Below are 72,089 nucleotides of genomic sequence, written 5' to 3' on the forward strand. Positions count from 1 at the left end.
TACCTCCGGACCATTCCGGAGCTCCTCGTGACGTCCGGGATCTCATCCGGGACTCCGAACAACTTTCGGTAATCTCGTAACAATTCCCTATAACCCTAGCGTCATCGAACCTTAAGTGTGTAGACCCTACGGGTTCGGGAGACAGGCAGACATGACCGAGACACCTCTCTGGCCAATAACCATCAGCGGGGTCTGGATACCCATGGTGGCTCCCACTAGCTCCACGATGATCTCATCGGATGAACCACGATGTCAAGGATTCAATCAATCCCGTATACGATTCCCTTTGTCTGTCGGTATAGAACTTGCCCGAGATTCGATCGTCGGTATACCTATACCTTGTTCAATCTCGTTACCGGTAAGTCTCTTTACTCGTTCCGTAGCACGTCATCGTGTGACTAACTCCTTAGTCACATTGAGCTCATGATGATGTTCTACCGAGTGGGCCCAGAGATACCTCTCCGTCACACGGAGTGACAAATCCCGATCTCGATTCGTGCCAACCCAACAGACACTTTCGGAGGTACCCGTAGTGCACCTTTATAGTCACCCAGTTACGTTGTGACGTTTGATACACCCAAAGCACTCCTACGGTATCCGGGAGTTGCACAATCTCACGGTCGAAGGAAAAGATACTTGACATTAGAAAAGCATTAGCATACGAACAATACGATCTAGTGCTAGGCTTAGGATTGGGTCTTGTCCACCACATCATTCTCCCAATGATGTGATCCTGTTATCAATGACATCCAATGTCCATGGTCAGGAAACCATGATCATCTATTGACTAACGAGCTAGCCAACTAGAGGCTTGCTAGGGACACATTGTGATCTATTCATTCACACATGTATTATTGTTTCCTGTTAATACAATTATAGCATGAACGATAGACGATTATCATGAACAAGGAAATATGATAATAACCATTTTATTATTGCCTCTAGGGCATATTTCCAACAGTCTCCCACTTGCACTAGAGACAATAATCTAGTTACATTGTGATGTATCGAACACCCATAGCATTATGGTGCTGATCATGTTTTGCTCGTGGAAGAGGTTTAGTCAACGGGTCTGCAATATTCAGATCCGTGTGTACTTTACAAATATCTATCACTCCAGTTTGGACATGGTCCTGGATGGAGTTGTAGCGGCGCTTGATGTGCTTCGTCTTCCGGTGAAACCTGGGCTCTTTGGCTATGGCAATGGCTCCAGTGTTATCACAGAAGAGTGTCATAGGACCCGACGCGCTTGGAACCACTCCAAGGTCGGTGATGAGCTCCTTCATCCAAATTCCTTCATGAGCCGCTTCTGAAGCAGCTATGTACTCCGCTTCACATGTAGATGCTGCCACGACTTCTTGCTTGCTGCTGCACTAGCTCACTGCCCCACCATTCAACACATATACGTATCCGGTTTGTGACTTAGAGTCATCCGGATCTGTGTCGAAGCTGGCATCGACGTAACCCTTTATGACGAGCTCTTCGTCACCTCCATAAACGAGAAACATTTCCTTAGTCCTTTTCAGGTACTTAAGGATATTCTTGACCGCTGTCCAGTGTTCCGCACCGGGATTACTTTGGTACCTCCCTACCAAGCTTATCGCAAGGTTTATATCCGGTCTGGTACACAGCATGGCATACATTAGAGAGCCCACGGCTGAAGCGTAGGGAACCGAACTCATCTTCTCTCTATCTGCTGTCGTGGTCGGCGACTGAGTCTTACTCAATCTCATACCTTGTAAAACTGGCAAGAACCCTTTCTTTGAGTTTTCCATATTGAACTTCTTCAATATCTTGTCAAGGTATGTACTTTGCGAAAGACCTATGAGGCGTCTCGATCTATCTCTATAGATCTTGATGCCTAATATGTATGCAGCTTCTCCAAGGTCCTTCATTGAAAAACTCTTGTTCAAATAGGCCTTTATGCTCTCCAGCATCTCTATATCATTCCCCATCAATAATATGTCATCCACATATAGTACGAGGAAAGCTACAGAGCTCCCACTCACTTTCTTGTACAGACAGGCTTCTCCGTAAACCTGTATGAACCCAAACGCCTTAATCACCTCATTAAAGCGAATGTTCCAACTCCGAGATGCTTGCACCAGCCCATAGATGGACCGCTGGAGCTTGCATACTTTGTTAGCACCTTTAGGATCGACAAAACCTTCTGGTTGCATCATATACAACTCTTCCTTAAGATTCCTGTTAAGGAACGCTGTTTTGACGTCCATTTGCCAAATTTCATAATCATAAAAGGCGGCAATTGCTAACATGATTCGGACTGATTTCAGCTTCGCTACGGGAGAGAAAGTCTCTTCGTAGTCAACTCCTTGAATTTGTCGAAAACCCTTTGCGACAAGTCGAGCTTTGTAAACGGTTACATTACCGTTTGCATCAGTCTTCTTCTTGAAGATCCATTTATTTTCTATGGCTCGCCGTTCATCGGGCAAGTCCACCAAAGTCCATACTTTGTTCTCATACATGGATCCTATCTCGGATTTCATGGCCTCAAGCCATTTGTTGGAATCCGGGCCCGCCATCGCTTCTTCATAGTTCGAAGGTTCACCGTTGTCTAACAACATGATTTCCATCACTGGGTTGCCGTACCACTCTGGTGCGGAGCGTACCCTTGTGGACCTTCGTGGTTCAGTAGTAACTTGATCCGAAGCTTCATGATCATCATCATTAACTTCCTCTTCAGTCGGTGTAGGCACCACAGGAACAACTTCTTGTGCTGCGCTACTTTCCTGTTCGAGAGGGGGTGTAATCACCTCATCAAGTTCTACCTTCCTCCCACTTACTTCTTTCGAGAGAAACTCTTTCTCTAGAAAGGATCCGTTCTTGGCAACAAAGGTTTTACCTTCGGATCTAAGATAGAAGGTATACCCAATAGTTTCCTTAGGGTATCCTATGAATACGCATTTCTCCGCTTTGGGTTCGAGCTTTTCTGGTTGAAGTTTCTTCACATAAGCATCGCAGCCCCAAACTTTAAGAAACGACAACTTAGGTTTCTTGCCAAACCATAGTTCATATGGTGTCGTCTCAACGGATTTAGACGGTGCCCTATTTAAAGTGAATGCTGCAGTTTCTAATGCGTATCCCCAAAATGATAGTGGCAAGTCGGTGAGAGACATCATAGATCGTACCATATCTAATAAGGTGCGATTACGACGTTCAGACACTCCGTTGCGCTGCGGTGTGCCAGGCGGCGTTAGTTGTGAAACGATTCCACACTTTCTTAGGTGTGTGCCAAACTCGTGACTCAAATATTCTCCTCCACGATCAGATCGTAGACATTTAATCTTTCTGTCACGTTGATTCTCAACCTCATTCTGAAATTCCTTGAACTTTTCAAACGTCTCAGATTTGTGCTTCATCAAGTAGATATACCCATACCTACTCAAATCATCGGTGAGAGTGAGAACATAACGATAACCACCACGAGCTTCAACGTTCATTGGACCACACACATCAGTATGTATTATTTCCATAAGTTGGTGGCTCTCTCCATTATTCCTGAGAATGGAGTCTTAGTCATCTTGCCCATGAGGCACGGTTCGCATGTGTCAAATGATTCAAAGTCAAGAGACTCTAGCAGTCCATCAGTATGGAGCTTTTTCATGCGCTTAACACCGATATGACCAAGGCGGCAGTGCCACAAGTATGTGGGACTATCATTATCAACTTTGCATCTTTTGGTACTCACACTATGAATATGTGTAACATCACGATCGAGATTCATCAAGAATAAACCATTCACCAGCGGAGCATGACAATAAAACATATCACTCATATAAATAGAACAACCATTATTCTCTGACTTAAATGAGTAGCCGTCTCGCATCAAGCAAGACCCTGATACAATGTTCATGCTTAAAGCTGGTACTAAATAACAATTATTAAGGTTTAAAACTAATCCCGACGGTAGATGTAGAGGTAGCGTGCCGACGGCGATTACATCGACCTTTGAACCATTCCCGACGCGCATCGTCACCTCGTCCTTGGCCAGTCTCCGCTTATTCCGCAGTTCCTACTTTGAGTTGCAAATGTGAGCAACAGCACCGGTATCAAATACCCAGGAGCTACTACGAGCGCTGGTAAGGTACACATCAATAACATGTATATCACATATACCTTTAACGTTGCCGGCCTTCTTGTCCGCTAAGTATTTGGGGCAGTTCCGCTTCCAGTGACCTTTTCCCTTGTAGTAGAAGCACTCAGTCTCAGGCTTGGGTCCGTTCTTTTTCTTCTTCCCGGCATCTGGCTTGCCGGGCGCGGCAACAGCTTTGCCGTCTTTCTTGAAGTTCTTCTTACCCCTGCCTTTCTTGAAACTAGTGGTCTTGTTGACCATCAACACTTGATGCTCCTTCTTGATTTCTACCTCTGCAGACTTGAGCATCGAGTACAACTCGGGAATGGTTTTCTCCATCCCTTTCATGTTGTAGTTAAGCACAAAGCCTTTGTAGCTTGGTGGGAGAGACTGGAGGATTCTGTCAATGATAGCATCATCCGGAAGTTCGACTCCAAGTGAAGTCAGACGACCGTGTAACCCAGACATTTTGAGTATGTGCTCACTGACAGAACTGTTCTCCTCCATCTTACAGCTGAAGAACTTGTCGGAGACTTCATATCTCTCGACACGGGCATGAGCTTGAAAAACTAGCTTCAGCTCTTGGAACATCTCATATGCCCCGTGTTGCTCAAAACGTCTTTGGAGCCCCGTTTCTAAACTGTATAACATGCCACACCTGACCAGAGAGTAGTCATCACTCCGCGCTTGCCAGACGTTTAGAACGTCCTGCGCTGCTGCGGGAGCGGGAGGGTCACCTAGCGGCGCATTAAGGACATAAGCCTTTTTAGCTGCTTCAAGGATGAGCTTCAGGTTGCGAACCCAGTCCGCATAGTTGCTACCATCATCTTTCAGCTTGTTTTTCTCTAGGAATGCGTTGAAGTTGAGGTTGACGTTGGACATCTACAATATTTATAAAGACAACTTTTAGACTAAGTTCATGACAATTAAGTTCATTTAATCAAATTAAGTATGAACTCCCACTTAAATCGACATCCCTCTAGTCATCTAAGTGATACATGATCCATGTTGACTAACCCGTGTCCGATCATCACGTGAGACGGACTAGTCACCATGGTGAGCAACTTCATGCTGATCGTATTCAACCATACGACTCATGTTCGACCTTTCGGTCTCTTGTATTCGAGGTCATGTCTGTACATGCTAAGCTCGTCGAGTCAACCTAAGTGTTTTGCGTGTGTAAATCTGGCTTACACCCGTTGTATGCGAACGTTAGAATCTATCACACCCGATCATCACGTGGTGCTTCGAGACAACGAACCTTCGCAACGGTGCACACTTAGGGGAATACGTTCTCGAAATTTTAGGAGGGATCATCTTATTATGCTACCGTCGTTTTAAGCAATAAGATGTAAAGCATGATAAACATCACAATGCAATCATATAGTGACATGATATGGCCATTATCATCTTTGCTCATTCGATCTCCATCTTCAGGCATCGCATGATCATCATCACCGGCGTGACACCATGATCTCCATCATCATGATCTCCATCATCGTGTCTTCGTGAAGTCGTCACGCCAACTACTACTATCACTACTACTATGGCTAACCGTTAGCAATGAAGTAAAAGTAGCAAGCACATGGCGTTGCATCTCATACAATAAATTAAGACAACTCCTATGGCTCCTGCCGGTTGTCATACTCATCGACATGCAAGTCGTGAAACCTATTACAATAACATGATCATCTCATACATCATACATGCAACATCACAACTTTGGCCATATCACATCACATGTCAAACCCTGCAAAAACAAGTTAGACGTCCTCTAATTGTTGTTGCAAGTTTTACGTGGCTGATTTGGGTTTCTAGCAAGAACGCCTTCTTACCTACATGACAGCCACAACGATGATATGCCAAAGCTATTTACCCTTCATAAGGACCCTTTTCATCAAATCCAATCCGACTAGAGTAGGAGAGACAGACACCCGCTAGCCACCTTTATGCACGATGTGCATGTCTGTCGGTGGAACCAGTCTCACGTAAGCGTACGTGTAAGGTCGGTTCGGGCCGCTTCATCCCACAATACCGCCGGAAAAGAATAAGACTAGTAACGGCAAGCAAATTGACAAACCATCGCCCACAACTTTTGTGTTCTACTCGTGCATAGAATCTACGCATAGAAAACCTGGCTCGGATGCCACTGTTGGGTAACGTAGCATAAATTCAAAATTTTCCTACGCACATTCAGATCTTCCTATGGAGAGACCAGCAACGAGAGAGGGGTAAGAGCATCTTCGTACCTTTGAAGATCGCTAAGCGGAAGCGTTGCTAGAACGCGGTTGATGGAGTCGTACTCGCAGCGATTCCGATCTAGTGCCGAACAACGGCACCTCCGCGTTCAACACACCTGCAGCCCGGTGACGTCTCCCACACCTTGATCCAGCAAGGAGGACGGAGAGGTTGAGGAAGAAGACCAGCAACACGACGGCGTGGTGTTGGTGGAGAGACGAGGTCTCCCGACAAGGCTTCGCCAAAGCGCCGGCAGAGAGGAGGAGGGAGAGAAGCAGGGCTGCGAGAGAGAGATTAAACTGTGTCTCAAACAGCCCCGAACCTCATCTATATATAGGGGGAGGGGGAGGGGGCGCAGCCCTTAGGGTTCCCACCCCTAAGGGGTGCCGCAGCCCTCAGATGGGGAAGGGGTGGCGGCCAAGGCAAGGGGGAGGGGTGGCGCACCCCTCTGGTGGGCCTAAGGCCCACCTAAATTAGGGTTCCCCCCCTCTTTTCCTTTCCCCTGCGCCATGGGCTGAGTGGGGAGGCATACCAGCCCAACTAGGGGCTGGTTCCCACCCCCACTTAGCCCATCTTACCTCTTGGGGTCGCAGCCCCCCTTCGGTGGTCCCCCGGGACCACCTCCGGTGGTCCCGGTGGTCCCGGTACGTTACTGGTGATGCCCGAAACACTTTCGGTGTCCGAAACCATCCGTCCTATATATCAATCTTTACCTCCGGACCATTCCGGAGCTCCTCGTGACGTCCGGGATCTCATCCGGGACTCCGAACAACTTTCGGTAATCTCGTATAACAATTCCCTATAACCCTAGCGTCATCGAACCTTAAGTGTGTAGACCCTACGGGTTCGGGAGACAGGCAGACATGACCGAGACACCTCTCTGGCCAATAACCATCAGCGGGGTCTGGATACCCATGGTGGCTCCCACTAGCTCCACGATGATCTCATCGGATGAACCACGATGTCAAGGATTCAATCAATCCCGTATACGATTCCCTTTGTCTGTCGGTATAGAACTTGCCCGAGATTCGATCGTCCGTATACCTATACCTTGTTCAATCTCGTTACCGGTAAGTCTCTTTACTCGTTCCGTAGCACGTCATCGTGTGACTAACTCCTTAGTCACATTGAGCTCATGATGATGTTCTACCGAGTGGGCCCAGAGATACCTCTCCGTCACACGGAGTGACAAATCCCGATCTCGATTCGTGCCAACCCAACACACACTTTCGGAGGTACCCGTAGTGCACCTTTATAGTCACCCAGTTACGTTGTGACGTTTGATACACCCAAAGCACTCCTACGGTATCCGGGAGTTGCACAATCTCACGGTCGAAGGAAAAGATACTTGACATTAGAAAAGCATTAGCATACGAACAATACGATCTAGTGCTAGGCTTAGGATTGGGTCTTGTCCACCACATCATTCTCCCAATGATGTGATCCCGTTATCAATGACATCCAATGTCCATGATCAGGAAACCATGATCATCTATTGACTAACGAGCTAGCCAACTAGAGGCTTGCTAGGGACACATTGTGATCTATTCATTCACACATGTATTACTGTTTCCTGTTAATACAATTATAGCATGAACGATAGACGATTATCATGAACAAGGAAATATGATAATAACCATTTTATTATTGCCTCTAGGGCATATTTCCAACAGGCACACCCCGGAGCGTCGCAACGGGCGTCAACGCATGTCACGTCACTTTCACACATGCATGAGGACCCACGCAATGTTTCGGTGGCATAGCTACCCCCGACACCCACCCAATCGGACTAACCCTACCCCGTTGACCCGTAGATCTAGGCCTTTGACTTGCGTCGGACAGGCTTTGACCAGTGGACTCGTCCACCTCGTTTCGATAGGTCAGCCCATAGGAACATGTAAGAACGTGGTCTGAGTCCAACCCATCACTAGGTTCCCTCCATGTCGACGTGACGTGGCTATTTCCCCCTCAAAGTGACGGCGACAGTGTCGTACATGAAGGGGTGCACAACCCGGAGCGTCGCGACGGGCGTCTACTCATGTCACATCACTTTCACACATACATGAGGACCCGACAAGATGTTTCGGTGGCATAGCTACCCCCGACAGCCAACCGACCGGACTAACCCTAGCCCCGTTACCACGGAGATCTAGGCCTTTGACTTTCGCCGAACGGGCTTTGAACAGTGCACTCGTCAGCCTGGTTATGATAGCTCAGCCCGTAGGATCATCCGTGAACACAGCCTCGGCCCAACCCACCACTAGATTTCCTCCGGCTTGACCCGACGCACACGTTTCCCCCCTCAAAGTGACTGCGGCAGTGCCATCCATGATGGGGGACACACACCGGAGCGTCGCGACGTGCGTCTATCGATGTCACATCACTTTCACACATGCATGAGGACCCGACGCTATGTTTCGGTGGCATAGCTACCCCCGACAGCCACCCGATCAGACTAACCCTAGCCCCGTTGACCCGTAGATCTAGGCCTTTGACTTGCGTCGGTGGACTTTGACCAATGGACTCTTCCACCTCGTTTCGATAGGTGAGCACATAGAAACATGTAAGAACATTGTCTAAGTCCAACTCATCACCAGGTTCCCTCCATGTCGACCCGACACGGCTATTTTCCCCCTCAAAGTGACGACGACATTGTCGTACAATGAAGGGGGGACACACACGGGAGCGCCGCGACGGGCGTCTACGCATGTCACATCACTTTTCACACATGCATGAGGACCCGCGCGATGTTCTGTCGGCATATCTACCCCCGACGGCCACCTGATCAGAATATCCCTAGCCCCGTTGACCCGTAGATCTAGGCCTTTGACTTGCGCCGGACGGGCTTTGACCACTTGACTCTTCCACCTCGTTTCAATAGGTCAACCAATAGGAACATGTAAGAACATGGTCTGGGTCCAACCAATCACTAGGTTACCTCCATGTCGACCCGACACGGCTATTTCCCCCCTCAAAGAGACGGCGGTATTGCCATACATGAAGGGGGCACACCTGGAGAGCCGCGACGGGCGTCTACGCATGTCACATCGCTTTTACACATGCATGAGAATCCGAGTGATGTTTCGGTGGCAAAACTACCCCCGGCAGCCATCCGATCGCACTAACCCTAGCCCCGTTGACCCGTAGATCTAGGCCTTTGACTTGCGTCGGACGGGCTTTGACCAGTGGACTCTTCCACCTCGTTTCGATAGGTCAGCCCATAGGAACATGTAAGGACATGGTATCAGTCCAACCCATCACTAGGTTACCTCCATGTCGACCCGACGCGGCTATTTCCCCCCCTCAAAGTGAAGGCGGCATTGCGGTACATGAAGGGGGCACACACCGGAGAGCCGCGACACGTGTCTACGCATGTCACATCACTTTCCCACATGCATGAGGATCCGACGCGATGTTTCGATGGCATAGCTACCCCCGGAAGCCACCCGACCGGACTAATTAACCCTAGCCCCGTTGACACGGAGATCTAGGCCTTTGACTTTCCCCGGATGGGGTTTGAAAAACGGACTCGTCCACCTCGTTACGATAGCTCAGCCCATAGGATCATGCGTGAACACGGCTTGGTCCCAACCCACCACTAGATTTCCTCCGACTTGACCCGGTGCGCACGTTTCCCCCTCAAAGTGTCGGCGGCAGTATCGTACATGAAGGGGGGACACATTCGGGACCACCGCGACGGGCATCTACGCATGTCAGATCACTTTCACACATGCATGAGGACCCGACGCGATGTTTCGGTGGCATAGCTACTCCCGACCGCCACCTGATCGGACTAACCCTAGCCCCGTTGACCCGTAGATCTAGGCCTTTGACTTGCGTCGGACGGGCTTTGACCAGTGGACTCTTCCACCTCGTTTCGATAGGTCAGCCCATAGGAACATGTAAGAACAAGGTCTTAGTCCAACCCATCACTAGGTTCCCTACATGTCGACCCGACGCGACTATTTCCCCCCTCAAAGTAACGGCGACATTGTTGTACATGAAGAGGGGCACACCCTGGAGATCAGCGACGGGCGTCTACGCATGTCACATCACTTTCACACATGCATGAGGACCCGACGCAATGTTTCGGTGGCATAGCTACCCCTGATAGCCACCCGACCAGACTAACCCTAGCCCCGTTGATCAGTAGATCTAGGCTTTTGACTTGCGTCGGACGGGCTTTGACCAATGGACTCTTCCACCTCGTTTCGATAGGTCAGCCCATATAAACATATAAGAACATTGTTTGAGTCCAACTCATCACTAGGTTCCCTCCATGTCGACCCGACACGGCTATTTCCCCCTCAAAGTGACGACGGCATTGTCGTACATGAAGGAGGGACACACACGGGAGCGCCGTGACGGGCGTCTACGAATGTCACATCACTTTCACACATGCATGAGGACCTGAGCGATGTTTCGGTGGCATATCTACCCCCGACAGCCACCCGATCGCAATAACCCTAGCCCCGTTGACCCGTAGATCTATCCCTTTGACTTGCGTCGGACGGGCTTTGACCAGTTGACTCTTCCACCTCATTTTAATAGGTTAGCCCATAGGAACATGTAAGAACATGGTCTGGGTCCAACCCATCACTAGGTTACCTCCATGTCGACCCGACACAGCTATTTCTCCCCTCAAAGTGACTGCGGCATTGCCGTACATGAAGGGGGCACAGCCCGGAGAGCTGCGACGGGCGTCTATGCATGTCACATCACTTTCACACATGCATGAGGACCCGAGCGATGTTTCGGTGGCATAGCTACCCCCGACAGCAATCTGATCGCACTAACCATAGCCCCGTTGACCCGTATATCTAGGCCTTTGACTTGCGTTGGACGAGCTTTGACCACTGGACTCTTCCACCTTGTTTCGATAGGTCAGCCCATATGAACATATAAGAACATGGTCTCAGTCCAACCCATCACTAGGTTCCCTCCATGTCGACCCGACGCGGATATTTCCCCCCTCAAAGTTACGGCGGCATTGCCGTACATGAAGGGGGGCACATATCGGAGAGCCGAGACGGGTGTCTACGCATCTCACATCACTTTCACACATGCATGAGGATTCGACGCGATGTTTCGGTGGCATAGCTACCCCCGACAGCCACCCGATCGGACTAACCCTAGCCCCGTTGACCCGTAGATCTTGGCTTTTGACTTACGTCAGACGGGCTTTGACCAGTGGACTCTTCCACCTCGTTTCGATAGGTCTGCCCATAGGGACATGTAAGAACATGGTCCGAGTCCAACCCATCACTAGGTTCCCTCCATGTCGACCCGACGCGGCTATTTCCCCCTCAAAGTGATGGCGACATTGTCGTACATGAAGGGGGGACACACACGGGAGCGCCGCGACGGGCGTCTACGCATGTCTCATCACTTTCACACATGCATGAGGACCCGACGCGATGTTTCGGTGGCATAGCTACCCCCCGACACCCACCCGATCTGACTAACCCTAGCCCCATTGACCCGTAGATCTAGGCCTTTGACTTGCATCGGACGGGCTTTGACCGGTGGAATCTTCCACCTCGTTTCGATAGGTCAGCCCATAGAAACATGTAAGAACATTGTCTGAGTCCAACCCATCACTAGGTTCCCTCCATGTCGACCCGACACGACTATTTCTCCCCTTAAAGTGACGACGACATTGTCGTACATGAAGGGGGGACACACACGGGAGCGTCGCGACGGGCGTCTACGCATGTCAGATCACTTGCACACATGCATGAGGACCCGACGCGATGTTTCCATCGCATAGCTACCCCCGACAGCCACCCGATCGGACTAACCCTAGCCCCGTTGACTCATAGATCTAGGCCTTTGACTTGCGTCGGACGGGCTTTGACCAGTTGACTCTTCCACGTCGTTTCGATAGGTCAGCCCATAGGAACATGTATGAACATGGTCTGGGTCCAACCATCACTAGGTTCCCTTCATGTCGACCCGACGCGGCTATTCCCCCTCCCCCCTCAAAGTGACGGCAGCATTGCCGTACATGAAGGGGGCACACCCCGAAGAGCCGCGATAGGCGTCTACGCATGTCACATCACTGTCACACATGCATGAGGACCCTAGCGATGTTTCGGTGGCATAGCTACCCCCGGCAACCACCCGATCGGACTAACCCTATCCCCGTTGACCCGTAGATCTAGGGCTTTGACTTATGTCGGATGGGCTTTGACCAGTGGACTCTTCCACCTCGTTTCGATAGGTAAGCCCATAGGAACATGTAAGAACATGGTCTCAGTACAACCCATCACTAGGTTCCCTCCATGTTGACCCGATGCGGCTATTTCCCCCCTCAAAGTGATTGCGGCAGTGCCGTCCGTGAAGTGGGGACACACCCCCGAGCGCCGCGACGGGCGTTTGTCGATGTCACATCACTTTCACACATGCATGAGGACCCGACGTGATGTTTCGGTGACATAGCTACCCCCGACAGCCACCCGATCGGACTAACCCTAGCCCCGTTGACCCGTAGATCTAGGCCTTTGCTTTGCGTCAGATAGGCTTTGACCAGTGGACTCGTCCACCGCGTGTCGCCTCTTCGGACATCTCACCACACCGTACGACATGTATGAGGGCCCGGTGCGACGCTCTGGTCCCACTGCTACCCCAGGGTCCCCGTCCCGCCTAACCGTGTAACGATTGAACACCAGATCTAGCCTTTGACTTTTCGTGAGGGGGAGCACACCCCGGACATGAGGGGGGTCACACCCCGGAGACGCGTGTAGGGCGTTTGCAACCACCACAATATTTCTGTAGGCAGAGCTGTTTTTGATTTTAATAAAATATAAGGACCTATATTCAAAGAAAATGACGACCCATCATTAACGTATTCGAAAAAAGTACAAAGTACATATATATTCATAAAAATAATAATACATTTATATTTACACATGGTACATGTAAGTTAATCAAATTTTATATATATATATATATATATATATATATATATATATATATATATATATATATATATATACACACACACATGGTGCAAAGAAAAATAAATAAAACTATGCCTACGGCAAAACCCTCGGCATAGATACGGCCAGGGCCGGTGGTCGACAAGCTGCGGATCGATGACGTGGCAGATATGCTGACGACAGCCGTCTGCATAGCTGCTGGTCGGTGCGCCCCGAATCGATGACGGGACGTTGTGTATCTATGCCGACGGCGAGACGTCTAGTCGTCGGCATAGATTCAACGGCGTCAACCCCCCGTACCGGGGCCCGTCGCCGGCCCCACATGTATACCGACGACCTATGTACGCCGACGATGGCCGTAGGCATACTATTCTGTAGGCCGACGGTCTTTTCTATGCCGACGGAGGCGTCGGCGTAGATGTAGATATGCCTACAGCTTTTCTGTGCCGAGGGCTTTTAGAAAGCCGTAGGCATAATGTCAACTATGCCGACGGCCCCGACAAAAAGCAGTCGGCATAAAATAAGCCGTAGGCGTAGTAGGTTTTTCTGGTAGTGTAGGACCAGTAATCGTAGTTGGATTGCCTCAAAAGAAAAGGAAAAGTAATCGTAGCTGGAGTCGGATATCCGAGTTGGTAGTTTTGTGCCTCACGCAAACCCATCGCCGGTGTTTATATATATATACACGCAGGCAGGCTTGGATTGCTAGACACAATACAAATCTTGGAGGAAGAAAATTAGACCGGGAACAAGGAGATGCAAGGGACCCTGTCGACACACGTGGATGAGGAGAAGGAGGTGCTGACTCATGAGGCGAGCGAGGTGTCTGATGAGGAGACGGAGGTGCCGACACCGACTCATGAGGTGAGCGAGGTGTCTGATGAGGAGAAGCAGGTGCTGACTCATGAGGTGAGCGAGGTGTCTGATGAGGAGAAGGAGGTGCTGACTCATGAGGATGATGAGGTGAGCGAGGTGTCTGATGAGGAGAAGGAGGACAAGACCATGATCTCCAAGCGGCAGATCAGGAAGCTCTGTGAGGAACTGCAAGGGACGCTGGATTACCTGAGACTCGACATCGAGCCGGCAGCCCCGCTAAGGGAGCCGACCCAAGACGGCGAGGGGATAATCCACACCATCTTAGAGCAGTTCAAGGATCTGCGCCGCCGCACCAACAGGCTGAGCTGGAAGCTGCTGCCTTTCTATGAAAGGTACGAGGAGGAGCAGGCAAAGCGGGATTCGTACGAGGGGTTGGACGAAGAAGAGACGGCGAGGAAGAAGATGGACAAGGAAGAAAAGTTGTTCGACAGCTACCGCCAAGGCACCGAGTTCTCATCCCGCCGCGTCACCTTCACGCGGGAGAGTAAGTCCGACGCTGCTAAACACCACAATATATACGTATATGCATTTAATTTAATAATTTAATTAATGAGAGTGATTGTTCTTGGTCCTAATATATAGCTTTGCAATCGACGCTTGCTTTTATTGGATTTTCCTTTCCTTTTTGAGAGACACGTACGGTGGAAAAAACGCACACTGTAATTGGACTGATTGATTTGGTTAATTGTTTGTGCAGCTACATTGAGCCCCATGTACTTCACCCATTGCACGCCCGGCCTGCCCCTACCCTGCAATGCTGAGACGGAAGAGGGGATCAGCCTGCAGGTCTACTCGTTCAAGATCAGCGAGATCAGGCACGACCTGCGGTGGCCGCTCCAAGTGTATGGTGTCGTCGCTGCGCGAGACAACTCGGACCGCAAGCGAAACATCATCTTTGATCGGCCGAGGCACGAATGCCAGGAGCTCACGGCAGATGTATGTGTCATGTGTGCCCACTCTAGTCTGTTTTCAACCTCTTTGTTTCCTTGCTGTCGCGCGCGTACGTGTGTCTTTGTTGTTGCCTGGATGGGCCGATCAGCTTAGCGCGTGTGCCCACTCTAGTCTGTTTTAAGATTGAGTTGCGATTAAGGATGCATGTGTAGTAACGATGATGCTGATGCTGATGATGTTGTTGTTGCTTGCACTGCAGGATCCCTTTTTGCGTTTGACCGGCCCGTCTCGGGCGATTATGGCTCTGAGCCCAGTTGATTTTGAGGTCCAGCTGAAACTTAAGGGCGCGACAGAGTCCGAGTGTGAAGACAGATCACTGATGAACCGTAGAGAACATTACACCGATTGCCCTAGTGCTGATTGCTTAGAGACTCTCACCTTTGAAAACTGCCTGTGCACAGCGGAGTTAAGAGTGGAGGAGCTTTATGGTTCGGTGCAGGCCACTTTTGTGAGTGTCCGCGTCGTCCGTGGAGGTCCATGGCCTTTTGAATATGGAGGCCGGATTGCTTGCTCCTCACCACCTCACGAAGTTGTGTGCGTGGATCCTCAAGGCATTGCACAAGTTGTTGATGATTCGTCATGCTTCCAAGTTGTGCTGCTCGATTCTCGTGACTTCGTGTGTGGAAAAATGCCAGTTGGCAAATACGGTTACCTCGATCTGTCAAGGCGGCTTGTTTCCGTCCAACTACGGAAAGAGAACTCCCGACAATACCAAGATAGCCTCAAAGTTTTCTTTCAAGCCTACTCAAAGTCTGGTGGTATTACGGCGCAAGCTCATGTCAAGATCAGGCCCAAGGCTTGCAACATAAGTCAACACACTTGCGACCTCGGTGGCTCTAAGCTGGAGATTACCATTGCTTGGTCAGCCATTGTTAGGACCGACCTATGTTAGTACGGTATATGCATGTTCCTCTTGATGTTTGCCGGTGCTCTGGCCTGAATGTTATGTTTGATGTTTGCTGGTGCTCTGGCCTGAATGTTATGGAGTATGATACCCTTTGCCCAGTTACATCTATCTATCTATTTCTGTTTTGCCAGTGCTTGTTTGCTTGCTCAATTAAGTATTTGTGTATCGGTCTGCTATGCAAATGGACCAACTATTTGTGTATCAATCGACTATAAATTCCAATTTAGGTTGTGTCAAGTATAATTTCTTTTGACACAGCCTCTAAGTTATGACGTGAAGTATCCCTTGCTCACACATAGGGGCGGAGACGGGGGACAAGCAACAGACCATCTAAACGATAACCAATCAGCGGCACCCGACCTCGCCTCGCTGAACATGCAAATCGGACTAAAGTTTTATCGTGCAGCAGAACAATTCCTCTTCTAAAACAATTCCTGTTTGATCAGGGATGTCAATTTTACCCATGGGTACGGTTACCCACGAATACTTTTATATCCATGGGTAATAGTTGTGTCCTACCCGTTAAGTCATGGGTACGCCAGCTAGCACAAACTAACATCGGGAGAACCCATTAGCCAACGCAAACGCCAACTAGCACAAACTAACATCGGGAGAATCCATTAGCCAACGCAAACGCCAGCTAGCACAAACTAGCATATATTGAAGCTCCGCAGATAAGGTCCACATGTTCAGTATAAATGGGTAGGATATGGGTATATCCACAGATACAAGGATATGAGAGGCAAACTAAAAAGAAGGTAAAAATACTTCGTACTGATAATGGTATGGAATTCCGTTCTACGCAATTTGGGAATTATTGCAAGTCTGAAGGCATTGCAAGACACTACACCGTTCCTTATACTCCTCAATAAAACGGTGTTACTGAGCGTATGAAGAGGACCATTATTTCTAGAGCCCGTTGCATGTTGTCCAATGCAGGTTTGCATAGGCGTTTTTGGGCTGAGGCCGCTTCCACTGCTTGTTATCTCATTAACTGTTCATCATCTATTGTGCTTAATAAGAAAACTCCAATTGAGGTATGGTCTGGTTCACCTGCTGATTATTCACAATTGAGAGTTTTTGGTTGTACTGCTTATGCTCATATTGATAATGGAAAGTTGAAGCCTAGAGTTGTTAAGTACATTTTTCTTGGTTATAAATCTGGTGTTAAAGGTTTTAAATTGTGGAATCCTGAAACACAGAAGGTTGTGATTTTTTTGGGAATATATAAGAATTATTGGGCGAAAGAAGTAGCAGAGGGGGCCTGCCAGGGGCCCACAAGCCCCCACGCCGCGGCCCCCCTGGCCGCGGCATCAGGGCTTGTGGCCTCCCTGGTGGCCCACTAAGCCCCCTCTTCTGCTATATCAAGGGTTTTGTCCGCGAAAAATCATCGCGGAGCTTTTTCGTGGAGGCGCCGCCGCCACGAGGCGGAACTTGAGCAGAACCAATCTAGAGCTCCGGCAGGACGATCCTGCCGGGGAAACTTCCCTCCCGGAGGGGGGAAATCGTTGCCACCGTCATCACCAACACTCCTCTCGTCGGAGGGGAGTCATCTCCATCAACATCTTCATCAGCACCATCTCCTCTCCAAACCTAGTTCTTCTCTTGTATCCAATCGCCGTCTCGCGACGCCGATTGATATCTGTAAGGTTACTAGTAGTGTTGATTACTATTTGTAGTTGATGCTAGTTGGTTTACTTGGTGGAAGATTATATATTCAGATCCATATGATATTTATTATCTCCCTGTTTATGAGTATATCCATGCTTTGTGAGTAGTTACTTTTGTTCCTAAGGACATGGGAGAAGTCTTGCTATTAATAGTCATGTGAATTTGGTATTCGTTCGGTATTTTGATATGATGTATGTTGTCTTTTCCTCTAGTGGTGTTATGTGAATGTCGACTACATAACACTTCACCATATTTGGGCCTAGAGGAAGGCATTGGGAAGTAGTAAGTAGATGATGGGTTGCTAGAGTGACAGAAGCTTAAACCCTAGTTTATACGTTGCTTCATAAGGGGCTGATTTGGATCCACTAGTTTAATGTTATGGTTAGACGTAGTCTTAATTCTTCTTTCGTAGTTGCGGATGCTTGCGAGAGGGGTTAATCATAAGTGGGATGCTTGGCCAAGTAAGGGCAGTTCATGGACGACTAGGCCTTTTGTGAAGTTCTTCTTGTCTTCCCTATCAGGATGGTCTGGAGGGAGGAACTGTCGATGCAGGTCAAAGGCAACATACTTGCCACCCTTCTTCAGCCACATGAAACGCAAGGCCTACATGCACACTGGGCAAGGCATCTTCCCACTTGTACACCATCCGCAGAATAGGGCATATCCGGGAAAGTCATGCATGCAATAAAGTAGCCAAACTTTCATATATTTTTTTTTTCTGCAGATGCCGGTCGAATGTCAACCTCGGGAAGTACCAAGAGTGGTGCAAATCATCCACCAACGGCTACATAAACACACTCAAATTCTTCCCCGGATATTCAGGCCCCGGAATTATAAGCGACAAGAACATAGTCTTGCGTTGCATTATGGCGTTGGGAGGGAGATTGAGGGGAATAACAAACACGGGCCAGCAGTTGTATGGATTAGACGACATACCATATGGATTGAACCCATCACCTGATATAGCAATTCTTTGATTCCCAGCCTCAGCTGCTTCCTCAGGGAATTCTGTATCGAATGACTTCCATGCTTCACCTTCTGATGGATGTACAATTTTATTTGGATTGTACCTTTTCCCTTCCTTGTGCCACTTCATCATTTTGGCAGACTCCTCGGTGATGAAAAGGCGCTGTAGTCTTTATATGAAATGAAGATACCGAAGAACCTTCACAGGGATTTTTAGCTGCTTCTTTTGACCCTGCTCATCGACCACCTCAACATACCGAGAGGAACCACACTTCCTACAGTAGTTGTCACTCGCATACTCATGCCTAAACAAAAGGCAATTCTTTGGACAAACATCTATTTTCTCATAATCCATGGAGAGCGCCTTCATTATTTTCTTCGTAGCGTACATGGTTTTCGGCAGTTCATGGCCCTCAGGGAGGTTGTTAGCCCATACTCCCAGAAATGCTTCGAAGCAATTTTGGCTACAGCCGTACTCGGCCTTCACTGTCATCAGTTGCGAGATGGCATCCAACACAGAGAGCTTGGCACCCTCGTAAAGAGGTTTCTTTGACGAGGCCAAGATATCCAGGAAGGCCTTTGCGGTTTCCTCCGGCTCCTCCGGTTCATTCGCAGAATGTGATGGAGGTGTCGGTTGTGCAGCAAAGACATCATCTAGCATGTCTCTAACCCCATCGTCCTCATAACCAGCGATGCGTTGTTGTATCACCTCCTCTCTACCACGGTCCCGTTGGGCAAAGTTTATCGGCATATTAAAGTTTGGCATAAATCCATGCGTGCGAAGGTGATTAGTCATCTCACTCTTATCTCTGCACATACGTCTCTTACATTTGGCACAGGGGCATTCTGTCACAATCCTCATTGGACTGCGGTGTATCTCTTTCAAAAACACATCAGTTTTCTCGACCCACTCTGATGTTACTTGATTCCGACAGAAAAACCAACTATACATCCATTGATTATCTGCGATCTCTGATTTATTGGAGCCACAGAACAAAATTAAGGATTTATTTAAATTACTCACATCAATGTTTTATTTTTTATAGGGTTGACGAGGAACGACATCTAATTAACCTACATCTCTAATAGGTAAAGATGGGTCCTAATCCCACCCGAGAATGTATAGATTGAGTACGTTGTCCATGCTCTACCCCATTCCGAGACAGAATTTCGGCAGCACCTCCCCGTCTTGGAAAATGCCGGGAGAATGTGCATCCAGAGAAAAACGGGGAGGTGCCGCCGAAATCCTGTCTCGGAACGGGGTAGAGCATGGACAACGTACCCAATCTACACATCCTCGGGCTGTCCGTGGAAAACGCCGGACAATCCGAAAGAGCTGTGGTGATAAATATGCAATTGAATGCATATTTATCGATGCAACGCTTTCGGACGGGAGACGCCTAGGTTACATGACTTGATGTGAAAATGAAATCTAGTGACATGGAAAAAAATCAGACGAGGTGCTGGAATTGTTACTCACCCTCCAATGTAGAGGATGTAGTCGATCAGAGGAGGTACGATCGTGGACCAACACCTCCAACGTCGATGATCACTCCACGAAGATGAAACACCACAAATCATGTTAATTCCACCGAATGAAAAAAAAATAGGTCATCACGTCACATTAAGCATTGACACTTTAAACCATAGGTTTGAGGCACTGATAAGATAAAAGTAGAAAAAATCTTCACTTAAACAGCATGCCTTTCAAAAATTTAAATAGGAGTATAAGACAATACTATAGATAAATAGACAATTACAAACAAGACGCCCAAGGGAGCAACGCCGAAACTAGTGAGACGTGTGAAGGAAACCCGACTAAATTCAGAGATTCATGGTAGAGGCGTTGTCTGTGTCATCTTCTACTGGTCTGAAGCCTGAACAGGCCATTCTGTGTGTGGTTTAGAATGTGCTTAGAAGAGGTCAAGATATGATGGCTAATATTTTCAGAAGGTGAAGATCAATTGGCTAAATAATTGCGGGGAAAATATGAACTTATCCTCTAGACAATACGGTTCCATGTAATAAGTGCAATGCTTGTACACACATTTGACTTATTAATATATACACTTGTGTGCTATATCATGTGCGTTTGGCTGGGCTGGTGTATGTTATACTGTATATGTTTACATAATAACGAAGCTAGCAGCTGTAATATCAGCAGCACTTAATTATTGTCCCTTGGAGCGGAGTTTTAGGCAGACCGGAGGTTTCTCAGATATTTGTTCATCTTGACAGAATTTAGTAACATGCTCACTCATGACCAGACAAGAAATTTCCTAAAGCTGATCATAGAGATTTCACTTACTTTAGCAGTACCTACACATCTAGAACTTTGTTAGATCTTCTTATCAGGGGGCTCCACTCCCCTTGAGTTTCTTTATTCTCAGAAAACGGCAAGTTAATATATATGGGTAGCATAATAGGTCCATCAGATTTCATTTTTCAGAGAACCGATGGAGCTCTGCTATGCCCGGAAGTTTTCCTGTGAAATCTCTTCTCTAGGAACAAGGCTATATTTACTTTGCAAACTGAGAACACCACCAAGTGAGGAACTGTGAGTCACTTGTAGTTGTATCCTGCTATTTCCCCCTGTCACGACCATGTGTGTACAAGCATTGCACTTATTACATCTGAATGTGTCACAGGCCATTCTGCAGATCAATTGGCTAATTGCAGAATAGAGAATAAGTTCCTATTTTCCCCGCAAAAGAAGAAAGAAACTGTACAAGGCCTAACCTGGGAGTGGCGGTGATGGCGGCAGGGGGAAGGTGACGGCGGCAGCGGCCGCCGGTGGAGGAGGCGACGGCCGCAGGTGGAAGAGGTGACAGTGGCAGCAGGTGGAGGCGGCGCTGGAGGCAGGTGGCTTAGCCGTAGGCATAGATGAGGACCCACATGACAGGGAGTGGAGGAGGTATGCCGCCCGACCGGATATTGTGGCGAATCGGTGACGTGGCAGGGAATGTGCCGACAGCTAAGCCGTCGGCGTACCTGCATTTAATTTTTTAAAAGTTTTTTTACATATACTTTATTTTTATATAATTTTTTAAGAACTTTTTTATATGCAGTATTTTTAAAAAACTTTTTTATATATACCGACGCGCACCTTTCCCCCGCTCACAAAGACGGCACCAGTGCATGAGGACCCAACACACCTATTTCCCCCTCAAAGTTACGGCGACACTGCCGTACCTGAAGGGGGGCACACCCCGGAGCGTCGCGACGGGCGTCAACGCATGTCACGTCACTTTCACACATGCATGAGGACCCAACGCAATGTTTCGGTGGCATAGCTACCCCCGACACCCATCCAATCGGACTAACCCTACCCCGTTGACCCGTAGATCTAGGCCTTTGACTTGCGTGGGACAGGCTTTGACCAGTGGACTGGTCCACCTCGTTTCGATAGGTCAGCCCATAAGAACATGTAAGAACGTGGTTTGAGTCCAACCCATCACTAGGTTCCCTTCATGTCGACCCGACGCGGCTATTTCCCCCTCAAAGTGACGGCGACAGTGTCGTACATGAAGGGGTGCACAACCCGGAGCGTCGCGACGGGCGTCTACTCATGTCACATCACTTTCACACATACATGAGGACCCGACAAGATGTTTCGGTGGCATAGCTACCCCCGACAGCCACCCGACCGGACTAACCCTAGCCCCGTTACCACGGAGATCTAGGCCTTTGACTTTCGCCGAACGGGCTTTGAACAGTGCACTCGTCAGCCTGGTTATGATAGCTCAGCCCGTAGGATCATCCGTGAACACAGCCTCGGCCCAACCCACCACTAGATTTCCTCTGGCTTGACCCGACGCACACGTTTCCCCCCTCAAAGTGACTGCGGCAGTGCCATCCATGATGGGGGACACACACCGGAGCGTCGCGACGTGCGTCTATCGATGTCACATCACTTTCACACATGCATGAGGACCCGACGCTATGTTTCGGTGGCATAGCTACCCCCGACAGCCACCCGATCAGACTAACCCTAGCCCCGTTGACCCGTAGATCTAAGCCTTTGACTTGCGTCGGATGGACTTTCACCAATGGACTCTTCCACCTCGTTTCGATAGGTGAGCACATAGAAACATGTAAGAACATTGTCTGAGTCCAACTCATCACTAGGTTCCCTCCATGTCGACCCGACACGGCTATTTTCCCCCTCAAAGTGACGACGACATTGTCGTACAATGAAGGGGGGACACACACGGGAGCGCCGCGACGGGCGTCTACGCATGTCACATCACTTTTCACACATGCATGAGGACCCGCGCGATGTTTTGTCGGCATATCTACCCCCGACGGCCACCTGATCAAAATATCCCTAGCCCCGTTGACCCGTAGATCTAGGCCTTTGACTTGCGCCGGACGGGCTTTGACCACTTGACTCTTCCACCTCGTTTCAATAGGTCAACCAATAGGAACATGTAAGAACATGGTCTGGGTCCAACCGATCACTAGGTTACCTCCATGTCGACCCGACACGGCTATTTCCCCCCTCAAAGAGACGGCGGTATTGCCGTACATGAAGGGGGCACACCCGGAGAGCCGCGACGGGCGTCTACGCATGTCACATCGCTTTTACACATGCATGAGAATCCGAGTGATGTTTCGGTGGCAAAACTACCCCCGACAGCCATCCGATCGCACTAACCCTAGCCCCGTTGACCCGTAGATCTAGGCCTTTGACTTGCGTCGGACGGGCTTTGACCAGTGGACTCTTCCACCTCGTTTCGATAGGTCAGCCCATAGGAACATGTAAGAACAAGGTCTTAGTCCAACCCATCACTAGGTTCCCTACATGTCGACCCGACGCGACTATTTCCCCCCTCAAAGTAACGGCGACATTGTCGTACATGAAGAGGGGCACACCCTGGAGATCAGCGACGGGCGTCTACGCATGTCACATCACTTTCACACATGCATGAGGACCCGACGCAATGTTTCGGTGGCATAGCTACCCCTGATAGCCACCCGACCAGACTAACCCTAGCCCCGTTGATCAGTAGATCTAGGCTTTTGACTTGCGTCGGACGGGCTTTGACCAATGGACTCTTCCACCTCGTTTCGATAGGTCAGCCCATATAAACATATAAGAACATTGTTTGAGTCCAACTCATCACTAGGTTCCCTCCATGTCGACCCGACACGGCTATTTCCCCCTCAAAGTGACGACGGCATTGTCGTACATGAAGGGGGGACACACACGGGAGCGCCGCGACGGGCGTCTACGAATGTCACATCACTTTCACACATGCATGAGGACCTGAGCGATGTTTCGGTGGCATATCTACCCCCGACAGCCACCCGATCGCAATAACCCTAGCCCCGTTGACCCGTAGATCTATCCCTTTGACTTGCGTCGGACGGGCTTTGACCAGTTGACTCTTCCACCTCATTTTAATAGGTTAGCCCATAGGAACATGTAAGAACATGGTCTGGGTCCAACCCATCACTAGGTTACCTCCATGTCGACCCGACACAGCTATTTCTCCCCTCAAAGTGACTGCGGCATTGCCGTACATGAAGGGGGCACAGCCCGGAGAGCTGCGACGGGCGTCTATGCATGTCACATCACTTTCACACATGCATGAGGACCCGAGCGATGTTTCGGTGGCATAGCTACCCCCGACAGCAATCTGATCGCACTAACCATAGCCCCGTTGACCCGTATATCTAGGCCTTTGACTTGCGTTGGACGAGCTTTGACCACTGGACTCTTCCACCTTGTTTCGATAGGTCAGCCCATATGAACATATAAGAACATGGTCTCAGTCCAACCCATCACTAGGTTCCCTCCATGTCGACCCGACGCGGATATTTCCCCCCTCAAAGTTACGGCGGCATTGCCGTACATGAAGGGGGGCACATATCGGAGAGCCGAGACGGGTGTCTACGCATCTCACATCACTTTCACACATGCATGAGGATTCGACGCGATGTTTCGGTGGCATAGCTACCCCCGACAGCCACCCGATCGGACTAACCCTAGCCCCGTTGACCCGTAGATCTTGGCTTTTGACTTACGTCAGACGGGCTTTGACCAGTGGACTCTTCCACCTCGTTTCGATAGGTCTGCCCATAGGGACATGTAAGAACATGGTCCGAGTCCAACCCATCACTAGGTTCCCTCCATGTCGACCCGACGCGGCTATTTCCCCCTCAAAGTGATGGCGACATTGTCGTACATGAAGGGGGGACACACACGGGAGCGCCGCGACGGGCGTCTACGCATGTCTCATCACTTTCACACATGCATGAGGACCCGACGCGATGTTTCGGTGGCATAGCTACCCCCCGACACCCACCCGATCTGACTAACCCTAGCCCCGTTGACCCGTAGATCTAGGCCTTTGACTTGCATCGGACGGGCTTTGACCGGTGGAATCTTCCACCTCGTTTCGATAGGTCAGCCCATAGAAACATGTAAGAACATTGTCTGAGTCCAACCCATCACTAGGTTCCCTCCATGTCGACCCGACACGACTATTTCTCCCCTTAAAGTGACGACGACATTGTCGTACATGAAGGGGGGACACACACGGGAGCGTCGCGACGGGCGTCTACGCATGTCAGATCACTTGCACACATGCATGAGGACCCGACGCGATGTTTCCATCGCATAGCTACCCCCGACAGCCACCCGATCGGACTAACCCTAGCCCCGTTGACTCATAGATCTAGGCCTTTGACTTGCGTCGGACGGGCTTTGACCAGTTGACTCTTCCACCTCGTTTCGATAGGTCAGCCCATAGGAACATGTAAGAACATGGTATGGGTCCAACCCATCACTAGGTTCCCTTCATGTCGACCCGACGCGGCTATTCCCCCTCCCCCCTCAAAGTGACGGCAGCATTACCGTACATGAAGGGGGCACACCCCGAAGAGCCGCGATAGGCGTCTACGCATGTCACATCACTTTCACACATGCATGAGGACCCTAGCGATGTTTCGGTGGCATAGCTACCCCCGACAACCACCCGATCGGACTAACCCTATCCCCGTTGACCCGTAGATCTAGGGCTTTGACTTATGTCGGATGGGCTTTGACCAGTGGACTCTTCCACCTCGTTTCGATAGGTAAGCCCATAGGAACATGTAAGAACATGGTCTCAGTACAACCCATCACTAGGTTCCCTCCATGTTGACCCGATGCGGCTATTTCCCCCCTCAAAGTGATTGCGGCAGTGCCGTCCGTGAAGGGGGGACACACCCCTGAGCGCCGCGACGGGCGTTTGTCGATGTCACATCACTTTCACACATGCATGAGGACCCGACGTGATGTTTCGGTGACATAGCTACCCCCGACAGCCACCCGATCGGACTAACCCTAGCCCCGTTGACCCGTAGATCTAGGCCTTTGCTTTGCGTCGGATAGGCTTTGACCAGTGGACTCGTCCACCGCGTGTCGCCTCTTCGGACATGTCACCACACCGTACGACATGTATGAGGGCCCGGTGCGACGCTCTGGTCCCACTGCTACCCCAGGGTCCCCGTCCCGCCTAACCGTGTAACGATTGAACACCAGATCTAGCCTTTGACTTTTCGTGAGGGGGAGCACACCCCGGACATGAGGGGGGTCACACCCCGGAGACGCGTGTAGGGCGTTTGCAACCACCACAATATTTCTGTAGGCAGAGCTGTTTTTGATTTTAATAAAATATAAGGACCTATATTCAAAGAAAATGACGACCCATCATTAACGTATTCGAAAAAAGTACAAAGTACATATATATTCATAAAAATAATAATACATTTATATTTACACATGGTACATGTAAGTTAATCAAATTTTATATATATATATATATATATATATATATATATATATATATATACACACACACATGGTGCAAAGAAAAATAAATAAAACTATGCCTACGGCAAAACCCTCGGCATAGATACGGCCAGGGCCGGTGGTCGACAAGCTGCGGATCGATGACGTGGCAGATATGCTGACGACAGCCGTCTGCATAGCTGCTGGTCGGTGCGCCCCGAATCGATGACGGGACGTTGTGTATCTATGCCGACGGCGAGACGTCTAGTCGTCGGCATAGATTCAACGGCGTCAACCCCCCGTACCGGGGCCCGTCGCCGGCCCCACATGTATACCGACGACCTATGTACGCCGACGATGGCCGTAGGCATACTATTCTGTAGGCCGACGGTCTTTTCTATGCCGACGGAGGCGTCGGCGTAGATGTAGATATGCCTACAGCTTTTCTGTGCCGAGGGCTTTTAGAAAGCCGTAGGCATAATGTCAACTATGCCGACGGCCCCGACAAAAAGCAGTCGGCATAAAATAAGCCGTAGGCGTAGTAGGTTTTTCTGGTAGTGTAGGACCAGTAATCGTAGTTGGATTGCCTCAAAAGAAAAGGAAAAGTAATCGTAGCTGGAGTCGGATATCCGAGTTGGTAGTTTTGTGCCTCACGCAAACCCATCGCCGGTGTTTATATATATATACACGCAGGCAGGCTTGGATTGCTAGACACAATACAAATCTTGGAGGAAGAAAATTAGACCGGGAACAAGGAGATGCAAGGGACCCTGTCGACACACGTGGATGAGGAGAAGGAGGTGCTGACTCATGAGGCGAGCGAGGTGTCTGATGAGGAGACGGAGGTGCCGACACCGACTCATGAGGTGAGCGAGGTGTCTGATGAGGAGAAGCAGGTGCTGACTCATGAGGTGAGCGAGGTGTCTGATGAGGAGAAGGAGGTGCTGACTCATGAGGATGATGAGGTGAGCGAGGTGTCTGATGAGGAGAAGGAGGACAAGACCATGATCTCCAAGCGGCAGATCAGGAAGCTCTGTGAGGAACTGCAAGGGACGCTGGATTACCTGAGACTCGACATCGAGCCGGCAGCCCCGCTAAGGGAGCCGACCCAAGACGGCGAGGGGATAATCCACACCATCTTAGAGCAGTTCAAGGATCTGCGCCGCCGCACCAACAGGCTGAGCTGGAAGCTGCTGCCTTTCTATGAAAGGTACGAGGAGGAGCAGGCAAAGCGGGATTCGTACGAGGGGTTGGACGAAGAAGAGACGGCGAGGAAGAAGATGGACAAGGAAGAAAAGTTGTTCGACAGCTACCGCCAAGGCACCGAGTTCTCATCCCGCCGCGTCACCTTCACGCGGGAGAGTAAGTCCGACGCTGCTAAACACCACAATATATACGTATATGCATTTAATTTAATAATTTAATTAATGAGAGTGATTGTTCTTGGTCCTAATATATAGCTTTGCAATCGACGCTTGCTTTTATTGGATTTTCCTTTCCTTTTTGAGAGACACGTACGGTGGAAAAAACGCACACTGTAATTGGACTGATTGATTTGGTTAATTGTTTGTGCAGCTACATTGAGCCCCATGTACTTCACCCATTGCACGCCCGGCCTGCCCCTACCCTGCAATGCTGAGACGGAAGAGGGGATCAGCCTGCAGGTCTACTCGTTCAAGATCAGCGAGATCAGGCACGACCTGCGGTGGCCGCTCCAAGTGTATGGTGTCGTCGCTGCGCGAGACAACTCGGACCGCAAGCGAAACATCATCTTTGATCGGCCGAGGCACGAATGCCAGGAGCTCACGGCAGATGTATGTGTCATGTGTGCCCACTCTAGTCTGTTTTCAACCTCTTTGTTTCCTTGCTGTCGCGCGCGTACGTGTGTCTTTGTTGTTGCCTGGATGGGCCGATCAGCTTAGCGCGTGTGCCCACTCTAGTCTGTTTTAAGATTGAGTTGCGATTAAGGATGCATGTGTAGTAACGATGATGCTGATGCTGATGATGTTGTTGTTGCTTGCACTGCAGGATCCCTTTTTGCGTTTGACCGGCCCGTCTCGGGCGATTATGGCTCTGAGCCCAGTTGATTTTGAGGTCCAGCTGAAACTTAAGGGCGCGACAGAGTCCGAGTGTGAAGACAGATCACTGATGAACCGTAGAGAACATTACACCGATTGCCCTAGTGCTGATTGCTTAGAGACTCTCACCTTTGAAAACTGCCTGTGCACAGCGGAGTTAAGAGTGGAGGAGCTTTATGGTTCGGTGCAGGCCACTTTTGTGAGTGTCCGCGTCGTCCGTGGAGGTCCATGGCCTTTTGAATATGGAGGCCGGATTGCTTGCTCCTCACCACCTCACGAAGTTGTGTGCGTGGATCCTCAAGGCATTGCACAAGTTGTTGATGATTCGTCATGCTTCCAAGTTGTGCTGCTCGATTCTCGTGACTTCGTGTGTGGAAAAATGCCAGTTGGCAAATACGGTTACCTCGATCTGTCAAGGCGGCTTGTTTCCGTCCAACTACGGAAAGAGAACTCCCGACAATACCAAGATAGCCTCAAAGTTTTCTTTCAAGCCTACTCAAAGTCTGGTGGTATTACGGCGCAAGCTCATGTCAAGATCAGGCCCAAGGCTTGCAACATAAGTCAACACACTTGCGACCTCGGTGGCTCTAAGCTGGAGATTACCATTGCTTGGTCAGCCATTGTTAGGACCGACCTATGTTAGTACGGTATATGCATGTTCCTCTTGATGTTTGCCGGTGCTCTGGCCTGAATGTTATGTTTGATGTTTGCTGGTGCTCTGGCCTGAATGTTATGGAGTATGATACCCTTTGCCCAGTTACATCTATCTATCTATTTCTGTTTTGCCAGTGCTTGTTTGCTTGCTCAATTAAGTATTTGTGTATCGGTCTGCTATGCAAATGGACCAACTATTTGTGTATCAATCGACTATAAATTCCAATTTAGGTTGTGTCAAGTATAATTTCTTTTGACACAGCCTCTAAGTTATGACGTGAAGTATCCCTTGCTCACACATAGGGGCGGAGACGGGGGACAAGCAACAGACCATCTAAACGATAACCAATCAGCGGCACCCGACCTCGCCTCGCTGAACATGCAAATCGGACTAAAGTTTTATCGTGCAGCAGAACAATTCCTCTTCTAAAACAATTCCTGTTTGATCAGGGATGTCAATTTTACCCATGGGTACGGTTACCCACGAATACTTTTATATCCATGGGTAGTAGTTGTGTCCTACCCGTTAAGTCATGGGTACGCCAGCTAGCACAAACTAACATCGGGAGAACCCATTAGCCAACGCAAACGCCAACTAGCACAAACTAACATCGGGAGAATCCATTAGCCAACGCAAACGCCAGCTAGCACAAACTAGCATATATTGAAGCTCCGCAGATAAGGTCCACATGTTCAGTATAAATGGGTAGGATATGGGTATATCCACAGATACAAGGATATGAGAGGCAAACTAAAAAGAAGGTAAAAATACTTCGTACTGATAATGGTATGGAATTCCGTTCTACGCAATTTGGGAATTATTGCAAGTCTGAAGGCATTGCAAGACACTACACCGTTCCTTATACTCCTCAATAAAACGGTGTTACTGAGCGTATGAAGAGGACCATTATTTCTAGAGCCCGTTGCATGTTGTCCAATGCAGGTTTGCATAGGCGTTTTTGGGCTGAGGCCACTTCCACTGCTTGTTATCTCATTAACTGTTCATCATCTATTGTGCTTAATAAGAAAACTCCAATTGAGGTATGGTCTGGTTCACCTGCTGATTATTCACAATTGAGAGTTTTTGGTTGTACTGCTTATGCTTATATTGATAATGGAAAGTTGAAGCCTAGAGTTGTTAAGTACATTTTTCTTGGTTATAAATCTGGTGTTAAAGGTTTTAAATTGTGGAATCCTGAAACACAGAAGGTTGTGATTAGCAAAAATGTTATCTTTAATGAATCTGCTAAGTTACATGATGTTCCATCTACTAATGTTCATGTTGAGAGTGAACAGCAGCCTACTGTTCAGGTGGAGCATGTTATTGATTCATGTGATACATATATTAAGGAAAATGTCGATGCCCATGATGAACCCGTCTTTGATGATGAACATGTCACTCCAAATCAGCCTATTGTTTCATCCGGTTGGAATCTCGCACGTGACAGAGTTAGACATGGTATTAATGCACCCAAATGGTTAATTGAAGAGTGCAATATTGTTTCTTTTGCTTTATCTGTTGTGGAAGAAATTGAAGGTAATGTTGAGCCTTCTTCATATTCCGAGGCTATTATCTCTGATGATAGTAATAAGTGGATAACTGCTATGCATTATGAGATGGAATCACTTGAAAAGAATGGCACTTGAGATTTAGTAAGATTACCTAGAGAGAAGAAACCTATTCTTCGTTGCAAGTGGGTTTTCAAAAGAAAGGAAGGTGTTTCTCCTAATGATGAGGCAAGATATAAAGCAAGGTTAGTTGCTAAAGGTTATAGCCAAATTCCAGGTATTGACTATAACGAAGTGTTTTCTTCTGTTGTGAAGCATAGCTCTATTCGCACTTTCTTTAGTATTGTTGCCATGAATGATTTTGAGCTTGAACAATTGGATGTTAAAACTGTATTCTTACATGGAGAATTAGAAGAGGATATTTATATGGAACAACCTGAAGGTTTTGTTATTCCTGGGAAAAAAAGCTTGTTTGTAAGTTAAAGAAATCTCTTTATGAATTGAAGCACCTTTATGCTCTCTCAAGGTTTCAAACGGTCTAATTATGACAGGTGTGCTTATTTGAAAATTGTCAACGGTTCAAGCTATTTATTTGCTCCTTTATGTTGATGATATGTTAATTGCTGCAAAGAGCATGTTAGAGATTGATGAACTAAAAAAGCAATTGAGTAATGAATTTGAGCTGAAGGATTTGGCTGCGATAAAGAAAATACTTGGTATGGAAATACGTATGTGTTGGTGTCAGTGGCACTTCTCGTATTTCCTATGTCCGTGCAATTTCGACAGAATAGCATCAATGTCTCAAAACGGCTCCACACCACTAACATATTATTCCTATTAAACATTTTCCTACTAGTGTCTCTATGATGGCTGATCAACAGTTCCATCATTTAGCATCTCAACTTGATATCAGCAACAACCCAGATCATGACACTTGGAAGCTTGCGTGGGGAAATAGCATATTTAGCTCTATGAGAATAATTAATTCCTTAATGGAAAACTGTCATGCTCCCGTGCCTTTGAGGTGGACGTGGAGAACATGTTGTACGCTCTTTTGCTGGCTAATGCTTATTGACAAAACCAACACGTGTGATTTATTCATCAGGATTTTTTTCAACTTGACATCACACAACGTGTCCTTTGCCATGACTACAATGTGGAAGCACTACAAGAAATCTGTTAATCCGTGACAGATTACGGGTGACGTTCTGCAGGATCGTCAGAGAAACCGTCATCGATTAGCAAAAAGCGTTTGGGCCCCAAAAGGGTAGCCCCCTAATGACGGATGCAAAACGTCCGTCGCAAAGACCGTCATGGATCGACCAACTGGGCCTAACCAAGCCTACTTTTTTCACTCTAGGCGCGAAGGAAAGCGCGCGGAGAATAAAACGTTCAAGTCGTCTACGCGGGGAGTCGAATTTGTTTGGAGCCTATCTGTGAAAATACATAACACACAGTCCCACACCCTCGTGCCTCTCTCACCGAAAACCCTATCCACGTGCATCCGCCTCCTCCTCTCCTTCAGATTCACTCCGACGCTCCCTCCGATGGGTGAGCAGCCGTCGACCTCTAGCCCTTGGTGCGTAAGCCAGATTCGCAACCCAACGCCGTCGTCACACCTCACCGTCAAAATCCCCCACAACAGCCGCCCTCCTACCCTCTCCTGCTTCCCTCCTTTTGAGATGGATGGGAGAGTTGACCATGGCAGCGACCAGATCCACCAGTACCGCAGCCACCTCCGCCTCCTCGCCAAGGTTGCGGGCTTTGCCGCCATGGATATCATCTCCTTCCCCACAATCAAGAGCCAGCCCGGGGATAGGAGGACTACTTCCTTCCATTGATACTACTCGGCTGTGTGTGAGGAGACGCCACGGACTCCACTCGTAGAGCTTTGCTACTCTGACCCCTACCCAGGTCTGCCCCTTCCCTCTTCTCCTCTTAGATTATCAGGAGGAAGGAGAGAGTGGTACAGAGAGGAGGCCGACGGAGTTTTTCCTTTAGTCCCACCACCAGCAGGTGTTCGCCGGTGAGGTCGGAATCAGTCGTCGGCGCCGGTCTGGTGGGATGTATCGAGTGTGTTTTCCCACCCCACCTCTCATCTAAGTAATTTCTCAGTCAGTAATTAGTGCTCATTTCCGTGCATTTGCTAGTGGCCGCTAACTCAGATCGTTTTTTGCTTGTGTGGGATTAATCGTGCTTGCACTAATTTCATGAGATATATCAGCATCATCTCGATTCTTAGATTATCTGATCCGTGGAATTCGATTTTTCGCCCACGGATTTCTGGGGTTGTGCGTTCAGCTAAGTTTCCCCCTTTTCACATTATATGTGTTTTGTGGGGTGTACTCGTTTATATTTTCAAGATTTGGTGTTTGTCTGCGGCTGGCCAAGCAATTTCAAGCCATAACACAGGAATGACGAATGTGTTAATTCTACATTTGTGAGTCAGGATTCGTGTTATGATTCCTGAGTTTCTCAGGAAGTACTCAGTTGGTGTTCCTGGTGGTCACCTGGGAGTGCCTTGTGAAATTTGTGCTCAGCCGAGCATTCTTCGGCCCCGGGTGTTAATTGCAGGCCATTCGGATGTGATAACATGCCTAGTCTCGAGTTTGTGGACGTCTACAGACTGATCCTTAGTTGCTGGCATCTTGGAGCAAAAATGTGAGGTGCTTTGATGAACTAGCAGCAACATCGACAACAAAAGTGTGTGGATGTGTACATTTACTCATCACTACATCAGTGTTATTCTTTATGAGACATTCAGTCCCTCGGTCATTATGTTAGTTCATTGTTATTGTATTCAGATTTGATCAGTCACTCTGCTTGTTCATATTTTTTTAGTGTTGATTCTTTGAGGGATCAGTGTTAACATGCTAAAAATTTGTATTTAGTCATGTTTATCAGATACTTTAGTATTCAGTAATCAGTGTAACTTTTCATTTTTCATTTTCAGTTTATATTTTCTATCATTGTTTCTTTAGTTTTTAGTATCAGTTTATGAGATAATTTTGTATTCAGTTCTGTTCAGTCTCACTCGCCGGGCATTCAGTCTTCATGTAATTATTTCTATCATTGTAGCTTTAGTTGGAGTGTGAGTTTTCAGTCTTGTATTTTTATCTCCCTATCTTCAGTCATGTTGTAGTTAGCTTCAGTTTGTTTTTATTAGGAGGTGGGTCTTCAGATTTTGGTGTTCAGTTTATCATATACTTTAGTATTTAGTCATCGGTCTAACTTGTCTTTTTTCAGTTATCAGTTCATATTTTCTACCATTATTGCTTTTGTTTTTAGTATCAGTTTATCAGATAATTTAGTATTTGGTTATTGTCAGTCTCACTCGATCAGTCACCAATATTCATGTATTTTTTCTATCATTGTAGCTTTAATTTTAGTGTCACTTTTCAGTGTTGTATTTTTTCTGCCTATGTTCAGTCATGTCGTAGTTAGCTGCAGTTTGTTTTTTGTTTTGATTTCCCTCTATTCTAGTTTCATTAGGTCAGTCTTTGATCCATCATTAGTCTAGTTTGGGTACGTGTGTTGATGAGTAAAGAAAATTTAGAGAGAGCACACCCATTTCCTGAAGTTTGTTCTTTTTAATGCCGAACCATATGAGTAGCAAAACCATATCTTCTAAAATAAACATAGTGCTGCCTACATTCAGTTGGTCTATAGTTTCTTCCTTTCAGAAAACAGAAGTTTGGGTTATAACATTTTGAACCACTAAGGCTTTGTATTCCTGATTTTGTATATCAGCATCCTCTATTCATGTTTTGGAATCTTGTTGTCAATTTTAGGAAGGTGTTTTTTCTCCAGGCCAACTAGTTAGCGCTTTTTGTTATTCAGATGAATATGTTTTGAAAATGTTTTTTTTTCTCCAGGCAAGTGAGAAGAAGGAAGTGGACAGGTCGGACGCTCAAATCATTAGACGGGACAGAAAGACTAGCGCTAAAATTCCACCTGAAGCACAAAAGAAAACATATGATTTTTTCATATTGAATCTGGACTGACTAGTGAGTATAGACATGTGTTGTATAGTGATTGCAAGAGAAAAAACAGCCGGAATAAAAAAACTGTTTGATAGTTATACACTCCCTAATTTTTTGCAGAAATGGACACAGTTTTTGTTTGCTGAATCTGGTACTTGGTTCTTTGTTTCAGCTACAGTTTGGACTGAAATGGACACAATTTTGTTTGTTCGTAGGATAATGAGAAGGAGAAGATGGTGCTGCAAGTGCTGCGGAGAAGAAGGGCTCGGATGCTGCTAATGCACAGGACGCCCAAAAGGAGGAGGTACTAACCCTATCGAAGAAGCAGCAGACAAGCCTAATATTGTTGTGGTGTTATGAAGGCAAAATATATCTCACATGTGCTTTGCTGTTTGTTTCTCTTGCCAGGTGTTGATGGTAATGCCCCACGTTGCTAAGAAATCTCAAGTCCTGCAGGACCTATTGGAAGCGGCCCCCGGTAATCTTGTTGTGACCCTAAATCGTTATATTTTTGTGTCTCATGGGTGCATGTTATACTACTTGGCACAAAAATTACTGCTAGATTTGTATGCTTCCTTGTTAGATTTGCCATATGACTCGATGTTGAGAAGAGATACGGAAAGCTGAAACCTTTAATGTCATATACCCTTACATTCTTCTGCTTGTCTTATTCTTGATGTGAAATAATCATGTTGTAGATTTTGGGTTGTCCAAGGTGTGGACTTTGTGTGGTTCTAGTAAAATATAACTGCACGGATTTTTATGCATACATAATCTGTATTGGACGTACATAATCTGCGTTGGACAATCTCCCTAATATCATGCATTGCATCGATACACTACTAGATTTGCCATCTCTTGGTGTTCATGGGTTCCGATTGTGCTTGTATCTAGATAATCATCATTTAATGCTTAAGCCATGTAATAAATTAATTTATCTAGATAATCATCATTTAATGCTTAAGCTTCATGCCGCTGGTCATCAACTTGGCCGATGTAAACTTCAAATGTTCATGTGTCAATTGTTGTTGCTAGTGACGCCATTTTTTAATATTGATTCTTAGTGATGTCATTTTCTTGATCGATTTATATAGTTTCAACTATTTGTGCTATAGTGTTTGGAGTCTGTGATGTGTGTTCTATTACTTTGTCACGTATAGGTTAATTTTATTAAACATTAATTTGACACACTTTTATTTGGAATACTTCTAAGAAACCTCATGTTTGTTCTGTTTATAGTAGATATTATGTCATTCTCATTTGTAGTCACTATAAGATTTACAAATTTTGGACAACTAGTAATTTATTTTTTATAGTTCTTGTAATTCTCTCATTTCAACAATCTATTCATATATATATAAATATCTAATGTTCATGTAAATATGGTAGGCACGTTTGGGTGGCGGGATACTTGATGCTACTCATCGCCCTCTGCTACGGCATGGTAGTTTCCATCAGGAGGGGAGGGCCAGGAGGGTTGATTTGGAAGAACCTGAATAACCTCATTACGTCATAGTTTTGTTAATGTAAACTAGAATGTACTTGCTCTTTACATTGTTGTGTCATATTTGACCAATCTATGTTGTTTCACATTTTTCCTATCTATGTTGTCAATTATGATTTCATATTGGATTTTGCAAACTGTTATGTTGTATATACTTACAAATGGCTGCATACTGAATTATTTGTGTAATGTATGACACTTTGCAAATCCTTTGTCTTGGCCAAAATTGGCATTACGATTTCTGTGACATATTATGATAAATGTTTATTGGGTCAATATTGGGCCAAAAGAAATGGATTGATGGGCTGGACTAAATTTAAATTGTGCCTAAATCCGTGACGGATTCCGTGACAGAAACAATGTCCAAGTAGGCAGCCACGTGAGAATCCTACGTGGCATCGGTTTGGGTTGGGCGGGCCTCTGGTACATCCATGACGGACAAGAACCGTCGTGGAAGGTATGATGTCAAATTATGACGCGATATACATGACGGATTTTGTATCCGTCGTGGATGGGCATGCATGACAGTTCTTGACTGATCCGTGACAGAATTGAACCGTCATGCATTAACACATTTCTTGTAGTGAAGATAGAATGAATCTATTTTTCAGTTGCCCATTCAGTCAAGGATTCTGGTGTATTATACTTATGATCATGATGCTAGGAACAAATACCAATGGGATATTTTCATGGAAATCCTTATTATTGGGTGGTGGTCCATATGGAACCAAAGGAATGACAAGATATTTGAGAATAAACAATGCTCCATTGATGCTTTCAAGCAAGATTTTAGAAGCACCTTTCACCTCCCCGTGATTAGGGCTAATCCTAGTATCAATGAAGGTATGTTATCATACAGTGGCGGACCCAAGAATTGAAGTTAGCTGGGGCGAACATTTAATGTCTAATTTTTTTCCGAAACAAATGCAACTCTATTTAATCAAAACTCGTGGCATTCAACAACAAAAAAATTAAAAAGCTCCTAAAAACTAGTAAACTGACTCTTGTCGCTTGAAATGCTCACTTATGCCAAAATATGATCCCATAATTCCAATATCCAAAGGAGACCTACAAAATTATGAATGCATTAGCATAAGTGTGATGAGAGTTGTATATTTTGATATGGTCATATGACGGTAACTGGGTGATAGTATACCTTTAAGATGTAATTGCATAATGAACATGGGCTTGTGGAGGTAGATGACCTCGACGGCTCATCAAGGCATGCAAATGAGCTCCTCCGCAGATCTTTCCCAAAACGAGTACGAGGAAAATCATGACCATACAAATGCCCCACACTTTTCGACAAATATGCCCTTCTCATTTCATCTCTAGTTTCTGGAGTTACATAATATTCAATTTGCTTACGTGTGCTAGGATCAGAATCCAAATCAGCCAAATTAAATGACAGAGGAATGCCCTACACCATCAAATGGCATAAAAAATGAGTGTCATGTTACCGTTGGTCGCCTGATTCTAACTAACATATCAAAAGATACAAAAAGACTAGAAGAGGATACATGTTGGTAGTTGTTGGAGTCAGTTGGTCGTTTCCGTTTGGTTGATCTGGCCACTGAAGCTACTGCCTCTTCGACAGAAGCAACCTCGGCATCGGCTTCTTCGACTTCGACAACAACTGCTATCCCTGCGGCCACCCAATCCACCCCCTCATCCAAATCAATCACGAGCACTCAAATCAGTAGGGCAGATACTGCCCCGCCGCCGGCCGCCACCAGTTCCCCGCCGCAGGCCGCCCCCAAATCCACCTCTACCTCTGGCTTCTGAAGCTAGTGCCCCGCCGCCGGCCGCCCCCAAATCCACCTCTGTACTCTGGCCGCTGAAACTACTGCCACGCCACCGTCCGCCTCGAGCCCCCCCCCACGGCCCCCGCCGCTAGGCGTTGGCCCGACCTGCAAGCTGCCGACCCCTGTGCCCGGGAACTGCTGGCGGCGGCGCTGGATACCTGGATGGCTGGATCGATGGAGGGGGGAACGGGGAACTGCTACTCGATGCCTGGCCTGGTTGGCTGGCTGGGCACTGGATCGATGTATGGTCCTGTAGAAAAATAGCCCACTCCATCGATGGACCGGCCCAACAAAAATAGCCCACTCCATCGACAGACCGGCCCAACCAAATCACTTACCCCTTCGTTTTCGTGGATGGCCGGCTCCCTCTCCCTGACGCCCGAACAACACGGACAGAACCGCCGCTGCCGCTGGCTTTCAGCATCAACCATCAGCATCAGCTCCTAGGTGGGGTCGATCCTTCACCGTCGGCGACCCGGAGCTGCCGCCCCAGCTCGCCCCAATGGTGGGTCCGCCATTGTTACTGTTGTGTATATTCATTATTAGGAAATATGAGATAGACTAGGATTTGTCCTACCCTGCCTTGTACTCTAAGATGATCATTGTACTCCTATATATATATGTGCCCATGAGGCTCAAGCAACAACTACTATTCCACCAATCTCTTTATTCTCTCCTTTAACATGGTATCTGCCGCAAGTTCTTTGACCTAGCCGCCGCCGCCGCTTTCGCACGGCGCGCCGCCCTCGGGGCGGTCAGCCTCCAGGACCGCCGTCAGGGGCCGCATCGCCCGTACCTAGGGTTCATCCGCCGGTCGTGTTGACTGGCTGCCCTAGAGAGTCTTTTCCAGATCTCTTGATCCAGGGTTTTCTCTTTTCCGCCGGTCACTTTGATCGGCGTTTTCTTTTTGGTTTTTCGATCTTAGATCGTCAACTACGTCTCCTTTCCGGTGCATCACTACTTCGACACCACTGCACCCATGACTAACTCGGCGACTCCTTGCTCCGGCGGCTCCACGGCGACCTCCTCGACACCGGCTACCCCGACTTGACATCGACCACGGCATTCTTCGCATGGCTACATCGACCACGGCTACACCACCCTACGCTCTCGGCTACCTCGACAAACGCACAAAGGGCTACCGCCTTGCTTGAGAAACATCATCAGTTCCCACTCCAGCCACAACTTCCGCGATGCATCAACCGTTACGACTATGGAGATGACCATCGGTTTACCTTCGGATTCTTCTTCAGTCTCACCATCTGCGTCGCTACCATTGTGACTGTGGAGGGATGTTGAGTCTATTTACAAAATCTTCCCTAATGTTTCTTGTAAAAAAAAGTTTGTGAATTTTATAAATCTTTCTAGAAGTTAAAGAATATTCACAAAATTAATAGTCATATTTTTTTGAAAAATAAATGTATTTACGAATATTAAAAAGTATTACTCCATCTAATCTAAATTAGTTGACGTTGTGTCGCTGACGTAGTACAATTAATTTGGATCGAAGGGAGTAACAGATTCAGAAAATGCGCACACATTATATTTAAAATATATTTCTATTTTAAAACTAAATATTTTTCAAGAATTAAAAAATGTCACAAATTCTAGAAAAAGCTTACAAAACTTTGTAAAATGTTAAAAATTTCAAATTTAAGTCATGAATTTTAGTAAGTATCTGTAAATTTGTTGGAAATATTCATAATTTGTTTTCTAAAAAATGGTGGAGATTCTAATAAAATGTCCCTTGTAGAAACACCAAAAAATAAACATAAATCAAACATAACCAGAAAGAACATGGAAAAACCCTAGATGGTAGCGGCAGGAAGAAAAGAAAAATGATTGGAAAAGCAAATCAGCGAAGTAAACAAACCAGAACCGTTAAGGAAGTTAAACATAGAAGAGAAATTGGAATAAAAACTGTTTCTAGCAACTCTCTCAAAAGTTTTCCCAAGGAGGATGGAAACTCTGAATCAGGATTTCCCAAGGATCCACGGACTGAAAGTAGCCGGTGGCCTGTCTTTTTTGTGGGCTGGTCCGGGCCTGGCCTGTTCTGAGAGCGAGACTGAATTCTTCTCTCTAAAAAAAGAGAGTGAGACTGATACAAATTCAGGGCCTGTATGGTAGCTCGCCAGCTCCCAGCTTCCGCGAATCCGCGAGCGGAGCTGGCCCGAACGGCTCGGTTCGAGGAAGCTGGCTTCCCAGAGCAAAGCAACATCAACGTACAGAAAGTTGGAGTGGCGCATGGCGATTGTTTTCTTGTGCTAGGGTTAGGGTTTTTGCCTATCGGGGGTGGTGTGTCTACGGTGGTGTCCTGGGAGGCGACTGTGCTTCTTCGAGGCACAGACCGGCGGTGTTCCACTCTCTGCTAGGGGGCGATGCCAATGGCAGAGAAGGCGCTCGAGAAGACTGTGGGCAATCCGGCAAAGATGACATCTGTGAAGGCGGCGACGGCGGCCACTCCTAAGATTTTGGCAGGCCCAACCACTATGGCGTCAGGGGAGGCCAACCAGAAGAAGGCGCCGCACCCATGCAAGGGGGGGAGGCAGCCACGTCGGCGGCGCGGAGAACAGATGGATCGGCTAGCCAGGGATCCTCCAAATCCCCGGTGGAGAGCAAGACGCCGGATCCAACAGCGAGTCGAGACTTGGAGATATGGTATTGATGGATAAGGAAGCCCGGGGCTTCGTCTTTGAAGATCTAGAACCGGCGTTTCCGAAGGACTCAAGATGGTCGGCGGTGGGAAAAGTTTGCTCACCGCAGTGAATGAACTTTAATGCTCTGGAACGAATGATGCAAAAGGCGTGGGGGCTGCATAGGGAAGCACGGTTCAGACCTCTTAGGAGGAAAAAAATTTGGGTGCACTTTGGGAGTGAGGGGAATTGGAAGCTGATACGTCTCCAACGTATCTATAATTTTTGATGGTTTCATGCCATTATCTTGTCAAACTTTGGATGTTTTGTATGCCCTTTATATCTTTTTTGGGACTAACTTATTAACTCAGTGCCAATTGTCAGTTCCTATTTTTTTTCGTGTTTTTGACCCTTTTCAGAGAAGATTTGAAACGGAGTCCAAACGGAATAAAATCCCCGAAAAGATTTTTTTCCATAACATAAGAAGATCAGGAGACTTGAGAGCCAAGGCAGGGGGTCCCCAGGGACCCCACAAGCCCCCTAGGCGCGACCAGGGGGGAGGCCGCGCCTCCCTGGCTTATGGGCCCCCTGTACCACCTCTGCCCTAGGTCTCTGGCCTATATATTCCATAAATCCCAGAAAAAATCAAGGGAGCCACGAAAACACTTTTCCGCCGCCGCAAGATTCCGTTTCCGCGAGATCTCATCTAGAGACCTTTCCAGTGCCCCGTCGGAGGGGGTTTCGGAGACGGAGGGCCTCTTCATCAACACCATTGCCTCTCCGATGATGCGCGAGTAGTTCACTTCAGACCTACGGGTCCATAGCTAGTAGCTAGATGGCTTCTTCTCTCTCTTGGATCTTCAATACAAAGTTCTGCATGATCTTCATGGAGATCTATCCGATGTAATCCTCTTTCACGGTGTGTTTGTCGAGATCCGATGAATTGTGGATTCATGATCAGATTATCTATGAATATTATTTGAGTTTGTTGATTTTTTATATGCATGATTTCATATCCTTGTAATTCTCTTCGAGTTGTGGGTTTTGTTTGGCCAACTAGATCTATGATTCTTGCAATGGGAGAAGTGCTTGGTTTTGGGTTCATACCGTGCAGTGACCTCACCCAGTGATAGAAGGGGTAGCGAGGCAGGCATCGTGTTGTTGCCATCAAGGGTAAAAAGATGGGGTTTTCATCATTGGTTTGAGATTATCCCTCCACATCATGTCATCTTGCTTAAGGCGTTACTCTGTTCGCCATGAACTCAATAAACTAGATGCATGTCGGATAGGGGTCGATGTGTGGAGTAATAGTAGTAGATGCAGAAAGTATCGGTCTACTTGTCTCGGACGTGATGCCTATATGTATGATCATTTCCTTAGATATCGTCATGACTTTGCGCGGTTCTATCAATTTCTCGACAGTAATTTGTTCACCCACCGTGTTATTTGTTATTTTGAGAGAAGCCTCTAGTAAACGCTATGGCCCCCGGGTCTATTCCACATCATATTTTCAGCCCTACACTTTTACTTTGTTTTGCTTTCCGCTTTCAGTTCTCACTTTGCAAACAATCTAGAAGGGATTGACAACCCCTTTATAGCGTTGGGTGCAAACTCTTTTGTGTTTGTGCAGGTACTCTGGACTTGACGCGATCCTCCTACTGGATTGATACCTTGGTTCTCAAACTGAGGGAAATACTTACTGCAACTGTGCTACATCACTCTTTCCTCTTCAAGGGAAAACCCAACGTAAGCTCAGAACGTCGCAAGGAGATTCCTGGCATATTTGCCAAGGAAGATCTCATAGCCGTAGCCAGCAGCAGAAAAATTTCCGACGCCGTTGTCGGGGAGGATCAAATCAAGATCTTATCCAAATAACGTCACACACTCATCTCTTGCATTTACTTTGTTTGCCAGTTGCCTCTCGTTTTCCTCTCCCCCACTTCACCAATTTGCCGTTTTCATTTGCCTTTCTCTTTCGCCCTTTTTCCGCCCGTTTTCCGTTTGCTTGTGTTCTTCTTTGCTTGTTGAAGTCACCATGACTGAAAACACCATACTTTGCGACTTCTCCAATACTAATAATAATGATTTTATGAGTACTCCGATTGCTCCCGCCACTAGTACGGAATCATACGAAATCAATGCTGCTTTGCTTAATCTTGTTATGAAAGAGCAATTCTCCGGGCTTCCTAGTGAAGATGCCGCATCCCATCTTAATACCTTCATTGAGCTTTGCGATATGCAAAATAAGAAAGATGTGGATAATGATGTGATTAAATTGAAGCTTTTTCCGTTCTCGTTGCGAGATCGAGAAAAAACTTGGTTTTCGTCTTTGCCTAAAAATAGTATCGATTCTTGGAATAAGTGCAAAGATGCTTACATATCTAAGTATTTTCCGTCGGCTAAGATTATCTCTCTCCGTAATGATATTATGAATTTTAAGCAACTTGATCATGAACATGTTGCACAATCTTGGAAGAGGATGAAATTAATGATTAGAAATTGTCCCACTCATGGCTTGAGTCTTTGGATGATTATACAAATCTTTTACGCTGGCTTGAATTTTGCTTCTAGAAATATCTCGGACTCCGCCTCAGGTGGAACGTTCATGGAAATCACGTTAGGAGAAGCCACAAAACTCCTAGACAATATCATGACAAACTACTCTCAGTGGCACACTCAAAGGTCACCTACTAGTAAAAAGGTACACGCTATAGAAGAAATTAACTCATTGAGTGCTAAGATGAATGAGTTAATGAATTTGGTTGCTAGTAGAAGTGCTCCTTTATATCCTAATGACATGCCATTATCTTCCTTGATTGAGAGTAGCAACGCCAATTTGGACGTTAATTTTGTTGGTAGGAATAATTTTGGCAACAACAATACTTTTAGAGGAAACTATGTTCCTAGGCCTTTTCCTAGTAACCCCTCTAATAATTTTGGCAACTCCTACAACAATACTCATGGAAATTATAATAGGTTACCCTCTGATTTAGAGAGTAATATCAAAGAGTTCATCAACTCTCAAACGATTTTCAATGCGTCTATAGAGGAAAAACTACTCAAAATTGATGATTTGGCTAGGAGCGTTGATAGAATGTCTAGTGATATTGATACTTTGAAAGTTAGATGTGCTCCTACTAAGATCAATATGGATGAAACTTTAGAAGCAATGCGTGTTTCCATAAGTGAGAGCAAAGAAAGAACCGCCCAAATACGTGCTAGGCATGAATGGCTTAAAAGGGTGTGTTCTCGTGATGAGAATCACGAAGATCTTAAAGTGCTTGGTGTGACTCACATTGAATCTTTGTTTTCTTGTGATAAACCTAATGATGATGGGGCTGGATATGAATCCACTTTGGTTGAAAAACGTCCCAATGATTCGGAGTCCATCTATCTTGATGCTAGAAGTTTTGAAAGTGGAGAAGAAGAAATTAAAATCTTGAGTAGCAATGAAACTACTACATTGGATTTCAAGGGATTCAATTATGATAGTTTCTCCTTGATTGAATGCATTTCCTTGATGCAATCCATTGTAAACTCTCCACACGCTTATAGCCAAAACAAAGCCTTTACCGATCATATCATCGATGCTATGATGAAATCTCTTGAAGAGAAACTTGAATTAGAAGTCTCTATACCTAGAAAGCTTCATGATGAGTGGGAACCTACTATCAAAATCAAAATCAAAAACTATGAATGTAATGCTTTGTGTGATTTGGGTGCTAGTGTTTACGCGATTCCAAAGTCTTTATGTGATGTTCTTGGTTTTCATGAGATTGAAGAGTGTTCTCTTAATTTGCATCTTACGGATTCTACTATCAAGAAACCCATGGGAAGGATCAATGATGTTCTTATTATTGCAAATAGGAACTATGTACCCATGGATTTCATTGTACTTGACATAGATTGCACTCCTACATGCCCCATCATTCTTGGTAGACCTTTCCTAAGGACTATCAGTGCTATCATCGATATGAAGGAAGGGAATATTAGATTTCAATTTCCTTTAAAGAAGGGCATGAAGCATTTTCCTAGAAAGAAAATAAGATTGCCTTATGAATCCATGATGAGGGCTATTTATGGTTTGAGCACCAAAGACGACGATACGTGATTCTATCACCTTATGCCTAGCTAAGAGCGTTAAACAATAACGCTTGTTGGGAGGCAACCCAATAAATTTATCCTTTTTCTTTCTGTTTTGTTGCGTCCACACCATCATAATTCTGTTATGATTGTGTCTTTTGTGTTTCTTTTTGTGTTTGTGCCAAGCAAAGCCTTTATGATAGCTTGGGTGATAGTTGTTTGATCATGCTGGAAAAAGACAGAAACTTTCTGCTCACGAAGTTATTTTTCATTTCTATCCATAAAGAGATTTTGAGTTTATTCTTTTTGCTGATGATTGACATACAAATTTCCCCTGCTGTCGTAATTTTTCAGAATTTTGGAAGTATCAGAAGTATATGAAGTATACAGATTGCTACAGACTGGTCTGTTTTTGACAGATTCTGTTTTTGTTTAGTTGGTTGCTTGTTTTGATGAAAGTAGGGATAGTATCGGGGGTACTAGCCATGTAGAAGTGAAAATACAGTAATCTAACACCAATATAAGTAGAATTAAAGTTTTCTATAGTACCTAAGGAAGTGGTAGTTTGTTTTCTTATGCTAATGATATCATGAGTTTCTGTTTAAGTTTTGTGTTGTGAAGTTTTCAAGTTTTGGGTGATGTTGTCATGGACAAAGAGATAAAGTGTGGAAAGATCTCAAGCTTGGGGATGCCCCGGGAAGGCATCCCCTCTTTCGTCTTCAATCCATCGGTAACGTTACTTGGAGCTATATTTTTATTCACCACATGATATGTGTTTTTCTTGGAGCGTCTTGTATGATAGGAGTCTTTTCTTTTTGTTGTGTCACAATCATCCTTGCTGCACACCTTTTGAGAGAGACATGCACTCATCGTGAATTTGCTAGAATACTCGTTGAGCTTCACTTATACCTTTTGAGTTAGGCAATTTAGCTCACATGTGATTCACTTATATCCTTTGAGATAGTTGATTTTGCTCCATGTGCTTCACTTAGATCTTTTAAAGCACGGCGTTGCGTGACTTGGTAGTTGGTTTGTGCTATGAAAGTAGTCCCAAAAGTGATAGGTATCCAAAGAGGATACAAAAACTTCCATCTTCATGTGCATTGAGTAGAAAGAGAAGTTTGATTCCTCTCAATTAGTTTTGAGACATGGATTTGGTAATATTAAGAGTTATGTTAGTAGGGTGTTGTGAATCTAGAAATACTTGTGTTGAATTTAGTGATTCCCGTAACATGCACATATGGTGAACCGCTATGTTAGGAAGTCAGGGCATAATTGATCTATTGATTGTCATCCTTTGTGTTGCGGTCGGGATCGCGCGATGGTTAATACCTACCAACCCTTCCCCTAGGAGTATGCGTTTAGCACTTTGTTTCGGTTACTACTAAAAACTTTTGCAACAAGTATATGAGTTCTTCATGACTAATGTTGAGTCCATGGATTATACGCACTTTCACCTTTCCACCATTGCTAGCATCTCTAGTACCGTGCAATTTTCGCCGGTGCACAAACCACCATATGCCTTCCTCAAAACAGCCACCATACCTACCTACTATGGCATTTTCATAGCCATTCCGAGATATATTTCCACGCAACCACCACCGTTCCGTCTCATGACTTGTGCCATCATTGTCATATTGCTTTGCATGATCGTAAGATAGCTAGCATGATGTTTTCATGGCTTGTCCGTTTTTGATGTCATTGCTACGCTAGATCATTGCACGAGGCATTTCCTATAGAGTCATCATTGAGCTTTGAGTAAATAAAAATGTGATGATCATCATTATTAGAGCATTGTCCCATGTGAGGAAACAAAAAAATAAAAGAGGCCAGCGAAGCCCAAATAAAAAAAAGAGGCCAAAGATGCCCACAAAGAAAGAGAGGCCAAAGAGCCCAAAATAAAAAAATGAGAGAAAAAGAGAGAAGGGACAATGCTACTATCTTCTTTCCACACTTGTGCTTCTTAATAAGCACCATGTTCTTCATGATTGAGAGTCTCTTGTTTTGACACTTCCATACACCAGTGGGAATTTTCGTTATATAACTTGGCTTGTATATTCCAATGATGGGCTTCCTCAAAATTGCCCTAGGTCTTCGTGAGCAAGCAAGTTGGATGCACACCCACTAGTTCTCCTTTAGAGCTTTCACATACTTATAGCTCTAGTACATCTTTTGTATGGCAATCCCTACTCATTCACATTGATATCTATTAATAGGCATCTCCATAGCCTCTTTAATATGCCGAGTCAATGTGACCATCTCCTCCATTTTTGTCTCACAGCCACCACCACACTCTATTCCATTTACAGTGCTATATCCATGGCTCACGCTCATGTATTGCGTGAGAGTTGAAAAAAGTTTGAGAAAGTAAGAGTGCAAAAACAATTACTTGGCCAATTCCGGGGTTGTGCATGATTTAAATTAGTTGTGTGGGGATGATGGAGCATAGCCAGACTATATGATTTTGTAGGGATAACTTTCTTTGGCCTTGTTTTTCAAAAGTTTATGATTACCTTGCTAGTTTGCTTGAAGTATTATTGTTTCCACGTCAATAGCAAACTATTGTATTGAATCATACGGATGTGAACATTCATGTCACATGAGAGAAGATACAAGGGACAACTATGCTAGGTAGCATTCAACATCAACAATTCATTCTTTATCACTTCCCTACTCGACGACGAGCAGGAGTCAAGCTTGGGGATGCTTGATACGTCTCCAACGTATCTATAACTTTTGATGGTTTCATGCTATTATCTTGTCAAACTTTGGATGTTTTGTATGCCTTTTATATATTTTTTGGGACTAACTTATTAACTCAGTGCCAAGTGTCAGTTCCTGTTTTTTCGTGTTTTTGACCCTTTTCAGAGGAGGATTTGAAACGGAGTCCAAACGGAATAAAATCCCCGAAAAGATTTTTTCCGTAACAGAAGAAGATCGGGAGAGTTGAAAGCCAAGGCAGGGGGTCCCCAAGGACCCCACAAGCCCCCTAGGCGCGGCCAGGGGGAGGTCGTGCCTTCCTGGCTTGTGGCCCCCCTGGACCTCCTCTGCCCTAGGTCTCTGCCCTATATATTCCCTAAAATCCCAGAAAAAATCAAGGGAGCCACGAAAACACTTTTCCGCCGCCGCAAGCTTATGTTTCCATGAGATCTCATCTGGAGACCTTTCCGATGCCCTGTCGGAGGGGGTTTCGGAGACGGAGGGCCTCTTCATCAACACCATTGCCTCTTTGATGATGCGTGAGTAGTTCAGTTCACACCCTACGGGTCCATAGCTAGTAGCTAGATGGCTTCTTCTCTCTCTTTGATCTTCAATACAAAGTCCTCCATGATCTTCATGGAGATCTATCCGATGTAATCCTCTTTCACGGTGTGTTTGTCGAGATCCGGTGAATTGTGGATTCATGATCAGATTATCTATGAATATTATTTGAGTCTTTGCTGATTTCTTATATGCATGATTTCATATCCTTGTAATTCTCTTCGAGTTGTGGGTTTTGTTTGGCCAACTAGATCTATGATTCTTGCAATGGGAGAAGTGCTTGGTTTTGGGTTCATACCGTGCGGTGACCTCGCCCATTGACAGAAGGGGTAGCGAGGCACAGTTTACAATCCCCGGCAACGGCTCCAAATAGGTGTTGTTGGTCGGGCGATCGTCTCGAAGTAACCCACCAGTGTATGGGATCGCATCAGGTTTCGAGGGTAGAGTATTTGACCCAAATTTGTTGATTCGACACGTGGGAAGCCAAAGGATATTCTCAAGTATTAGCAGTTGAGTTGTCAGCTCAATCACACCTGAAAGATTAGTATCTGCAAGCAAGGTATAAGCATCGAAGTGATATGATAACAACGGTGTCAGAAAAGGGTCTGTTGACGGCAGACTATTCCTAACTAAAGTATCAATGGCGCCAGAAAAGTATTGCGGCAGGTAACAACAAAGTAACAAGTAACAGCAGTAGCAAGGAACAACAATAGTGACAACAGTAGTGACATGAGTAGTGACAGCAGTAGCAACAACAGTAGCAAGTAGCAGCGGTAGTGACAGCAGTAGTGACAGCAGTAGCAAAAGTAGTAACGGCAGAGCAAGTAACAATAGCAGCAGTGGGACAAACTCGTAGGCAATGGATCGGTGATTTTGCTGGATGGCATTCATCATGCAACAGTTATAACACGGAGAGATATGTAACTAGCTCTCGTTCGTCAATGTGATGTAGGCATGTATTCCGTATGTAGTCATACGTGCTTAGGGAAAAGAACTTGTATGACATCTATTGTCCATCCCTCCCGTGGCAGCGGGGTCCTAATGGAAACTACGAGATATTAAGGTTCTCCTTTTAATAAAGAACCGTACCAACGCATTAACACTTGGTGAATACATGAACTCCTCATACTATGGTCATCACCGGGAGTGGTTTCGGTTATTGTCACTCCGGGGTTGCCGGATAATAACACGTAGTAGGTGACTACAACTTGCAAGATCATATCTAAAATACACATATATTGGTGACAACATAATAATTTCAGATCTGAAATCATGGCACTCGGGCCCTAATGACAAGCATTAAGCATGGCAAAGTAGTAGCAACATCAATCTCAGAACATAGTGGATACTAGGGACCAATCCCCGTCAAAACTAACTCGATTACATGATAGATCTCATCCAACTCATCATCGTCTTGCAAGCCTACGAATAGATCACTCACGAACGGTGAAGAGCTTCATGGAATTGGCGATGAAGGAAGGTTGATGATGACGATGGCGACAATCTCCCCTCTCCGGAGCCCAAAACGGACTCCAGATCTGCCCTCTAGGGCAAGAACGGGATGTGGTTGCGCCTCCGTATCGTAAAACGCGATGAACTCTTCTCCTTGATTTTTTCCGGGCGGAAGGGAATAAATAGAGCTGGAATTGGAGGCGGTGGAGCAACGTGGGCCCCACGAGCCTGGTAGGCGCGGCCAGGGGGTTGGCCGCACCTCCTGGGCTCATGGCCCACTAGCACACCCCCTCCGCTGGATCTTTGCGCAGGTATTTTTTATATATTCCATTAAAATTCTCCGTAAATTTTCAGGACATTCCGAGAACTTTTATTTCTGCACAAAAACAACACCATGGCAATTTTGCTGAAAAGAGCGTCAGTCCGGGTTAGTTCCATTCAAATCATGCAAATTAGAGTCCAAAACAAGGGCAAAATAGTTTGGAAAAGTAGATACGAGGGAGATGTATCAACTCCCCAAGCTTAAAGCCTTGCTTGTCCTCAAGCAATTGAGTTGACAAACTAAAAGAGAAAGAAAAACTTTTACAAACTCTGTTTGATCTTGTTGTTGCAACTATGTCTAACTCATAACCAAAACTTCAGCAAGATCACAAGTTAACCACATAAGCAAATGACACATAGGTCTCACGGTAAACTAATATCAATGGCATATAATCAGCCAGCGAGCAAATAATAATAAGTTTCAGATACCAACATTTCAATCAAAACAAGCATGAAGCAATATGAATAGGTGGTACCTCGTTAGCTCTTTCTGAGACCGCAAAACATAAATGCAGAGCACTTTCAAAGATCAAGGGCTGACTAAACATTGTAATTCATGGCAAAGAAGATCTAGTCATAGTCATACTCAATAGCAGTCAAAAGCAAAGCATAAAAATGACAGAGGTGCTCTCTAATTGGTGCTTTTATAAGAAGAGGATGACTCAACAGCAACATAAATAGAAAGGCCCTTTGCAGAGGGAAGCATTGATTTGTAGAGGTGCCAGAGCTCAAGCTTTGAAAATAGAGATAATAATATTGGGTGGTATGGTTTCATTGTCAACGCAATGACCAAGAGTTTTCAACATCTTCCACGGTACACATGCTATAGGCGGTTCCCAAACAGAAAAGTAAAGTTTTAACTCCCCCACCAGCAATCAATCACACTCCACGGCTAGCCGACTCCTCGGGTACCGTCCATACCAACATCAATCCAGGGGGAGTCTTGTTTTACAGTTATGTTTTTGATTTGAGCATGGAACTGGGCATTCCAATTACCGGCCCCTTTCTCGTGAATGATAGTGAATAAACACATATTGAGGATAACATGCCTAGCATGGAAGATACTGATAGCCCCCTATCACCACATGAGCGGTTTGTGCATACAAAACAGATTATTTCTTGAAGGTTTAGAGAGTGGAGCATGCAAATTTACTTGGAACGGCAGGTAGATACCGCAAATAGGTAGGTATGGTGGATTCATATGGAACAACTTTGGGTTTATGGAAGTGGATGCACAAGCAGTATTCCGCTTAGTACAAGTGAAGGCTAGCAAAAGACTGGGAAGCGACCAACTAGAGAGTGAAAACAGTCATCAAAATGCAATGAGATTAACTAACATTGAATGCAAGCATGAGTAGGACATAAATCACCATGAACATGAATATGATAGAGGCTATGTTGATTTTGTTTCAACTACATGTGTGAACATGCGCCAAGTCAAGCCACTTGAATTATTCAAAGGAGAATACCATCCTATCATACTACATCATAGTCATCTCAAAATTCATGTTGGCATTGAAGACAAACCATTAGAAGCTCCTAGCTAATTAAGCACGGCATCAGAACTATGATCTCTAAGTTGTCATTGCAAACATGGTTTTCGCATAACAAAGCTAAGTCTGGAACGATAATCTAGTCATATTTACAAAAACAAAATAGATCGAGTTCATACCAGCTTTTCCAGTCTCAGTCACTTCATCATATATCGTCATTATTGCCTTTCACTTGCACGACCGAACGATGTGAACAATAATAAGAGTGCTCGTGCATTGGACTAAGCTGAATCTACAGGCAACACGAAAGGAGAGGACAAAGTAATATGGCTCTTTTACAGATAAACAGATATGCATGCGAGAGCCACTAAACATTGTAACCATGGTCTTCTACCTTGACCCAAAGAAAAAGAAAACTATTTACACGGGAAAACTCCCAACAAGCAAAAAGAAGAAAAGAAAATCTTTTTGGGTTTTCTCAAAAGGACACAAAAGAAGAAAACAAGAAAAAGAAAATAAACTAGCTTGGATGATATAGTGGCAAAGTGTGAACACCGACTAACAAAGTGAAAGATATAAAGTCGGTGAGAACACGTACTCCCCCAAGCTTAGGCTTTTGGCCTAACTTGGTCTACTCCCAAGGATGGTCCGGGTGATACCCGAAATCATAATGTGGGTTGTACGGGAGCGCTGCAGCCACTGCCCGAATAGCTGCCTCGTGGAGATGAGGAGCCTTAGCCTCCCTCTCATACTCCTCTGCCTCTCCTCTGGTTATACAATATCTTCGTTTTACCTGAAAGTCAAAGAAAGCAGGAGCAGGAAGGGTAATATGAAAAACACGCTGCCGATTAAATGTTAACCGGTATAGGAGGGATTCATCATCCCTCTCAAGGAACTGATAGCGTGTCAAAGCGACGTGATCAAGGAAAGCTGTATCGAGCGGGGGATCTCCTGAGCGGATGGGTACTCCAAGAAAATTTGCCATGCGAGTGGCATAGATCCCACCAAAGAAATCCCCGTTGTACAATTCTCGCTTAAGATTCTTTGCAGGCAAACTTCTCTCTAAATGGGAAGGTCCCTATGTTGTCGAGGAAGTATATCGTTCCTATGCCATCAAAATCAATAACACGGAAGGTAATTTTCCTAGAGTGGTAAACGGGCAAAGAATCAAGCATTATATCTCTGGTACTCCCATAAATGTTGAGACCAATATCATCAATGTCATAACTCCAGAGGAGTACATTAGGGATGTTTATCAGCCTATTTGAGACTCCGGAAACGAAGAGGTATGTGTTTCGGCAAGTAATTGGACTCCGAAACTTTTCCAATAGGAAATTTCCTTAGTTTTAGGATTTATGAAAAAATACAAAAATAAAAAAGCAGTCCAGAGCACGCACGAGGCAGCCACAAGCTTGGACGCCGCGGCCACCCCCCTGGCCGCAGGGTCAGGGCTTGTGGGCCCCTCGTGTGCCTCCCGGACTCCGTCTTCGTGCGGACTATTCCTTCTGGTCTAAAAAAATCATTATATTTACTCCCGAGGGTTTTGATCTCCGCATCGCACAGTTTTCCTCCGTTTTCGTTTCGAGCCTGTTTTCTGCCGCAGATCTAGAGCAAAGATGTCCCAGGAATCTGTTGGGGAGAATCATCTCCCTCTAGTTCATGAGGAAGTAGATGCTGATCTAGAAAGAGTAGAAGTCACGAAAGCCAGGGATAAAACTAAGGAGAAAACCCAAGTTAGGGAGGAAGTTCAACCTATGTTCAACGTCGAAAACGTTGAAGGAGTGGATTTTCTTCAACCCTTCCTCCACGTGTTGTCTCCATCCTTGATTGAACTCTTGAGGTTTTGTGAAACAACTCATGCTCGCAATATTTCTCTTACTCGTGAAGTTGCTTTGCTGGAGAATCATGTCGCACATCTTCGAGGTATAAATCAAAGATTGATAGCTCTCTTGGATTCAAAGGCAGCAGCTCCATCACCTTCACCACCAAAGGAAGATAACTGAGCATTGGTATGGGCAATCCCCTTGGCTTCTGCCAAGCTTGGGGAGTTTCCCTGGTATCGTATCACCTTTATATCTTTCGCTTTTACCTTTGCTTTAGTCCTTTCCTTTTCAGTTTTTGTTTCCTCTCTTAGTAGAGTAAATCTTTAGTGTTTACTTTGAGTCTTTTTACTTTGTGTCTCTCCTGATGTATTCGAGCTTGCGAGCTATGTAATAAAGAGTATCTTAGTCAAGGGCTTTGTTTTGTTCCATGATCAAAAGTATGAAAAGAACAATAGCATGAAAGATCATGAGGTGATCTTATGGAAAGTGATGGCTTCACAAATAACAAGTATGATGACTGAAACTTACTGAGAATATACAAACACAGACCCCAGTCATTGTTGCAATTAACAAGAAGTAATAAGGAAAGAGAGTCTCACATATAAATATATCATCTCACACACTTTCTATATTTGTGAGCACTCACCAAACTATTACATGCTTAGAAGTAGATGTTGGACAAGGAAGACAACATAATGATTTGCGTTTGCTTAGTTCCAAATAATGTTATATGATTAGAGATCCCTTAGCATGTGACGATTTCTTCCACCTCATACTAGCCAAAACTCCCGCACGAAGTAGAGATACTACTTGTGCATCCACAAACCTTCAATCCAGTTTTGCCATGAGTGTCCACCATACCTACCTATGGATTGAATAAGATCCCTCAAGTAAGTTGTCATCGGTGCAAGCAATAAAAATTGCTCTCTAATATGTTTGATCTATTAGTGTGTGGAAAATAAGCTTTATACGAACCTGTGATGAGGAAGACATAAAAGCGACAGACTGCATAATAAAGTTCTTTATCACAGGGGGCAATATAAAGTGACTTCCTCCGCACTAAGAGGACACACATCTAAACCTCAAAGGCGCATGACAACCTCTGCTTCCCTCTGCGAAGGGCCTATCTTGTATCTTTACTTTTTGCCCTTGTAAGAGTCATGGTGATCTTCACCAATTCCTTATTTTGCCTTTGTCTTGGCTATCGTCATATGCTTTGGAAAGATCTATATTCTTATATCAACTTGGAGGTGAGTACTTATGCTTTATTATTGTTGACTTTACCCTTGAGCTAAGTGGTGGGGAGGCAAAATTATAAGCCCCTATCTTTCTCTGTGTCCAACTGAAACTTTGATACCATGAGTACCACGTGAGTTGTAACAATTGTGGAAAACAAAAGAGATGATTGTGTATGTGGATTTGCTTTACAAGCTCTTGTTTGACTCTTTCCGATGTTATGATAAATTGCAATTGCTTCAATGACTTTGGACTGTTGTTGGCTACTTCTCGGTAAGGTTTTTGCTTCATACTTTGCTTTGTGAAGGAATTATTACTCTCCCATAAGAATCTCTATGACTTATTCCTGTTCTATGTGTGATCATGATGCCCTCATGTCCGTATTATGTTTTATCGACACCTCTATCTCTAAACATGTGGACATGTTTATTGATCTCGGCTTTCGCTTGAGGACAAGCGAGGTCTAAGCTTGGGGGAGTTGATACATCCATTTTGCATCATGCTTTCATGTTGATATTTACCGCTTTATGGACTGTTATAATACTATGTGGTACCATATTCATGTCGTTTCTCTCTTGTTTTGCAAGGTTTGTCTGAAGAGGGAGAATACCGGCAGCTAGAATTCTGGACCGGAAACGGAGCAAGTCCGAGTCCACTATTCTACGCAACTCCAAATGCCCTCAAAATCAACGGTGATTTTTTTGGGAATATATAAGAATTATTGGGCGAAAGAAGTAGCACAGGGGACCTGCCAGGGGCCCACAAGCCCCCTGGCCGCGGCATCAGGGCTTGTGGCCTCCCTGGTGGCCCACTAAGCCCCCTCTTCTGCTATATCAAGGGTTTCGTCCGGGAAAAATCATCACGGAGCTTTTTCGTGGAGGAGCCGCCGCGACGAGGCGGAACTTGAGCAGAACCAATCTAGAGCTCCGGCAGGACGATTCTGTCGAGGAAACTTCCCTCCCGGAGGGGGAAACCGTCGCCACCGTCATCACCGACACTCCTCTCGTCGGAGGGGAGTCATCTCCATCAACATCTTCATCAGCACCATCTCCTCTCCAAACCCTAGTTTTTCTCTTGTATCCAATCGCCGTCTCGCGACGCCGATTGGTACCTGTAAGGTTACTAGTAGTGTTGATTACTATTTGTAGTTGATGCTAGTTGGTTTACTTCGTGGAAGATTATATATTCAGATCCATATGATATTTATTATCTCCCTCGTTATGAGTATATCCATGCTTTGTGAGTAGTTACTTTTGTTCCCGAGGACATGGGAGAAGTCTTGCTATTAATAGTCATGTGAATTTGGTATTCGTTCGGTATTTTGATATGATGTATGTGGTCTTTTCCTCTTGTGGTGTTATGTGAACGTCGACTACATAACACTTCACCATATTTGGGCCTAGAGGAAGGCATTGGGAAGTAGTAAGTAGATGATGGGTTGCTAGAGTGACAGAAGCTTAAACCCTAGTTTATGCGCTGCTTCGTAAGGGGTTGATTTGGATCCACTAGTTTAATGCTATGGTTAGACGTAGTCTTAATTCTTCTTTCGTAGTTGCGGATGCTTGTGAGAGGGGTTAATCATAAGTGGGATGCTTGTCCAAGTAAGGGTAGTACCCAAGCACCGGTCCACCCACATATCAAACTATCAAAGTAACGAACGAGAATCATATGAACGTGATGACTATTAGCTTGACAGATTCCCCATGTGTGCTCAGGAGCTTTTCCTCTTATAAGACTTTGTTCAGGCTTGTCCCTTGCTACGAAAGGGATTAGGCCACTTGCTGCACCATTGTTACTACTTGTTACTTGTTGCTTTGCACTTGCTACGTTCACCTCACTACACCATCACTTGTTACTGCTACTTTCAGTGCTTGCAATTATTACCTTGCTGAAAACCATTTATCAGAGCCTTCTGCTCCTCGTTGGGTTCGACACTCTTACTTATCGAAAGGACTACGATTGATCCCCTATACTTGTGGGTCATCAATGAGTCACGACCAACTGAAAATTTAAATCTACGCACAAAAGAGGAAGTGAGCATAGCGTATTGTTCACATTTATCCGAGATGAATTCTTCTAACCCGGCATTGTGAACAAGTGTATCAAACTCGTCTTTGAAGCCTGCTTCGATCATGAATTCGTCGGAAGGCCATTCACATGGTTGTACCGGTGCGTCCCTTGGTTGATATGGATCAGGCCCCCGAATCGAAAGACGGGGACCCTTTTTGCTTGAGGAACCACCATGATACTTTCTCCTGAACATTTTTTCTTTTGCTGAAATTTTTGTGGTTCAAGAGAAAAGTGAATAAGACTCAACCAAACTGGTAGCAACTACTCCTACTAGTGCCTAGAGACCGTATCACACGTTAAAACTACTTGGGACCAGCTAAAATTAGCATCTAAAGCTCAAGAACAGGGTCACCAAGGTAGCAAGAATACGCGAAGGATAAAACACTAGAGCAAAAACTAATTGGACCAATGGAGGAGTCACTTACCAAGGAGAAATTTCCCCAAAACGGTTCGGAGAATGGTGCTTTGAGCAAGGAGATTGAAAATCACAGCCAACGGAGCAAGAACACGGGTTTGAGCTGCGAAACAATTTTTTCTGGAGGTAGGGGAAGCTGATGGGAGCTGGAATGAGTGGAGGGGGTGCACGTGGGCCCCACGAGCCAGGTAGGCGCGGCCAGGGGGTGTGCCCGTGCCTCCAGGGCTCGTGGCCCACTGGTGTGGCCCCCGGACCAGCTCTCAGTCCCAGTATTTTTCAAAAATTCTAGAAAAAATCATATTCGATTTTCAGGACCATCGGAGAACTTTTATTTTTGGGGTACTTTTCTACGGGACGCTAAAGTAGAAAACAGGGAAAACTAACTAAATCTAACATTTTTCTTCTAAGCAACTGAAGGTGAAAGCTTAAAAGAGAGGTTTGTGACTCTTCAATTCATCCATCTCATGGTCATCGAAGGAAATTCGTCAATGGGGTTGATCAAATCCCCTCGACAAAACTTTCTCGAATCGCAAAAAGGAAACGAAGAATTTTCGAATAATCACTAGGTTACCTCAATGGGGATGTGAATCTCCCCAACAAGCAAATCATACTTCATCTTAACAGGAGGTATAGGGCATTCAAAGCTCCCAATAAGAATCGATGAAGTTTTTTCGATACATTGATGCAATGTACTCGATATTGTTTCTTTGGAAAGTGCATAGTGTGCTCATTACCGTTGACATGGAAAGTGACATTGCCTTTGTTGCAATCTATAAAAGCCCCTGCGGTGTTTAAAAAGGGTCTTCCAAGAATGACCGCCATGGCATCATCCTCAGGAATATCCAGGATAACAAAGTCCGTCAAGATAGTAATGTTAGCAACCACAACAGGCACATCCTCGCAAATGCTGATAGGAAAAGCAGTTGATTTGTCGGCCATTTGCACAGAGATTTTAGTGGGTGTCAACTTATCCAGCTCAAGTCTACGATAAAGAGAGAGAGGCATAACACTAACACCGGCTCCAAGGTCACATAAGGCAGTTCTTACATAATTTACTTTAATGGAGCAAGGTATAGTGGGCACTCCGGGATCACCAAGTTTCTTAGGAGTTCCACCCTTGAAAGTGTAATTGACAAGCATGGTGGAGATCTCAAGATCCGGTATCTTCCGTTTATTCGTCACAATATCTTTCATGTACTTGGCATACAGAGACATTTTGAGCATATCAGTCAATCGCATCTGCAAAAAGGCGGGTCTAATCATATCAACAAAGCGCTCAAAATCCTCATCATCTTTTTTCTTGGATGGCTTAGGAGGAAAGGGCATAGGTCTCTGAACCCATGGCTCCCTTTCTTTACCATGCTTCCTAGCAGTGAAGTTGTTCTTATCGTATCTCTTATTCTTAGGTTGTGGGTTATCAAGATCAACAGTAGGTTCAATCTCCACATCCTTATCATTGCTAGGTTGAGCATCATTATCTATCTTGTCACCAGGTTCATGTTCATCACCAGATTGCGTTTCTACATCAGACACAAAAACATCATTTGGATTCTCAGGTGTAACAACGACCGGTGAACTAGCGTGTAGGTTTCTATCATCCTTCTTCTTCTTCCTAGTATGACTAGGTGTATCAGCATTGACTTCTTGAGAATCTTGCTCAATTCTCTTAGGATGGCCCTCAGGATACGAAGGTTTCTGAGTCATTCTGCCTCCTCTAGTAATGACTCTGACAGAGTTGTCATTTAATTCATTGAGCAAGTCATTCTGAGCCTTAAGTACTTGTTCTACCAGATTAGTAACCATAGAGGCATGTTTACTCAGAGGATTAAGATCATTGACATTTCTATCCACACAAGCACTTAAATGGCTAAGCATACGAGCACTTTGTTCCAATTGTCTGCTAACATAATCATTGAAACTCTGTTGTTTGGCAACAAAATTGTCAAATTCATCAAAGCATAGACTAGCGGGTTTATCAAAAAGAATATCACTCTCATTGAATCTACACAGAGAATTCACTTCTACTACCTGTGTCGGGTTATCGAGACCATGGATCTCTTTGATAGGTGGTAGATTTTTAACATCTTCAGATTTAATGCCTTTCTCTTGCATAGATTTCTTGGCTTCTTGCATATCTTCGGGACTGAGGAATAGAATACCTCTTTTCTTCGGAGTTGGCTTAGGAGGTGGTTCGGGAATTGTCCAAGCATTATCATTGATCAAGATGTTATGCAGTAGAGTCTCAGCTTGTTCTACAGTTCGTTCCCTAAAAACACAACCGGCACAACTATCTAGGTGGTCTCTAGAAGCATCGATAAGTCCATTATAGAATATATCAAGTACCTCATTCTTCTCAAGAGGGTGATCAGGCAAAGCATTCAACAGCTGGAGGAGCCTCCCCCAAGCTTGTGGGAGACTCTCTTCTTTGATTTGAGCAAAGTTGTATATTTCTCACAGAAGTAATAGACCATATCTTGGGGACTACGCACACATCCAGGAGCAAGAGAAGTGAACCAGGCTTTAGCATCATCATTTAGAGAGAAAGGAAACATCTTAAGGATATAGTAGTGGCGGATCTTTTCCTCACTAGTGAAAAGGGTGGCTATATCGTGCAGTTTGGTAAGATGGGCTACAACCGTTTCAGATTCATAACCGTGGAAAGGATCAGCTTCGACTAGAGGGATTAACTCAGGGTCGACAGAGAATTCATAATCCTTATCGGTGTTAAAGATAGGTGAAGTGGCAAACTTCGGGTCGTATTTCATCCTAGCGTTCAGAGATTTTTCCTTCCACTTGAGAAGTAATTTCTCAACATCATAGGCGTCCTTACACGCAAGAAAGTCCTCAGCTATCTCTCCCTCCATAACGTAACCCTCAGGTATATCAGGAAATTCATATCTAGGAGAGCTAGATCTAACAGGAGTAAAAGCAGGTTCTATCTCAATAGTATCGACAGTTTCAGAAGCATCATAAGCATTGACAGTAACTCTAGCAATGTGAGCATCAAGGAATGCACCTAGTGGCATATCAGGCAAAGTAGTATCTCTAGCAGTATCAAGCATAGCATCATCAGGCAAAGCAGCATCACTAGTATCATGGGGCAAAGCAGTATCATAAGCATCATCAGGCAAGGCAGTGTCATAAGCATCATGGATAGCAGAAGTAGCACCATCAAGCACATGCGACATATCAAGATTTCTTGCACGAGGTGGTGTCGCAAACTTACCCATAACTGAAGGTGAATCAAGTGCAGAGCTAGATGCCAGTTCCTTGCCTGTCCTCGTAGTTGAGGACAAGACTTTGGTGCTTGGATCTCTCAAATTCTTCATAGTGATCAGCAGATATAAATCCTAAGTGACTCAAAGAATATAGCTATGCCTCCTCGGAAACGGTGCCAGAAAAATGTTGTTTGCAATCCCCGGCAATGGCTCCAGATAGGTGTTGTTGGTCAGGCGGTAGTCTCGAAGTAACCTACCAGTGTATGGGATCGCAGCAGTTTTCGAGGGTAGAGTATTCGATCCAAATTTGTTGATTCGACACGTGGGAAGCCAAAGGATATTCTCAAGTATTAGCAATTTAGTTGTCAGCTCAACCACACCTGAAAGATTAGTATCTGCAAGCAAGGTATAAGCAGCAAAGTGGTATGATAACAACGGTGTCAGAAAAGGGTTTGTTGACGGCAGACTATTCCTAACTGAAGTATCAATGGCGCCAGAAAAGTATTGCAGCAGGTAACTGATACATCTCAAACGTATCTATAATTTTTTATGGTTTCATGCTGTTATCTTAGCATTCTTGGATGTTTTATTTACCCTTTTTATCTTTTTGGGACTAACTTATTAATTCAGTGCGAAGTGCCAGTTCCTGTTTTTTGTGTGTTTTTGGCTCTTTTCAGATCTGATTTTGGAACGGAGTCCAAACGGAATAAAATCCCCAAAATAAATTTTCCAAGTCGGAATAAGATTAGGAGACTTAAGGGCCAAGGCAGGGGAGCCACAGGGGCCCCACAAGCCTCCACACCGCGGCCAGGGGGAGCGCGGCATCAGGTCTTGTGGCCCCCCTGGCTGCCCTCTCCCTAGGTCTTTGTCCTATAAAATCCCATAAATCATAGAAAAAATCAGGGCATCCATGAAAAACACTTTCCATCGCCGCAACCTTCTGTTTCCGCGAGATCTCATCTGGAGACCCTTCCCGGTGCCCTGTCGGAGGGGACTTTGGATCTGGAGGACGTCTACATCAACATCTTCGCCTCTCCAATGACTCGTGAGTAGTCTAGTTCAGACCTACAGTCCGTAGTTAGTAGCTAGATGGCTTCTTCTCTCTCTTGGATCTTCAATACAAAGTTCTCCATGATCTTCATGGAGATCTATCCGATGTAATCCTCTTTGGCGGTTTGTTTGTCGAGATCCCATGAATTGTGGATTTCTGATCAGATTATCTAAGAATTATATTTGAGTCTTTGCTGATTTCTAATATGCATGATTTGATATCCTTGTAAGTCTCTTCGAATCTTGGGTTTTGTTTGGCCAACTAGATCTATGGTTCTTGCAATGGGAGAAGTGCTTGGTTTTGGGTTCATACCGTGCGGTGACCTTTCCCAGTGACAGAAGGGGCAGCAAGGCGCGCATCGTGTTGTTGCCATAAAGGGTAACAAGATGGGCTCTACTCGTAGATATGAGATTGTTCATCTACATCATGTCATCTTGCTTAAGGTGTTACTCTGTTCTTATGAACTCAATACACTAGATGCATGCTGGATAGCGGTCGATGTGTGGAGTAATAGTAGTAGATAACAGGCAGGAGTCGGTCTACTCGTTTTGGACGTGATGCCTATAGATATGATCATGCCATAGATATCGTCATGACGTTGCGCGGTTCTATCAATTGCTCAACAGTAATTCGTTCACCCACCGTCTACTTGCTTTCATGAGAGAAACCACTAGTGAATACTACGGCCCCCGGATCTACTCACAACTATTATCTTCGCTTTTACTTTTACTTTGCTTTGTTTCTCCTTTTGCTTTCAGTTCTCACTTTGCAAACAATCTATAAGGGATTGACAACCCCTTCATAGCGTTGGGTACAAGTTCTTTGTGTTTGTGCAGGTACTTGTGACGGGAACGCGATCCTCCTACTGGATTGATACCTTGGTTCTCAAACTGAGGGAAATACTTACTACTGCTGTGCTACATCACCCTTTCTGCTTCGAGGGAACACCAACGCAGGAAGGAGCTGATCGTCAGCCATCAGAAGTATTTCTGGCGCCATTGCCGGGGAGGATCGCTTATCAGAGAGATCAAGTCAAGATCTATCCAGGTAGGTGTCACAAACTCATCTCTTGCATTTACCTTTTTTGCCAGTTGCCTCTCGTTTTTGTCTCCGCACTTCACATTTGCCGTTTTCATTTGCCTTTCTCTTTTGTCATTTTCATTTGCCTTTTGCCTCTCGTTTTCCTCTCCCCCACTTCACATTTTCCGTTTTCATTTCCTTTCTTCCTTTGCGAGTTTTCTTGCTTTCTTGTGTGTTTGTTGAAGTCATCATGGCTGAAAACACCAAACTTTGCGACTTCTCGAGTACTAATAATAATGATTTTATTAGTACTCCGATTGCTCCCACTACTAGTGCGGAGTCTTATGAAATCAATGCTGCATTGTTGAATCTTGTTATGAAAGAGCAATTTTCTGGCCTTCCTAGTGAAGATGTCGCATCCCATCTCAATACTTTCATTGAACTTTAAGATATGCAAAAGAAGAAAGATGTGGATAATGATGTTGTAAAATTGAAGCTCTTTCCGTTTTCTTTGCGTGATCGTGCAAAAACTTGGTTTCATCTTTGCCTAGAAATAGTATTGATTCTTGGAATAAGTGCAAAGATGCTTACATATCCAAGTATTTCCCGCTAACTAAGATTATCTCCTTACGCAACGATATCACGAATTTCAAGCAACTTGATCATGAACACCTTGCACAATCTTGGGAGAGGATGAAATTAATGATTAGAAATTGTGCCGCTCATGGAATGAGTTTGTGGATGATTATACAAATCTTTTATGCTGGTTTGAATTTTGCCTTTCGCAATATCTTGGACTCCGCCTCAGGTGGAACGTTCATCGAAATCACGTTAGGAGACGCTACAAAACTCCTAGACAATATCATGACCAACTACTCTCAGTGGCACACTGAAAGGTCACCTGCTAGCAAAAAAGTACACTTTAAATAGGGCACCATCCAAATCCGTTGAGGTGACACCATACGAACTGTGGTATGGCAAAAGGCCAAAGTTGTCGTTTCTTAAAGTTTGGGGATGTGATGCTTATGTCAAAAAGCTTCAGCCTGAATAGCTAGAACCCAAAGCGGAAAAGTGCGTCTTCATAGGTTACCCAAAAGAGACAGTTGGGTACACCTTCTATATCAAATCCGAGGGCAAAGTGTTTGTTGCTAAAAACGGAGCTTTTCTCGAGAAGGAGTTCTCTCAAGAGAATTGAGTGGGAGGAAGATAGAACCTGACGAGGTTGTCGAACCTATCATCCCTCTGGATGGTGGCGCAGGGCAAGGGGAAACCCCTGTCATTGCGACGCCGGTTGAGGAGGAAGTTAATGATGATGATCATGAAACTCCAGTTCAAGTTTCTGTCGAACCACGCAGGTCGACGAGACCACGTGCTGCTCCAGAGTGGTACGGTAATCCCGTCTTATCAATCATGTTGTTAGACAACAATGAACCTGCGAATTATGAAGAAGCAATGGTGGGCCCAGATTCCAACAAATGGCTGGAAGCCATGAAGTCCGAGATAGGATCCATGTATGAGAACAAAGTGTGGACTTTGGAGGTACTGCCTGAGGGCCGCAAGGCCATTCAGAACAAATGGATCTTTAAGAGGAAGACGGACGCTGACGGTAATGTGACCGTTTATAAAGCTCGACTTGTGGCAAAGGGTTTTTCACAAGTTCAAGGAGTTGACTACGATGAGACTTTCTCACCCGTAGCGATGCTTAAGTCCGTCAGAATCATGTTAGCAATAGCTGCATTTTTCGATTATGAAATCTGGCAGATGGATGTCAAAACGGCGTTCCTTAACGGTTTCCTTAAGGAAGAGTTGTATATGACACAACCCGAAGGTTTTGTCGATCCTAAGAATGCTAACAAGGTGTGCAAGCTCCAGCGATCCATTTATGGACTGGTGCAAGCATCTCGGAGTTGGAACAAACGCTTTGATGAGGTGATCAAAGCATTTGGGTTTATACAAGTGGTTGGAGAATCTTGTATTTACAAAAAAGTGAGTGGGAGCTCTGTGGCGTTTCTAATATTATATGTGGATGACATATTACTGATTGGAAACAACGTAGAGTTTTTAGAAAGCATAAAGGATTACTTGAATAAAAGTTTCTCTATGAAGGACCTAGGAGAAGCTGCTTACATTCTAGGCATTAAGATCTATAGGGATAGATCAAAACGCCTGATAGGATTTTCACAAAGCACATACCTTGATAAAGTTTTGAAGAGGTTCAAAATGGAACAGTCCAAGAAAGGGTTCTTGCCAGTTCTACAAGGGGGTGCAGTAAGCTGGTGCAGTTCCAAGCAAAGCGTCGTAGCAGATTCTACATGTGAAGCGGAGTACATGGCTGCCTCGGAGGCGGCTAAGGAGGGTGTCTGGATGAAGCAGTTCATGACGGATCTTGGAGTGGTGCCAAGCGCACAGAATCCAATAACCTTGTTCTGTGACAACACTGGTGCCATTGCCTTAGCAAAGGAACCACGGTTTCACAAGAAGACCAGACACATCAAACGACGCTTCAACCTCATCCGCGACTACGTCGAGGGAGAGGACGTGAATATATGCAAAGTGCACGCGGATCTGAATGTAGCGGACCCGCTGACTAAACCTCTTCCACGGCCAAAGCATGATCAACACCAGAACTGTATGGGTGTTAGATTTATTACAATGTAATTCACATGGTGATGTGAGGGCTAGATTATTGACTCTAGTGCAAGTGGGAGACTGTTGGAATTATGCCCTAGAGGCAATAATAAATATAGTGATTATTATAATTCCTGTATCAAGATAATCGTTTATTATCCATGCTATAATTGTATTGAATGAAGACTCATTTACATGTGTGGATACATAGACAAAACACCGTCCCTAGCAAGCCTCTAGTTGGCTAGCCAGTTGATCAAAGATAGTCAGTGTCTTCTGATTATGAACAAGGTGTTGTTGCTTGATAACTGGATCACGTCATTAGGAGAATCACGTGATGGACTAGACCCAAACTAATAGACGTAGCATGTTGATCGTGTCATTTTGTTGCTACTGTTTTCTGCGTGTCAAGTATTTATTCCTATGACCATGAGATCATATAACTCACTGATACCGGAGGAATGCTTTGTGTGTATCAAACGTCGCAACGTAACTGGGTGACTATAAAGATGCTCTACAGGTATCTCCGAAGGTGTTAGTTGAGTTAGTATGGATCAAGACTGGGATTTGTCACTCCGTGTGAACGGAGAGGTATCTCGGGGTCCACTCGGTAATACAACATCACACACAAGCCTTGCAAGCAATGTAACTTAGTGTAAGTTGCGGGATCTTGTATTACGGAACGAGTAAAGAGACTTGCCGGTAAACGAGATTGAAATAGGTATGCGGATACTGACGATCGAACCTCGGGCAAGTAACATACCGAAGGACAAAGGGAATGAAATACGGGATTATACGAATCCTTGGCACTGAGGTTCAAACGATAAGATCTTCGTAGAATATGTAGGATCCAATATGGGCATCCAGGTCCCGCTATTGGATATTGACCGAGGAGTCTCTCGGGTCATGTCTACATAGTTCTCGAACCCGCAGGGTCTGCACACTTAAGGTTCGACGTTGTTTTATGCGTATTTGAGTTATATGGTTGGTTACCGAATGTTGTTCGGAGTTCCGGATGAGATCACGGACGTCACGAGGGTTTCCGGAATAGTCCGGAAACAAAGATTGATATATAGGATGACCTCATTTGATTACCAGAAGGTTTTCGGAGTTACCGGGAATGTACCGGGAATGACGAATGGGTTCCGGGAGTTCACCGGGGGGGCAACCCACCCCGGGGAAGCCCATAGGCTTTGGGGAGACACACCAGCCCTTAGTGGGCTGGTGGGACAGCCCCAAAGGGCCTATGCGCCAAGAGAAGGAAATCAAAGGAAAAGAAAAAAAAAGAGGGAGGAAGTGGGAAGGGAGGGGGACTCCTCCCACCAAACCAAGTCCAACTCGGTTTGGAGGGGGGGGAGTCCTCCCCCCCTTGGCTCGGCCGACCCCTTGGGAGTCCCTTGGACCCCAAGGCAAGGTCCCCCTCCCTCCTCCTATATATATGGGGCTTTTAGGGCAGATTTGAGACGACTTTCTCACGGCTGCCCGACCACATACCTCCATAGTTTTTCCTCTAGATCGCGTTTCTACGGAGCTCGGGCGGAGCCCTGCTGAGACGAGATCATCACCAACCTCCGGAGCGTCGTCACGCTGCCGGAGAACTCTTCTACCTCTCCGTCTCTCTTGCTGGATCAAGAAGGCCGAGATTATCGTCGAGTTGTACGTGTGCTGAACGCGGAGGTGCCGTCCGTTCGGTACTAGATAGTGGGACTGATCACGGGATTGTTCGCGGGGCGGATCGAGGGACGTGAGGACGTTCCACTACATCAACCGCGTTCTCTAACGCTTCTGCTATACGATCTACAAGGGTACGTAGATCACTCATCCCCTCTCGTAGATGGACATCACCATGATAGGTCTTCGTGCGCGTAGGAAATTTTTTATTTCCCCTGCGACGTTCCCCAACAGTGGTATCAGAGCTAGGTTCATGCGTAGATGTCTTCTCGAGTAGAACACAAAAGGTTTTGTGGGCGGTGATGTGCGTTTTGCTGCCCTCCTTATTCTTTTCTTGATTCCGCGGTATTGTTGGATTGAAGCGGCTTGGACCGACATTACTCGTACGCTTACGAGAGACTGGTTTCATCGTTACGAGTAACCCCCTTTGCTCAAAGATGACTGGCAAGTGACGGTTTCTCCAACTTTAGTTGAATCGGATTTGACCGAGGAGGTCCTTGGATGAGGTTAAATAGCAACTCATATATCTCCGTTGTGGTGTTTGCGTAAGTAAGATGCGATCCTACTAGATACCCTTGGTCACCACGTAAAACATGCAACAACAAAATTAGAGGACGTCTAACTTGTTTTTGCAGGGTATGATTGTGATGTGATATGGCCAACGATGTGATGTGATATATTGGATGTATGAGATGATCATGTTGTAATAGAAATATCGACTTGCACGTCGATGGTACGGCAACCGGCAGGAGCCATAGGGTTGTCTTTATACTAACATATGTGCTTGCAGATGCGTTTACTATTTTGCTAGGATGTAGCTTTAGAAGTAATAGCATAAGTAGCATGACAACCCCGATGGCAACACGTTGATGGATGATCATGGTGTGGCGCCGGTGACAAGAAGATCATGCCGGTGCTTTGGTGATGGAGATCAAGAAGCACATGATGATGGCCATATCATGTCGCTTATGAATTGCATGTGATGTTAATCCTTTTATGCACCTTATTTTGCTTAGAACGACGGTAGCATTATGAGGTGATCTCTCACTAAAATTTCAAGACGAAATTGTGTTCTCCCCGACTGTGCACCGTTGCTACAGTTCGTCGTTTCGAGACACCACGTGATGATCGGGTGTGATAGACTCAACGTTCACATACAACGGGTGCAAAACAGTTGCGCACGCGGAACACTCGGGTTAAGCTTGACGAGCCTAGCATGTGCAGACATGGCCTCGGAACACATGAGACCGAAAGGTCGATCATGAATCATATAGTTGATATGATTAGCATAGGGATGCTTACCACTGAAACTATACTCAACTCACGTGATGATCGGACTTGGGATAGTGTAAGTGGATCATGAACCACTCAAATGACTAGAGAGATGTACTTTTTGAGTGGGAGTTTAGCATATAATTTGATTAAGTTGGACTCTAATTATCTTGAACATAGTCTAAGTCCACTTTGTATATATTTGTGTTGTAGATCATGGCTCACGCAAGTGTCATCCTGAATTTTAATACGTTCCTAGAGAAAGCTAAGTTGAAAGATGATGGAAGCAACTTTGTAGACTGGGCTCGTAATCTTAAGCTAATCTTACAAGCTGGAAAGAAGGATTATGTCCTTAATGCTGCACTAGGAGATGAACCACCCGCTACGGCTGATCAGGATGTTAAGAACGCTTGGTTAGCGCGTAAGGAGGACTACTCAATAGTTCAATGTGCAGTCTTGTATGGCTTAGAACCGGGACTTCAACGTCGCTTTGAGCGTCATGGAGCATTTGAGATGTTCCAGGAGTTGAAGTTTATCTTTCAGAAGAACGCCCGGATCGAGAGGTATGAGACCTCCGATAAATTCTATGCTTGCAAGATGGGGGAAAACTCGTCTGTCAGTGAACATGTGCTCAAAATGTCTGGGTACTCAAACCGTCTAGCTGAACTGGGGATTGAACTCCCGCAAGAAGCTATCACTGACAGAATCCTTCAATCACTGCCGCCAAGCTATAAAGGCTTTGTGTTGAACTACAACATGCAAGGGATGAACAAGTCTCCCGGCGAGTTGTTTGCGATGCTGAAAGTCGCAGAGTCTGAACTCCGTAAAGAGCATCAAGTGTTGATGGTGAGCAAGACCACTAGTTTCAAGAGAAACGGCAAAGGAAAGAAGGGCAATTCGAAGAAGAGCGGCAAGCCTGTTGCCAATCCGCCGAAGAAACCCAAAGCTGGACCTAAGCCTGAAACAGAGTGCTTCTATTGCAAGGGTATGGGTCATTGGAAGCGCAATTGCCCCAAGTATCTGGCAGATAAGAAGGCGGGCAAAGAAAAAAATCAGGTATATTTGATATACATGTTATTGATGTGTACTTAACCGGCTCTCGTAGTAGTGCCTGGGTATTTGATACCGGTTCTGTTGCTCACATTTGCAACTCGAAGCAGGAACTGCGGAATAGACGAAGGCTGGCGAAAGACGAAGTGACGATGCGCGTAGGAAACGGTTCCAAGGTTGATGCAATCGCCGTCGGCACAGTGTCACTTCAGCTACCATCGGGATTAGTGATGAACTTAAATCATTGTTATTTAGTGCCTGCGTTGAGCATGAACATTATATCTGGATCTTGTTTATTGTGAGACGGTTACTCTTTTAAGTCTGAGAATAATGGTTGTTCTATTTCTATGAGTAACATCTTTTATGGTCATGCACCGAATGTGAGAGGATTGTTCATATTGAATCTTGATAGCGATACGCATATACATAACATTGAGACCAAAAGAGTTAGAGTAAACAATGATAGCGCCATATTTTTGTGGCACTGCCGCTTGGGTCATATTGGTGTAAAGCGCATGAAGAAACTCCATGCTGATGGTCTTTTGGAGTCACTTGACTTTGATTCACTTGACACGTGCGAACCATGCCTCATGGGCAAGATGACTGAGACTCCGTTCTCCGGAACAATGGAGCGTGCAAGTGACTTGTTGGAAATCATACATACCGATGTGTGTGGTCCAATGAGCGTGGAGGCACGCGGCGGATATCATTATTTTCTCACCTTCACTGACTATTTAAGTAGATATGGTTATGTCTACTTGATGAAGCACAAGTCTGAAACATTTGAAAAGTTCAAGCAATTTCAGAGTGAAGTGGAAAATCATCGTAACAAGAAGATCAAGTTCCTACGGTCTGATCGTGGGGGTGAATATCTGAGTTTCGAGTTTGGTGCTCACTTAAGACAATGTGGAATTGTTTCACAGTTAACACCGCCTGGAACACCACAGCGTAATGGTGTGTCCGAACGTCGTAATTGTACTTTGTTAGAGATGGTGCGATCTATGATGTCTCTTACTGATTTTCCGTTATCGTTTTGGGGTTATGCATTAGAAACAGCTGCATTCACTTTAAATAGGGCACCATCAAAATCCGTTGAGACGACACCATACGAACTGTGGTATGGCAAAAGACCAAAGTTGTCATTTCTTAAAGTTTGGGGATGTGATGCTTATGTCAAAAAGCTTCAGCCTGAAAAGCTGGAACCCAAAGCGGAAAAATGCGTCTTCATAGGTTACCCAAAAGAGACAGTTGGGTACACCTTCTATCTCAAATCCGAGGGCAAAGTGTTTGTTGCTAAGAACGGAACTTTTCTCGAGAAGGAGTTTCTCTCGAGAGAATTGAATGGGAGGAAGATAGAACTTGACGAGGTTGTCGAACCTCTCATCCCTCTGGATGGTGGCGCAGGGCAAGGGGAAACCTCTGTCATTGCAACGCCGGTTGAGGAGGAAGTTAATGATGATGATCATGAAACTCCAGTTCAAGTTTCTGTTGAACCACGCAGGTCGACGAGATCACGCGCTGCTCCAGAGTGGTACGGTAATCCCGTCTTATCAATCATGTTGTTAGACATCAATGAACCTGCAAATTATGAAGAAGCAATGGTGGGCCCAGATTCCAACAAATGGCTAGAAGCCATGAAATCCGAGATAGGATCCATGTATGAGAACAAAGTGTGGACTTTGGAGATACTACCTGAGGGCCGCAAGGCTATTCAGAACAAATGGATCTTTAAGAAGAAGACGGACGCTGACGGTAATGTGACCGTTTATAAAGCTCGACTTGTGGCAAAGGGTTTTTCACAAGTTCCAGGAGTTGACTACGATGAGACCTTCTCACCCGTAGCGATGCTTAAGTCCGTCAGAATCATGTTAGCAATAGCTGCATTTTTCGATTATGAAATCTGGCAGATGGATGTCAAAACGGCGTTCCTTAACGGTTTCCTTAAAGAAGAGTTGTATATGATGCAACCCGAAGGTTTTGTCGATCCTAAAAATGCTGACAAGGTGTGCAAGCTCCAGCGATCCATTTATGGACTGGTGCAAGCATCTCGGAGTTGGAACAAACGCTTTGATGAGGTGATCAAAGCATTTGGGTTTATACAAGTGGTTGGAGAATCTTGTATTTACAAGAAAGTGAGTGGGAGCTCTGTGGCGTTTCTAATATTATATGTGGATGACATATTACTGATTGGAAACAACGTAGAGCTTTTGGAGAGCATAAAAGGTTACTTGAATAAAAGTTTCTCTATGAAGGACCTAGGAGAAGCTGCTTACATTCTAGGCATTAAGATCTATAGGGATAGATCGAAACGCCTGATAGGACTTTCACAAAGCACATACCTTGATAAAGTTTTGAAGAGGTTCAAAATGGAACAGTCCAAGAAAGGGTTCTTGCCAGTTTTACAAGGTACGAGATTGAGTAAGACTCAGTGCCCAGCAACTGATGAAGATAGAGAGCATACACTACAAGAAATCTGTTAATCCGTGACGGATTACGGGTGACGTTCTTCAAGATCGTCAGAGAAACCGTCACCGATTAGCAAAAAGCGTTTGGACCCCAAAAGGGTAGCCCCCTAATGACGGATGGGAAACGTCCGTCGCAAAGACCGTCATGGATCGACCAACTGGACCTAACCGAGAATACTTTTTTCGCTCTAGGCGCGAAGGAAAGCGCGCGGAGAATAAAACGTTCAAGTCGTTTACGCGGGGAGTCGAATTTTTTTGGAGCCTATCTGTGAAAATACATAACACACAGTCCCACACCCTCGTGCCTCTCTCACCGAAAACCCTATCCACGTGCATCCGCCGCCTCCTCTCCTTCAGATTCACTCCGACGCTCCCTCCGATGGTGAGCAGCCGTAGACCAAATTCGCAACCCAATGCCGTCGTCACACCTCACCGTCAAAATCCCCCACAACAGCCGCCCTCCTACCCCCTCCTGCTTCCCTCCTTTGGAGATGGATGGGAGAGTTGACCAGCCATGGCAGCGACCAGATCCACCACTACTGCAGCCACCTCTGCCTCCTCGCCAAGGTTGCGGGCTTTGCCGCCATGGATATCATCTCCTTCCCCACAATCAAGGGCCAGCCCGGGGATAGGAGGACTACTTCCTTCCATTGATACTACTCGGCTATGTGTGAGGAGACGCCACAGACTCCACTCATAGAGCTTCGCTACTCTGACCCCTACCCAGGTCTGCCCCTTCCCTCTTCTCCTCTTAGATTATCAGGAGGAAGGAGAGAGTGGTACAGAGAGGAGGCCGACAGAGTTTTTCCTTTAGTCCCGCCACCAGCAAGTGTTCGCCGGTGAGGTCGGAATCAGTCGTCGGTGCCGGTCTGGTGGGATGTATCGAGTGTGTTTTCCCACCCCCACCTCTCATCCGAGTAATTTCTCAGTCAGTAATTAGTGCTCATTTCCGTGCATTTGCTAGTGGCCGCTAA

At 45.6% G+C, this 72,089-nt stretch overlaps 2 protein-coding genes and 1 long non-coding RNA gene across 3 annotated transcripts; 2 read left to right on the plus strand and 1 right to left on the minus strand.

The window, feature by feature from the left end:
- The first annotated feature begins 13,975 nt into the window (after positions 1-13,975).
- Positions 13,976-16,012, plus strand: LOC123431343. Its single transcript, XM_045115157.1, has 3 exons — positions 13,976-14,629; positions 14,843-15,081; positions 15,296-16,012. The coding sequence occupies exons 1-3, from the start codon at positions 14,026-14,028 to the stop codon at positions 15,986-15,988; spliced, it is 1,536 nt and encodes a 511-aa protein (XP_044971092.1). The 5' UTR covers positions 13,976-14,025; the 3' UTR covers positions 15,989-16,012.
- Positions 16,013-27,178: 11,166 nt separating this feature from the next.
- LOC123431344 lies at positions 27,179-29,141 on the plus strand. The gene is made up of 3 exons (XM_045115158.1): positions 27,179-27,782; positions 27,996-28,234; positions 28,449-29,141. Exons 1-3 carry the CDS (start codon positions 27,179-27,181, stop codon positions 29,139-29,141), a joined length of 1,536 nt encoding a protein of 511 aa, XP_044971093.1.
- Positions 29,142-36,827: 7,686 nt separating this feature from the next.
- LOC123431345 lies at positions 36,828-38,406 on the minus strand. Its single transcript, XR_006623089.1, has 2 exons — positions 37,305-38,406; positions 36,828-37,216 (listed from the first exon to the last, which is right to left on the minus strand). It is a non-coding gene; the product is annotated as an uncharacterized LOC123431345 (long non-coding RNA).
- Between the last annotated feature and the right edge of the window lie 33,683 nt (positions 38,407-72,089).

Source organism: Hordeum vulgare, chromosome 2H (genome assembly GCF_904849725.1).
Source record: "Hordeum vulgare subsp. vulgare chromosome 2H, MorexV3_pseudomolecules_assembly, whole genome shotgun sequence".
NCBI classification, from domain to species: Eukaryota; Viridiplantae; Streptophyta; class Magnoliopsida; order Poales; family Poaceae; genus Hordeum; species Hordeum vulgare.

Bases quoted from the DNA above. Each gene is read 5' to 3' on its own strand.
- LOC123431343 (XM_045115157.1), top strand. From the start codon at position 14,026: ATGCAAGGGACCCTGTCGACACACGTGGATGAGGAGAAGGAGGTGCTG. The intron at 14,630-14,842 runs GTAAGTCCGACG...TTGTTTGTGCAG, and splicing joins CGTCACCTTCACGCGGGAGA to CTACATTGAGCCCCATGTAC. The intron at 15,082-15,295 runs GTATGTGTCATG...CTTGCACTGCAG, and splicing joins GCCAGGAGCTCACGGCAGAT to GATCCCTTTTTGCGTTTGAC.
- LOC123431344 (XM_045115158.1), top strand. From the start codon at position 27,179: ATGCAAGGGACCCTGTCGACACACGTGGATGAGGAGAAGGAGGTGCTG. The intron at 27,783-27,995 runs GTAAGTCCGACG...TTGTTTGTGCAG, and splicing joins CGTCACCTTCACGCGGGAGA to CTACATTGAGCCCCATGTAC. The intron at 28,235-28,448 runs GTATGTGTCATG...CTTGCACTGCAG, and splicing joins GCCAGGAGCTCACGGCAGAT to GATCCCTTTTTGCGTTTGAC.